Source organism: Elaeis guineensis, chromosome 12 (assembly GCF_000442705.2).
Source record: "Elaeis guineensis isolate ETL-2024a chromosome 12, EG11, whole genome shotgun sequence".
NCBI classification, from domain to species: Eukaryota; Viridiplantae; Streptophyta; class Magnoliopsida; order Arecales; family Arecaceae; genus Elaeis; species Elaeis guineensis.
Genome location: NC_026004.2, coordinates 74543497 through 74615585, shown reverse-complemented (window position 1 = coordinate 74615585; position 72089 = coordinate 74543497). Strand labels below are relative to the sequence as shown.

Genomic DNA, 72089 nt, shown 5'->3' with positions numbered 1-72089 from the left:
GCCTCCGCAGAGATGAGAGACCTGAATGTCCAATTTGGCCAGGAAGCCTTCATTAAGGGGTTCGAGCTCTGCCAAGAGAAGGTGGCCAGAAAATTCCCAGAGCTCGACCTCAACTTTCTAGGCGAGGAGTCTGAAGACGAGGCCGGTCCCTCGTCAGCCGCCACTGCTGTCGCAGCCCCCGTGCCGAGGATGCCGAATTCTCCACCCCCCGCCCCTGAGGTCTGAGACCTCTATCTTGTATCTTTATTTCGTCGCAATTTTTTCTTTCTATTTGTCTTCAAAAATCATTCAATCAATAAAGTCGAATTTCTTGTTGTGGACGGCTTCTCCTTCCCCCTCCTCCTTCTCTCTGCTTTTCTTCCTGCAATGAGTCATTCTTTGACACTTTTACCTTCCGGTGGCAGTGCCCTGCAGAAGCACTCCCCCTGCCCTTGGGGGTCCCGTTGAAATCGATGATCCAGCGGTTGAAAAAGGAGGTCCTTCACCTGACGAAGAAGTTAAAGAAGATGGAAGCCGAGCTCCGCAAATCGAGAGAAGGTCACTCTGAAGCCGCCGCTGAGGCCGCCTACTTTCGGAGTCTCCATGTGAAGGGGATCATGGAGTATAGTCGGAGGAAGGCGAACTTCGTAAAGGAGCTCGAGGAATGTAAGAAGAGCTCCAGCGACCGAATTTAGGCCCAGGCTGCCAGGATCAGCGCCCTCAAGGTGGAACTGTCAGCTACGAAGGGGAAGATCGGCCAGCTGGAAGAAAATTCATCCCGGCTCTTGGCCCGAGTCGATGATGAACAGAGGTGGTCGCAGAAGGTCTCCGACCTTCAGAAGCAGCTTCAGGACGTCGAGGTGAGCCACGACGTGCAGCGGGCTAGCTGGCGCAGGCAGGTGGAAGAATATAAGGGGAGATTTCGGATGGCAGCCGACGAAGTCGTCCGTCTCCAGAGGCAGCTGGCTAGTAGGGTACAGTTTACTTTCGCCCAAGATTCTGAAGAGCTCCAAGCCCTAAGAGGCACCGTTGAGGGGATTTCTGTCTCCCTCGGGGAAAAGACGGTCGAGTTGCAACAAGTGAAGATCCAACTGGCACTCGAGCGGCGGGCCATCACGGACGCGGAGGCGGAGTCCGAAGTCTTGAGGAAGAGGCATCAAGAGGCGGAGGCTGAGAGCCAGCAACTTCGTCGGGTGCTCCAGGACGCACTGCAGAAAAGGGAAGAACTAGAAGAAGAAATTGAGAATCTGAGGCAGTCCTGGTTGAGGGACGGAGTAGATAATTCTAGGTCGAAGGGAGCAGGGCCTCCTTAGAGCTCTTTTTGTTTTTCTGTCTTTTCATGTATTTACTTCTTTTTTATCATTTTGCTTTTCTTTCCTTGGCCTTCCGAGCTTTGTAGTGTGTATATCGGAAATGGAATAAAAAGGGTGTTTTGTGTTATCTCGTCCGCACGTTGTACCAAATTGTTGTCCGTCGAACCTTTCTTGTCATTTGACTTGTCTGATGTAGACATCGTTGGGGGGGGCTTTTTTTCCTTTCATCCGATCCTGTTAGGCGGCCGGGTTTCGCCACCCTTAACCCTTGCTGCAGAAGTCATGGATGGAGCCCGGCTCCCGTAGGAGTCTGGGTGAAGTCTTTCTTGGCATCGTGGACGGAATCCGGCTCCTGTAGGAGTCCGGGTGAAGTCTTTCTTGGCATCGTGGATGAAATCTGGCTCCCGTAGGAGTCCGGGTGAAGTCTTTCTTGGCGTCGTGGATGAAATCCGGCTCCCGTAGGAGTCTGGGTGAAGTCTTTCTTAGCGTCGTGGACGAAATTCGGCTCCCGTAGGAGTCCTGGTGAAGTCTTTCTTGGCGTCGTGGACGAAATCTGGCTCCCGTAGGAGTTCGGGTGAAGTCTTTCTTGGCGTCGTGGACGAAATCCGACTCCCGTAGGAGTCCGGGTAAAGTCTTTCTTGGCATCGTGGACAAAACCCGGCTCCCGTAGGAGTCCTGGCCTTCCCCTTTACTTGAGCTAGGATGAGGTTCTCCTCCCGTGGGGGCGCGTTAGGGCGCTGTAAGGCCTCTCCCCCCATCCAGTCTAAAAGAACCGGGCCTTTGACTTTGCTCATGTCAGGATGAGGTTCTCCTCCTGTTCCTGACGTGGCTGTGGGGGCACATTAGGGCGTTGTAAGGCCTCTCCCCCCATCCAGTCTAAAAGAACCGGGCCTTTGACTTTGCTCAAGTTAGGGCGAGGTTCTCCTCCTGTCCCTAACAGGGCTGTGGGGGCACATTAGGGCATTGTAAGGCCTCTCCCCCATTCCGATCTAAAAGAACCGGGCCTTTGACTTTGCTCAAGTTAGGGCGAGGTTCTCCTCCTGTCCCTAACAGGGCTATGGGGGCACATTAGGGCATTGTAAAGCCTCTCCCCCCATCCGGTCTAAAAGAACCGGGCCTTTGACTTTGCTCATGTCAGGACGAGGTTCTCCTCCTGTTCCTGACATGGCTGTGGGGGCACATTAGGGCGTTGTAAGGCCTCTCCCCCCATTCGGTCTAAAAGAATCGGGCCTTTGACTTTACTCATGTCAGGACGAGGTTCTCCTCCTATTCCTGACATGGCTGTGGGGGCACATTAGGGCGTTGTAAGGCCTCTCCCCCCATCCGGTCTAAAAGAATCGGGCCTTTGACTTTGTTTATGTCAGGATGAGGTTCTCCTCCTGTTCCTGACATAACTCTGTTTTAGGCATTCGGAGGGGTCGTACCCAGTCGCAATAAATCCATGCCAAATGGGAAGAGCGCATCAAGTAGAAAGAAATTGAAATTTAAATTCAAGGTGAAATCGTAAGTGATGCATTTTACAGATTTTTTGAGTTCCACGGTCGCGGGTGGCCCGCTCCTCCTTGAGGCCCTCCGGTGATGGAGTCGATGGTCCCGATGGGAGGTCGGTCCCTGGGTTGCTCCTCCCTTCTTGGCGGTTCAGGCTGCGGAAGGGCCCTTGGTCGGTCTCCTCTGCCCTCAGGTCTGCGGCGGATGAACCTGTCGAGTCGACCTCACCGAATAAGCTCCTCGATCTCGTCCTGGAGCTGGATGCATTCCTCTGTGTCGTGGGCGTGGTCACGGTGGTAGAGGCAAAATTTGTTGGGGTTGCGCTTCCCGGGGTGTGTGCGCATCCTCTCTGGCCTGAGGAGCTACTCCCTGACCTCCATCAATACCTGGGCCTTCGAGGCATTGAGGGGGGCGTAGTTGCAGAATCTCCCTGGTGGGGAACCCCGCCGAACCCCACGATCCGGGCTTCTCTGCCTGCACGCCCGGGGTGGAGTATGGGCGCGCTTATGCCCGGGAGGGGATCGAGAGCGCAGCCGGGCTTCTTTTGGCCTTTTTTCAATTGCGGGCTTACTCGAGTCTCCCGCTTGCCGCTCCCTCGCCGTCTCTTCATCCTTCATTTTGAAGGCTTCTTCCGCTCGAGCGTATCCTTCAGCCCGAGCCAGCAAATCAGCAAAATCCCTGGGATACTTCTTCTCCAGGGAGAACAAAAGGTCATTCTTCTGAAGGCCACCTTTCAGGGCGGCCATGGCGACTGATTGGTCCAAGTTCCGGACCTCCAGCACCGCGATGTTGAAGCGGTTGATGTATGCCCGTATGGACTCCCCCTCCCTCTGCTTGATGTTGATGAGGGACTCCGAACCCTTCCGGGGGCGTCGGCTGCTGACAAAATGGGCCACAAATTGGTGGCTCATTTGATCGAAGGAAAAGATGGTACCCGATTTCAAAGCCGAGTACCAGTTCCTTACTGCTCCCTTCAAGGTAGACGGGAAAGCCTGACACAAGATGGCATCAGGAGCACCGTGAAGTAGCATCATCGTACGGAAGGCCTCCAGATGATCAACTGGGTCTGAAGTCCCGTTGTAGCTTTCAAACTGGGGAAGCTTGAAGTTTGGCGGGATCGGTTCCTGCATGATCATTTGGGAGAAGGGAGGGTCAGTACAAATATCCTCACCATAAGCAGGAGGCGCATGGCGGAGTTCTTCAATCCATCGGTTCATCTCCTGGAGCCTCCGGTCCAAGAAATCCTCTCAACTTCTAGTCTCGAGGGTCCTCTGGCAGAATGGGGGCAGGGATTTTCCAGGGGTGGAGTCGTGGTCCGATTGAGGGCTCTCTACCCTCGGGTTTGTTTTCCCGAGAAGGATGGGGCGGCTGGCCCAGGTGGCCCGCCCCACCGTCGGGTTCTGGCATTCCGGAGATGCCCTTTCCTGGTGCGCTGACGCCTGCGGCTGCTGCTGCTGCATTGCTTGCACAGCTTCGACGAGGCCTCTGACCTGCTGTGCCAGCAAGTCAAACTGCTCCGCGCTGACCGCCGCCGCTGGAGGAGGAGGAGGAGGAGGTTGAGAAATAGGAGGGGAGGCTGGAGCCTGAGATCTGGCCACGGAGGCCGTGGACCGTCGCGTGGACGCCTTGCGTGGAGGCATCGAGTGTAGATCCCGCGGGGAAAAATAAGGAGTGGGTGTCAGAGAGACGATCGGAGGCGGCTCCGTTGAATGCTCCTTTAAGAACAAGGGTACTGCGAAGACACAGGGCCCTCCTTCTAGCGCCAATCCTGTTGGTGCAAAAATCTGCTTGCGCCGGATAAGCTGGAGTCGGGGAAGTCGCGGTCGCCGCCGGGACCTGCAAAGGAAGTCTAAACCGGAGGTGGGGTTGCTCCGGCAAGACCCTCCGATGCTCAAGTCAGTTCTCTGCCTCAACAAGAATGGAGTGCTCGAACGGAGAATTTAGTAGAGTTTTGAGATAAGAAATGAGCTTATAGAATAACGTATCTGGGTCCCCCATTGTTGCTCCTAGATTGATTTTGATGATTACAAAGCAGATTGAAGGGATACAATCAATTGAAAAAGTCCTTATGCTCTTCAAGGGCAAAATCGTAATTTCACTAAAATCCTGATTTGATAGTACCATTTGGTAGAACAAATGATTTGAAATCTATTGGTGAAAATTTCATTGTGTTTGGACTAATATTTTTGAAGTTATGAAGGTTTGAAGTGCATGAGTCGACTCATGAGTCAACTCATGGCACTATGAGCTGAATGGCACGAAAAAATTCCCATGGCACGCTGGATTTTTGGCTTGGCACGACCTGTGAGTCGACTCATGAGTCGACCCACAAGGCATGAGTCGACTCATGAGTCGACCTCTGCTGATTTGAGCCGAAAAATCCAGAAATCAGATCTTCTGGTCTGTTGCAACAGAAGTCGACTCATGAGTCGACTCCTGAAGCATGAGTCGACTCATGAGTCGACCCCTGCGACGGGAAATGTCAGCAACGGCTATTTTTTTTGCCCGTTTTAATTGCCATTTATGCTTCCTAAAAATCCTCTAACGGCTCTTTATCTGCCTAAATTGTTTTCTCTTGCTTCTAATGCTACAAAATGCTTTAAATGATGAAAGAAATTGCAGATTAAATAGCGGATCAAACGTGAAATCAAATGAGAAGAGAAAAGAGAGGAAAAAGAGAAGAACAGAAGAGAGGATCCAAAATTTGCAAGAAAAAGCCTGAGATCAACGAAATATCCATAGAGAAAAAGAGAGAGGATCCACAATATACCAGAGAGATTGTGAAAGAGAAAAGGAAGATCTTTCAAGGAGAGAATTCTTCACGCCTATCGTTTCAACCTTGATCTAGAGATCGTTCAAAGCTTTCAAGAGATCTTCAATCAACAATCAACCTCTTCTCAAGCGTTCAACCGTTCATTCATCTTGAGAAAATCTGAAAAAGGGGTTCTTCATTTGAGTAAAGTTTTTATTGTTATATTTGCTCATTTAAGGAGCTGTTTTTGTATTCATCTGTGCTCTAAATATTCTTACTCTTTGTGAGTTTTTGCTCTTGTTTTTGGAGGATTTCCAAAACAAGGAAAGGTTGATCCGAACCTGAAATCGGAGTGTTTTGGGTTGGCTTGTACCCGGGAAACAAGTGTTCTAGCTTGGGATAGCTAGGGTCGGAGTTTCCGACGTCCTGTATTCTAGCTTGGGATAGCTAGTGTCGGAGTTTCCGACGTTTTGTATTCGGGTTGAATACAAAGGATAGTGGATTAAAATTCCCAAGTGGGATCTTGGGGAGTGGACGTAGGTGCAAGGTTAGCACCGAACCACTATAAATCCTTGTGTTTGTGGTGTGCTTTATCGCTTTATCTTATTTCTTTATTATATCCTTGCAATACTGCTTTAGTTAATTAATATTGATTTAAAGCCATTGTTTTGTTCTTCATAAGTCATTTGTTGGGCTTAAAATTTTTAGAAACCCAATTCACCCCCCCTCTTGGGTTGCATAGCTGGGCAACAAGTGGTATCAGAGCCAGTGCTCTAGCCCTTCTTTGATCTAACAATCAAAGAGCCAAAGATCTATGGCAACCCATGTTGGAACTTCTCTAGCTGAGGGGCAATCAACAAACCGACCTCCACTTTTCAATGGGTCAAATTACGCCTATTGGAAAGCTCGGATAAAGATTTTCATACAAGCACTCGACTATGATATGTGGAGTATCATAGTGAATGGTCCTCACACACCCACCAAGATTATAGATGGTGAGGAGTCAACCAAACCCGAGAAAGAATGGGATGAGGTTGACAAGAAATTGGCACAATTAAATGCCAAAGCTATGAATGTTCTTTATTGTGCACTAGATGCTAGTGAATTTAATCGCATTTCTACTTGTGCATCTGCTAAAGAAATATGGAATAGGTTAGAAGTCACCCATGAGAGAACAAATCAAGTAAAAGAGTCTAAAATAAACATGCTTGTTCATAAATATGAATTGTTCAAAATAGAGCATGATGAGTCCATAACTGCTATGTTTACTCGTTTTACTGATATAATCAATGGTTTAAAGAGTCTTGGCAAATCTTATACTAACAGTGAACTTGTAAGGAAGATTCTCAGGTCACTGCCAAGAACTTGGGAAGCCAAGGTGACTGCCATCCAAGAAGCAAAGGACTTGAACACTCTACCTCTAGAAGAGCTTCTTGGATCCTTGATGACTCATGAACTTAGCATGATGCAACATCAAGAGGATGAAATCAAAAAGAAAAGAACCATTGCCCTCAAATCCACAACTTCACCTGATTATGAAACAGATGACTCTGAAGATGAAGATCAGGATGAAGAGATGGCTCTCATCACCCGGAAATTCAAGAAGTTTCTAAGAAAAAGGAAACAGGGGATGAGAAAGAAATTTACAAAAGGGGATCAAAGCATAGAAAAGGAGAAAGATCAAACCCCTATATGCTATGAGTGCAAGAAGCCAGGATATTTCAGATCCGAATGTCCTCAATTGAAGAAAGGTCCAAAGAAATTCAAAAAGAAGGCAATGATGGCGACCTGGAGTGCGAGTGATGACTCAAGCTCCGACGAGGAAACCTCAACCGAACAAGCCAATCTGTGCCTGATGGCAAATGAAAATGAGGTAACTTCTGAATCCACTAGTGAATTTACTTTTGAAGAATTGCATGAAGCTTTCTATGATTCAATTGATGAATTAAAGAAACTAGGGAAGAAAAACAAAGAGCTGAAATTGAAAAATCAGTCCTTAGTGAAACAAGCTGAAATTCTTTCAATTGAAAAATTCACATTGATTCAAGAAAATCAAAACTTTAAGGATGAAATTAACAGACTGAAATCTATAGTAGATAAGTTCACCTTAAGTTCAAACAAGCTAAATATGATCCTTGATAATCAGAAAGCTATATATGATAAGGCTGGACTTGGTTACAAACCCCTGAAGAAACAAAAATTTTTGAAGGATATTTATGCAAATTATTCAAGCAAAAAGCCTACAAATATTACTTGTTTTAAATGTGGAAGAATAGGACATAAATCATACACATGTCTTATTAACAAATATGCAAACACAAAGAAAATATGGGTTCCAAAAGGAACCATTCTGACTAACCTGAAAGGACCCAAGAAAGCTTGGGTACCTAAGACAGAAACTTGATCTGTGCTTGCAGGTGTGTCTAGCATCCCAAGAAGGAAACAGGAAATGGTATCTTGACAGCGGATGCTCGAGACACATGACTGGTGATGAATCACAATTCATCACGCTTGATGCTAAGGATGGAGGGATGGTCACCTTTGGAGATAATGGCAAAGGATAGAATTTGTGATGCATGCCAATTAGGTAAACAAACTAGAATATCATTTAAATCCAAAAACACTATTTCAACTTCTAGACCTTTAGAGCTCTTACATATGGATTTATTTGGACCAACTAAAACCACTAGTCTAGGAGGAAAACGATATGGATTTGTAATAATTGATGATTACTCTCGTTTTACTTGGGTTTTCTTTTTAGCTCACAAAAATGAAACTTTTTAAATTTTCACGAAATTTCATCGAAAAGTCACTAATGAAAAAGGGTTTTCAATTCAAAATATTAGAAGTGATCATGGAACAGAATTTGAAAATCATGACTTTGAAAATTTTTGTGATGAAAATGGAATTGGCCACAACTTCTCTGCTCCTAGGACACCCCAACAAAATGGGGTAGTTGAAAGGAAAAATAGAACCTTAGAAGAAATGGCCCGTACCATGCTCTGTGAAAGCAACCTTCCAAAATATTTTTGGGCAGAAGCTATTAACACAGCATGTTACATTTTAAATCGTGCTTTAATAAGACAATTTTTAAAGAAAACCCCCTATGAACTTTGGAAAGGAAGAAAACCAAATATTGCCTATTTTCATGTTTTTGGTTGCCGATGTTTTGTATTAAATAATGGCAAAGAAAAACTTGGTAAATTTGATGCAAAATCAGATGAAGCAATCCTTCTAGGTTACTCCTCCACTAGTAAAGCATTTAGAGTGTTCAACAAAAGAACCTTAGTAGTTGAGGAGTCCATACATGTTGTCTTTGATGAATCTAACGATCTTCCTTCAAGGAAGAATAAGGGTGTTGATGATGCAGATCCACTAATAGAAGGTATGAAGGAGATCACTCTAAAAGATTCAGCAACTCCAGAAGACAAGGATCAAGAAGATGAATAAAATGAGAAAGGTGAAGAAATTCAAGAACAACCTCAAGGTACAAATGACTTACCCAAGGAATGGAGGTATGTTCACAACCACCCTAAGGAATTAATTATCGGTGATCCTATGCATGGGGTAAAAACACGTTCTTCACTTAGAGATGTACTTAATCATTGTGCTTTTGTATCTCAACTTGAACCTAAAACTTTTGAAGAAGCTGAAAATGATCATAACTGGATTAATGCTATGCAAGAAGAACTCAGTCAATTTGAAAGAAATAATGTTTGGACCTTAGTGAAAAGACCTAAAGATTATTCAATAATTGGCACAAAATGGGTCTTTAGAAACAAATTAGATGAGCATGGAAATGTAATTAGAAATAAAGCAAGACTGGTTGCTAAGGGATATAATCAAGAAGAAGGAATTGATTTTGATGAAACCTTTGCACCTGTTGCTAGATTAGAAGCCATTAGACTTCTACTTGCTTATGCTTGCTTTATGAAATTCAAACTATTTCAAATGGATGTTAAAAGTGTATTTTTAAATGGATATATTTCTGAAGAAGTATATGTAGAACAACCCCCTGGATTTGAAAATCATGCTTTTCCCAATCATGTCTTTAGATTAAATAAAGCTTTATATGGTCTAAAACAAGCACCTAGAGCATGGTATGAAAGGCTAAGCAAATTTCTACTAAATAATGGTTTCTCAAGAGGCAATGTGGATACAACTCTATTTATTAAAAGAAACCAAAATGATATGCTAATTATACAAATTTATGTTGATGACATAATTTTTGGGTCTACTAATGAATCCCTTTATCAAGACTTTGCTAAGCTTATGCAGGGAGAGTTCGAGATGAGCATGATGGGAGAACTCACCTTCTTCCTCGGACTCCAAATCAAACAATCAAAAGAGGGAATCTCCATCACCCAAAGCAAGTACACCAAGGAACTACTCAAATGATTTGGAATGGAGAACTGCAAACCAATTGGCACACCAATGAGTCCCTCATGTAAGCTTGACAAGGATGATGAAGGTAAAAGCGTAGACTTAAAATACTATAGAGGTATGATTGGCTCATTATTATATTTAACTGCAAGTAGGCCTGATATCATGTTTAGTGTTTGCTTATGTGCAAGATATCAATCTAATCCTAAGGAATCTCATTTGAATGCTGTTAAAAGAATCCTTAGATACTTAAATGGTACACAAACTATAGGGTTATGGTACTCTAAGGACTCACAAATTAATTTGTTAGGATATTCTGATGCTGATTTTGCTGGATGTAAATTAGATAGAAAAAGCACAAGTGGAACTTGCCAATTTCTTGGAGTTAACCTAATCTCATGGTTTAGCAAGAAACAAAATTCGGTAGCACTGTCTACGGCTGAGGCCGAATACATTGCAGCCGGAAGTTGTTGTGCTCAAATCCTGTGGATTAAGCAACAACTCGAAGATTTTGGAATCAAACTTAATGAAACACCAATAAAATGTGATAATACAAGTGCTATAAATCTATCTAAAAATCCAATACAACATTCAAGATCTAAACATATTGAAATAAGACATCATTTTATAAGAGAACATGTTCAAAACAAAAATATAATTCTTGAATATGTTTGCACTGAAAGTCAATTAGCTGATATCTTTACAAAGGCCCTTAGTGAGGAAAGATTCTGTGAAATTAGGAGAAATCTAGGAATTCTAGATCCATTTATCTGAAATTTCTCAATTTCCAAAGAATAGATGTCAAAAACTCTTAGAGCTCAATTTTCAACATCTATCCTGGTTCCAAAAGCTTAGTTTTATCACTCTAAAAACTTATCATTGAGCAAAATTCTTTATCCCAAAAATTTGAATTTTTCTGGAATTTATTTGCATTTTTCCTGATTTTCTGAACTTCATGAGTCGACCCCCATGAGTCGACTCAATGGCAAACTTGTAAATCCCACCAACTTCCATCGGGTTCATTGTTTTTAAAATGGAAAACCTTGTTTATGAGACGACTCATCTTCTCGTCGTCTTCCTTCCGAAAGCCGTCCTCTCCAAACTTCTGTTTTGCTCCAAATCCAAGGATCAATTCTGAGGCAATTCTTCCTCCTCCTCTCCACCAAAAATCGCCTCCTTGAAAAGGATTTTTCTGTGCTTTCTCGCAGTGTAAGGCACGGGTGGAACGTGCCCTAGAACTTCACCGTTCATTCAAAATCCACTTCTTTTCTCCACCAAAATTCTTCTTTACTCTTTTGTGATCCCTCCTCCACTGAATTCAAGTCTTCTTGTCTGCTACCTTATTGGATATGGCTCCAAAGATGAAACTTCCCCAAAGAAGGAAATCAATCCGAGAGCCTGAGGAAATTGTCCGAAAGAAAAGGCATGCTCAGTCTTCCACTGTTCCCAATCCAGTTTCAGTACCTGCTCAAGGTCCCTCTCAACCCTCCATAAGCCCCAGTGTAAATCTTCTTTCTGATAGAAAAGTAGAAACCGGGAAAAATATAGATTTTCGGTTCTTTGAGAAAGAAGGCTTTACTTTTGCAAGTAAGATCAAAAATCAAGGATGGGAACTTTATTGCTCTCTTAAGGAAGTCACCTATGTTGATCTAGTCAGAGAGTTCTACCAGAACCTAAATTATGGAAACGGGTCTGTGACTTCAACTGTAAAGGAGATTGACATCTGTTTGGATTCTAGGATATTGAGAGAGATACTTCAGTTGCCTAGTGAAGGATACTCATATATGGAACTCCCAATTAAAGAGGAAGGGATCAGAATTATCTTAGGAGAAGATTTTTCAGGAAGTTTAAACAAATTGGAAGCAAAGCTACTGTCCATTGAGATGAGGGTCCTGCATCAGATTGTGACAAAACTATTCTTTCCTAGGAGTGGTAGACATGACTTACTATCTGGCAGAGATGTATGTGTCATGTTTCATATCATCACTCAGACCCCCCTAAACCTCCCTACACTTATGATAGAGGCCATGAGAGAAACTTTGAACAGATCCAAGGCACACTTGCCTTATGGTATGGCCCTTACTAGAGTTTTTAGGAGGTTTGGAGTTAGCTGTGAGGGGGAGACACCTACCAAGCTCTCACATGTGGACACTTTCAACCAACATAGCCTACACCGAATGGGAATTACAAAGACTGTTGGTGGTTGGATCAAGGGCTCTGAAGAAAGAGCTGAGGAGAGAGCTGAGGAAAGAGCTGAAGACAGAACTGAAGGCAGAGTAGAAGAAGAAGGTCCATCTTCTCCTGTACATAATTTCAGGGCAGCTTCACCAGATACCCAGTTCATTCATGATACTGAGGCTGGCCCTTCTAAGTTTACTAGGATGCCCACACCAGTGTATCAGCCAGAGAGCAGAGCACCTCCATCAGAGTTCAGACTGGCTGATGATCAGATCGAGCATATATCTCAGCGTGTGGCTTCTTTGTTGTCTAGCCAGTGGAGTAGTACTTCTTTTGCACCTGGAGCTACTTCTTCTGATCAGACCATTACTCCCCACATCTCCACTATATTTCAGATGATTTCAGATCAGTCCGTCAGGATACAGCAGCTTGAGGATACAGTCTGGAGACTAACTGGCAGAGTTCTTGACTTGCAGGGGCAAGTCCTTGCATTGGCCCATCCCCAGCCACAGGAGTCTACCATTGAGGTCACAGACCTCACTGCAGAGGCTGGCAGGCTCAGAGGAGCACTAGAAGGTGGATATGAGCTACTGAGGAAAGAGATCAGAGGATCGAGTGAGCATGCTACCACCCAGTTCACTGCTCTACTTCAATCTATTTCCAGAGCACTGAACGTACTTGATTCTATCAGACTCATGATATCAGCCCTAGTATCTCAGCATTCTCAGCCACCTAGTTCATCTCGTTCTCCTGCTCGTGCCATCACCTCCACTCGTGGCAGAGGCAGACGGGGTAGAGGACGCACTTCTGATCCATCATCCCCTCACCCTATATCTGATGACTCTGATCATTGACTTATCTAGATCTTAGGAGTTAGTATCTTGTTCTAGGATCTATACCTTGGGGCCATGTATTGACATTTAGCTGGTTGAATTCTATGTATTGAAACAATTATGATTTTAATGGAATCATCTTTTACCTATATTTCTACCTCTTTGTAATGATTATATTTTGGTTATATTTCAATCTCTGATACATCAATTGAAATATTATCTTCTCCTTGTTGTTGTTTGCTATTGATAATTGCTATATTAAGGGGGAGCAAACATCTGTAAAAAACTCTAAAGAGGAAGAAATTAAAGAATATTTTCAGAAAAGGAAAAGAAAGAGTTAACTATGTTTGATGATGTCAAAAAGGGGGAGAAATTAAAATTAAACAAAAATTGAAATTAGACAAAAAGCAGAACCCTAAATTATGAGAAAAAGGGGGAGAAATTAAATTAAAACAAATATTGAAGAAATTAAACAAATATTAGAGAAATTAGACAAAAACAAGGATTGAAAGATTAAACAAAACTTTGAGAAATTTTGGTATCGAAATTTGGTATCAGACAGAGAAATTTGGTATCAGACAGAACTTTAATCCATCAAAAGCAAAATCATGAGTACAATGCAAATAAGTATTTTTTTTTATATATGCTCTGATATTCAAACTTGCTTTTGAAATTTTACTCACCTTGAGACATCAATAAGAAATTTGTTTTACTCTGATTCATCCTACAATTTCTTTCAACTTGATCTGATACATGATAACATTTGATCCGATACAGTGTGAAGGTTTCTCTAAAATATTATAACATTTGCTCGGATACTGAATAAAATTTTCTCTGATACATTAAAAAAAAAAAAATTTTTTTTGCTCTGATACATTATAAAATCTTTTCTGATATCATTGTAAAAATTATTTTTGCTCTGATACATAGAAAAAGTTATTTATCTTCTCTTGCTCTGAAATATCTTGAACTCAAAATGATCTAATACCCTTTTCAAATCTTTAAGAAAATGGACAAACTATTTTTGCATTTATATTACATGCCAAAAGAATCATACTCTTTTCAAGCATATACACCCATAATGGATTCTTTTGAAATTAATGCATTAACATAAATATTTTTGTTCATATGTTTTGTCATCATCAAAAAGGGGGAGATTGTTGCTCCTAGATTGATTTTGATGATTACAAAGCAGATTGAAGGGATACAATCAATTGAAAAAGTCCTTATGCTCTTCAAGGGCAAAATCATAATTTCACTAAAATCCTGATTTGATAGTACCATTTGGTAGAACAAATGATTTGAAATCTATTGGTGAAAATTTCATTGTGTTTGGACTAATATTTTTGAAGTTATGAAGGTTTGAAGTGCATGAGTCGACTCATGAGTCAACTCATGGCACTATGAGCTGAATGGCACGAAAAAATTCCCATGGCACGCTGGATTTTTGGCTTGGCACGACCTGTGAGTCGACTCATGAGTCGACCCACAAGGCATGAGTCGACTCATGAGTCGACCTCTGCTGATTTGAGCCGAAAAATCCAGAAATCAGATCTTCTGGTCTGTTGCAACAGAAGTCGACTCATGAGTCGACTCCTGAAGCATGAGTCGACTCATGAGTCGACCCCTGCGACGGGAAATGTCAGCAACGGCTATTTTTTTTGCCCGTTTTAATTGCCATTTATGCTTCCTAAAAATCCTCTAACGGCTCTTTATCTGCCTAAATTGTTTTCTCTTGCTTCTAATGCTACAAAATGCTTTAAATGATGAAAGAAATTGCAGATTAAATAGCGGATCAAACGTGAAATCAAATGAGAAGAGAAAAGAGAGGAAAAAGAGAAGAACAGAAGAGAGGATCCGAAATTTGCAAGAAAAAGCCTGAGATCAACGAAATATCCATAGAGAAAAAGAGAGAGGATCCACAATATACCAGAGAGATTGTGAAAGAGAAAAGGAAGATCTTTCAAGGAGAGAATTCTTCACGCCTATCGTTTCAACCTTGATCTAGAGATCGTTCAAAGCTTTCAAGAGATCTTCAATCAACAATCAACCTCTTCTCAAGCGTTCAACCGTTCATTCATCTTGAGAAAATCTGAAAAAGGGGTTCTTCATTTGAGTAAAGTTTTTATTGTTATATTTGCTCATTTAAGGAGCTGTTTTTGTATTCATCTGTGCTCTAAATATTCTTACTCTTTGTGAGTTTTTGCTCTTGTTTTTGGAGGATTTCCAAAACAAGGAAAGGTTGATCCGAACCTGAAATCGGAGTGTTTTGGGTTGGCTTGTACCCGGGAAACAAGTGTTCTAGCTTGGGATAGCTAGGGTCAGAGTTTCCGACGTCCTGTATTCTAGCTTGGGATAGCTAGTGTCGGAGTTTCCGACGTTTTGTATTCGGGTTGAATACAAAGGATAGTGGATTAAAATTCCCAAGTGGGATCTTGGGGAGTGGACGTAGGTGCAAGGTTAGCACCGAACCACTATAAATCCTTGTGTTTGTGGTGTGCTTTATCGCTTTATCTTATTTCTTTATTATATCCTTGCAATACTGCTTTAGTTAATTAATATTGATTTAAAGCCATTGTTTTGTTCTTCATAAGTCATTTGTTGGGCTTAAAATTTTTAGAAACCCAATTCACCCCCCCTCTTGGGTTGCATAGCTGGGCAACACCCATTTTATAGGTGGAGGAGGTAACGGATTGATGGTGACATTTGTAACCGTCTGGTAGTGGGCCGCCCATAGTCAGGGGGGATTTACTGCAAAGAGTAGTGGAGCAGACCCGTGGCTATTGCCGTAGCTCGCCACGGGGAATCAGTTGCGAGGAGTGGAGCAGCGCCCGTTGTCGTGACTTGCCAGCAGATGAGAGAATTATCCAGCGGATGAGAGAATCGCCCGGTATCCATCGCAGGAAGTGGAGCAGGATCGTGGCTGTTATTGCGGCCTGTCAGGGAGTGATGGAGCTGTGCGGAATCTGCCACAGGAAGTGGAGCAGGATCGTGGCCGTTATTGTGGCCTGCCAGGGGGGGCAGATCCATCGGTTGAAGTTCGGCAGCGGTTGGAGTCCGGCCATCGTAGGGGTCTGGACGAAGACTGTCTGCAGCCATTGGAGTCGAGGATGAAGCCCGGCTCCCGTAGGAGTCGGGGCGGAGTCTTCCTGTAATTTAAAGTTAAAGGCGAAGTCCGGCTCCTGTAGGAGTCCGGACAAGGCTTACCAGCAGTTGATGTTGAGGACGGAGCCCGGCTCCCGTAGGAGTCCGGGCGGGGTCTACTTGAGGTCGAAGTTGTCGGCGGAGTCTGGCACCCGTAGGAGTCCGGACGAAGTCTGTCTGCAGCTGTTGGAGTCGAGGATGAAGCCCGGCTCCCGTAGGAGTCCGGGCGGAGTCTTCCTGCAATTTAAAGTTAAAGGCGAAGTCCGGCTCCCGTAGGAGTCCGGACAAGGTTTACCAGCAGTTGACGTTGAGGACGGAGCCCGGCTCCCGTAGGAGTCCGGGCGGGGTCTACTTGAGGTCGAAGTTGTCGGCGGAGTCCGGCACCCGTAGGAGTCCGGACGAAGTCTGTCTGCAGCCGTTGGAGTCGAGGATGAAGCCCGGCTCCCTTAGGAGTCCGGGCGGAGTCTTCCTGTAATTTAAAGTTAAAGGCGAAGTCCGGCTCCCGTAGGAGTCCGGACAAGGCTTACCAGCAGTTGACGTTGAGGACGGAGCCCGGCTCCCGTAGGAGTCTGGGCGGGGTCTACTTGCGGTAGGAGTTGTCGGTGGAGTCCGGCTCCCGTAGGAGTCCGGACGAAGATGTCCTATAGTCGTTGTCGGTGGTGGAGCCCGGCTCCCATAGGAGTCCGGGCAGAGTTTGCCGACGTTTGATGTTGGCGACGAAGCTCGGCTCTTGTAGGAGTCCGGACGGAGCTCCTGGAGTCGATTCTGCTGAGGACTCCGGCTGTGGATATTTTATAGGCGGGGTCTACTTGAGGTCAAAGTTGTCGGTGAAGTCCGGCACCTGTAGGAGTCCGGACGAAGTCTGTCTGCAGCCGTTGGAGTCGAGGACGAAGCCCGACTCCCGTAGGAGTCCGGGCAGAGTCTTCCTGCAATTTAAAGTTAAAGGCGAAGTCTGGCTCTCGTAGGAGTCTGGACAAGGCTTACCAGCAGTTGACGTTGAGGACGGAGCCCGGCTCCCATAGGAGTCCGGGTGGGGTCTACTTGAGGTCGAAGTTGTCGGCGGAGTCCGGCACCCGTAGGAGTCCGGACGAAGTCTGTCTGCAGCCGTTGGAGTCGAGGATGAAGCCCGGCTCCCGTAGGAGTCCGGGCTGAGTCTTCCTGCAATTTAAAGTTAAAGGCGAAGTCCGGCTCCCGTAGGAGTCCAGACAAGGCTTACCAGCAGTTGACGTTGAGGACGGAGCCCGGCTCCCGTAGGAGTCCGGGCGGGGTCTACTTGCGGTAGGAGTTATCGACGGAGTCTGGCTCCCATAGGAGTCCGGACGAAGATGTCCTGTAGTCGATGTCGGTGGCGGAGCCTGGCTCCCATAGGAGTCCGGGCAGAGTTTGCCGGCGTTTGACGTTGGCGACGAAGCTCGGCTCTCGTAGGAGTCCGGACGGAGCTCCTGGAGCCGATTATGCTGAGGACTCCGGCTGTGGGTATTTTATACCCAACATTAATAATTAATAATTCATATATAATTTATAAATATAAGCTCAACCATCAACAGACTGATGATTAGCTTTACGATATATTTTCCAACAGTTATGTTGGTGCAAAAATCCTCTTGCGTCGGAGAAGTTGGAGTCGAGGAAGTCGCGGTCGCCGCCGGGACCTGCAAAGGAAGTCTAAACCGGAGGTGGGGTTGCTCCGGCAAGACCCTCCGACGCTCAAGTCAGTTCTCTGCCTCAACAAGAATGGAGTGCTCGAATGGAGAATTTAGCAGAGTTTTTAGATGAAAGATGAGAGCTTATTGAATAACATATCTGGAGCCCCCTTTTATAGGCGGAGGGGGCGGTAGCCTGACAACGACATCTGTAACCGTCTGGCAGCGGACTGCCTAGGGTCAGGCAGAGTTTGTTGCAGAGAGTAGTAGGGTGGACCCGTGGCAATCATCGGGGTGTGCCACATGGGGCCTGCCGCGGGAAGTGGAGCGGCGTCCGCTGTCGTGAATCATCTGGGGGTGGTGGAATCGCACAGGATCCGCCGTAGGGAGTGGAGCAGAATCATGGCCGTTAATACAGCCTGTCAGGGAGTAATGGGGTCGCGTAGGGTCCGGTGCAGGGAGTGGAGTAGAATCATGGCCGTTAATACAGCCTGTCAGGGAGTAATGGGGTCGCGTAGGGTCCGCCGCAGGGAGTGGAGCAGTGTTGTCCGTTATTGTGGCCTGCCTGGGAGTGCAGATCCGTTGGCTAAAGTTCGGCAGCGGTCGGAGCTGATGACGGAGTCTGGTTCCCGTAGGAGTCCGAGCGGAGTCCTCCTTGTGGTTGGAGTCGTGGGCGGAGCCCGGCTCCCGTAGGAGTCCGGACGGATCTTACCGGCGGTTGATGTTGAGGACGGAGCCCGGCTTCCGTAGGGGTTCGGGCGGAGTCTTCCTGTAATTAAAGTCAAAGGCGAAGTCTGGCTCCCGTAGGAGTCCGGACAAGGCTTATCAGCAGTTGATGTTGAGGATGGAGCCCGGCTCCCGTACGAGTTCAGGCGGAGTCTACTTGCGATTGAAGTTGTCGGCGGAGTCCGGCTCTCGTAGGAGTCCGGATGAAGTCTTTCTGCAGCCGTTGGTGTCGAGGACGAAGCCCGGCTCCCGTATGAGTCCGGATGGAGTCTTCCTGCAATTAAAGTCAAAGGCGAAGTCCGGCTCCCATAGGAGTCCGGACAAGGCTTACCGGCGATGTTGAGGATGGAGCCCGGCTCTCGTAGGAGTCCGAACGGAGTCTACTTGCGGTTGAATTTGTCGGTGGAGTCCGGCTCCCGTAGGAGTCCGGACGAAGTCTGTCTGCAGCCGTTGGTGTCAAGGACGAAGCCTGGCTCCCGTAGGAGTCCGGGCGGAGTCTTCCTGCAATTAAAGTCAAAGGCAAAGTCTGGCTCCCGTAGGAGTCCGGACATGGCTTACCGGCAGTTGATGTTGAGGACGGAGCCCGGCTCCCGTAGGAGTCCGGGCGGAGTCTACTTGCGGTTGAAGTTGTCGGCGGAGTCCGGCTCCTGTAGGAGTCCGGACGAAGTCTGTCTGCAGCCATTGGTGTCGAGGACGAAGCCCGGCTCCCGTAGGAGTCCGGGCGGAGTCCCCCTTGAGGTTGGAGCTGTGGACAGAGCCCATCTCCCGTGGGAGTTCAGGCGGAGTCCTTCTTCAGTTGAAGTTGGCGACGTAGCCCGGCTCCTGTAGGGGTCTGGGCTGAGCTCGCAAGGGCTAATCCCGCTGAGAACTTCGGCCGTGGGTATTTTGTACCCAACACTAGTCCCCCTACTTTCGAGTTTGAATTACAAATGAAGGAAGTACAGAGAGATGGGCATGGCCGAAGTTGTCCTCTCGAATCCTGTGCATAACCGCCCTTGGATATGTTGGCATTTAACGCGTGCACGTCAGAGCCCTTTTTCCGGTTAAGGCGACCTGAAGAGTCTTTTCGGAACTCCCGCCGAAATGTGATCCCAAGCATCGCGCTGCGGAAATTTGCAAACAATCAATCCTTGATAGCGGCGAGTGGGACATGCGGGACACGTGGCATGCACCAGTTGGCCTAGGGACACCCGCCGCCATAACTGCGCTCGGATCCGTTGGCTATTTAAACCCCCTACTCTTCCTTCGGGGCTTCATCCTGCCGAGAGGACGGCACCTTTCTTTCGTTTGAGAGCCTAGCTACTCAGCCACCTCCTCCGCACCGGTCATTGCCGTCTTCAGCCCCTCGATCCTTCTCTAAGGGGTTCCCATGTCATGTCCTCCACCCCGGAGGCCATCCTCGAAGGGATGTCTAGGGCTTGGAGGAAGGCGAGGAGGAGAACAGCGGCCGGTGAGTTCTTCGGTCATCAAGTGGCCGCTGAGGATCCCCGTCGTTTCAAAGGGGGCTCAAGGAAGAATTCCTTCAACAACAGGGGTTTAATAACGGAGGCCGCCGGTAAAGGTATTCTGCCCGAGAATTTCGAAGTAGCAAGGCGGGGTGATACCGGTCAAGAGGGCAGAGCTGTCGTCACAAGCTGTGGCGAGATCCTTGATGCCGTCAGGGCCGAGGGACCAGAAGCGGTCGGCATCGACGGTGGGGCAGTAAAATTTGTTGCGGGGACGGTGGAAGTAGCGCATGCCGACCTTGCCGGAGCATTTTGGACGGTGGCTACCACGGAGTATTCGCATATCTCTGGCGCCACCGTTGCCCCCAGGGTGACTCCGGTTCTTCTTGAAACAGGTCTTCATCATCGCTGCCGTTGCCCTTACCGCCCCCGAGAATCTATCCCATCCTTTTCCCCCTGAGGTTGGGACTTCGGAGGTGGGGCGAAGCAAGGCGGGGCGAAAGCCGATAGGCCCGCCACATGCACTGGACATGAAATGGGAAGAGAAGTTTGCAGCTTGAAGCGGCCTCCGGTGTATTCTTTCCCAAACCGTGTTCACGAGACTTGCAATGATGTATATTTTTTTCCTGGCCCAACGGGTCTTGTAACGTACATCTTGTTAGTTGAAAAATAAAAAGGAGATTTTGTTACCACGTCCGCATCTTGCATCGAATAGTTGTCTGTCGAACTTCTTTATTCTTCTTTCTTCTCTCTTCCTCCTTTTCTTTTTTCCCCTTTTTTCATTTTCTCTTCTTTTCTTTTTTTTTTTTTACGGCATCCTAAGGTCATTGGTGGTCCCTTTTATTTGTATTGGATTGTCATTTGCCGAGCTCCTTTTCAATTTTTATGCCGTTCGAAGGTACCCGATTGCTATTGCACCAACCCATCTTTTCCGTCAATGGCAGCAGGCTCGCCCGGGGCCATTCGGGCTTGGGGTCCCTCTTAGGGTTTGAGTCTGGGGGTCTGAGCTTCTGTCACCCTGAGTAAGTTGTCCTATTTTGCGTCGAAAGCTTCCTTGAAAGCTGGGACTCCCATCGGGAGTTCCAATCCTCACTGTGATAGGGTTTTCTGTACCTCGGGCGCTGTTTGTTTTCCAATCGTCGCTGTTGCGATCCATTGCCTTCCTTTTTCGCTTGGACTTTTTCTCCACTGAAGCCGAGGCGAAGTTCAGCTCCCGTGGGAGTCTGGACGAAGAACACTAGCTGTTGAAGTTGGTGATGAAGTCCGGCTCCCGTAGGAGTCTGGGCGGAGAATCCCTCTTGAAGTTGGAGTTGTGGGCGGAGCCCGGCTCCCGTAGGAGTCCGGGCGGAGTCCTCCTGCAATTAAAGTTAGGTGTGAAGTCCGGCTCCCGTAGGAGTCCGGACGGATCTTACTGGCGGTTGAAGTTGGCGACAGAGCCCGGCTCCCATAGAGGGCCTTTGACTTTGCTCAAGTTAGGGCGAGGTTCTCCTCCTGTCCCTAACAGGGCTGTGGGGGCACATATGGGCGTTGTAGGGCCTCTCCCCCCATCTGGTCTAAATGGAACCGGGCCTTTGACTTTGCTCAAGTTAGGGCGAGGTTCTCCTCCTATCCCTAACAGGGCTGTGGGGGCATATATGGGATTGTAGGACCTCTCCCCCCATCCGGTCTAAATGGAACTGGGCCTTTGACTTTGCTCAAGTTAGGGCGAGGTTCTCCTCCTGTCCCTAACAGGGCTGTGGGGGCACATATGGGCGTTGTAGGGCCTCTCCCCCCATCCGGTCTAAATGAAACCGGGCCTTCGACTTTTCTCGAGTTAGGGCGAGGTTCTCCTCCTGTCCCTAACAGGGCTGTGGGGGCACATATGGGCGTTGTAGGGCCTCTCCCCCCATCCGGTCTAAATGGAACCGGGCCTTCGACTTTGTCGGGTTGACGTTTCCCTTCCGTTTCTGACACAATTTGTGCGAATTGTTCAAAGACATACAGGTATGCAACTTTCAATTAAAATGAAGTTATTAGTAGTACACCCGTAAGTTTTTCGAGTTCCACGATCGCGGGAGGTCGGCTCCTCCGAGTTCCTTAAGATAATAAGTTCCCGGTCGGACTACTTCTTTGACTTCATACGGTCCTTCCCAGTTTGGGGTGAGTTTCCCTCGGTCCTGAGGTTGCGAGACAGCAGCTCGTCGAAGAACTAGACCTCCTGCTTTAAAGGCTTTGTTCTTGACTCGGGCGTTGTAATATCGAGCAACCTTCTGTCTGTAGGCTGCCATCCGAACCTGAGCTATCTCCCGTCTTTCTTCCAGTAGGTCGAGGTTGGCTCTAAGACCTTGCGAACTTTGATGTTCGTCGAACGCCACGACTCGTGCTGACGGGAGTTTAAGCTCGATGGGGATGACGGCTTCCGTACCGAAGGCTAAAGCGAAAGGGGTCTCCCCCGTGGGTAGTCTCTTAGTAGTTCGATACGCCCACAACACATGATAAAGTTCGTCCGCCCAAGTTCCCTTCGCTTTTTCAAGCCTTGTCTTAATCCCCTGCAAAAGGGTTCTGTTGGTCACCTCAGCTTCGCCGTTCGCCTGGGGATGGGCTACTGATGTGAAGTTGTGGGAGATGTTTAGATCTTCACAGAATTCGACAAATTTAGCTCCCGCAAATTGTCGTCCATTATCAGTGATTAGGGTTCTAGGCAGACCGAACCTGCACACGATCGACTTTCAGATGAAATCTTGCACTTTTACTTCTGTGATTTTCGCTAGTGGTTCGGCTTCAACCCATTTGGTGAAGTAGTCGATCGCTACAAGGAGGAACTTCCTTTGTCCAGACATCATGGGAAAGGGGCCAAGGATATCCATCCCCCATTGTGCAAAAGGCCATGGGGCACTCAAGGGTGTGAGTTCGGTGGTGGGCTGTCTCTGGATGTTGGCGTATCTCTGGCATCGATCACACTTTTTGACATATTCAATCGAATCACGATGCATCGTTGGCCAGTAATATCCCTGGTGGAGTAGCTTGTGGGATAAAGATCTAGCCCCCAAATGGTTTCCGCAAATCCCCTCATGTACTTCCCACAAGACGTAGTTAGCTTCCGAGGGCCGGAGGCATTTCAAGAGGGGCAAGGAGTATGATCTTTTGTACAATTTGCCCTCATAAAGGATGTATCGGGAGGCTTGATTTCGGAGCTTCCAAGCCTCCTTCGCATCCTGGGAGAGAACTCCATCTCTGAGATAGGTTATCAGCGGGTCGACCCAGCTGGGCTCGTGGTCGATCTCCATTACGGGTCGCGATTCTTCTGTACTCGGGTGTTTTAGAACTTCAAAGAGGATGCCTTTGGGAAATTCGGCCGGAGCCGATGTCGCCAGCTTGGAGAGAAGATCGACTCTGGTATTCTCCAGCCTTGGAATCTGTCTAATGTTGAAGCTGCTGAAGGTGGGGGTGAGCTCCTTTACCTTCTCAAGGTATCTGGCCATACTGTCCTCCCGCGCTTCGTAACTCCCGCTGACTTGTCCCCCACTAGTTGGGAGTCGCTGTGTACCCGGAGTTGATCTATTCCCAGCTCTTTGGCGATCCTTAGTCCTACGATCAGAGCTTCATATTCCACTATATTATTTGTTGCAGAGAACTCGAAACGCAGGACGTACTCCGCGATGACCCCCTCTGGACTGACCAAGATCAGGCCTGCGCCTGCGCCCGACATATTGGAAGATCCGTCCACATAGAGGGTCCAAAAGCGATCGAAGGGATTGGCCTCTTCGTTGGGGGAGTTCGGTTGAGACTTCAGGTCGTCAACTTTGCTTTGCTCAGGTTCGGCCTCCTCTGGGATGGTGCACTCTACTATGAAATCTGCCAGTATTTGGGCCTTTACTGCTGGTCTAGGTCTGTAGTTGATGTTGAATTTCGTGAGCTCGATCGCCCATTTTGCCATTCTTTCGGAGGTGTCATCCCGGTGCAAAATCGCCTTGATCGGTTGATCGGTGAGTAGCATCACGGTGTGCCCTTGAAAGTAGGGTCGGAGCCTCCGAGCTGCAACCAACAGGGCGTAGGTCAGTTTTTTTAATTTGGTGTACCTGGTCTCGGCGTCCCTCAGCGCGCGGCTAATGTAGTAGACTGGTCGCTGGACTTTCATTTCTTCTTTGACAAGGACGGCCGCAAGGGCCATGGGAGAGACCGCTAGGTATAAAAATAGTTCCTCCCCAGGTTCAGGCTTTGCCAACAGCGGGGGTGAGCTAAGGTAGCTTCTTAACTCTTCGAACGTCTATTGGCACTCAGAGGTCCTGTTGCCCAGCTATGCAACCCAAGAGGGGGGGGTGAATTGGGTTTCTAAAAATTTTAAGCCCAACTGATTACTTATGAAGAATAAAACAAAGACTTTAATTCAATATTAATTCCCTAAGGCAGGAATGCAAGAATATAATAAAGAAATAAAGTGAAGAGATAAAGCACACCACAAACACAAGGATTTATAGTGGTTCGGTGCTAACCTTGCACCTACATCCACTCCCCAAGATCCTACTTGAGAATTTCAATCCACTATCCTTTGTATTCAACCCGAATACAAAACGTCGGAAACTCCGACACTAGCTATCCCAAGCTAGATCACTTATTTTCCGGGTACAAGTAAACCCAAAACACTCCGATTTCAGGTTCAGATCAACCTTTCCTTGTTTTGAAAATCCTCCAAACACAAGAACAAAAACTCACAAAGAGTAAGAGTATTTAGAGCACAGATTAATACAATAACAGCTTCTTAAATGAGCAAATATAACAATAAAAACTTTACTCAAATGATGAACCCCTTTTTCAGATTTTCTCAAAGTGGATGAACGCTTGAATGCTTGAGAAGAGGTTGATTGTTGATTGAAGATCTCTTGAAAGCTTTGAACGATCTCTAGATCAAGGTTGAAACAATAGGCGTGAAGAATTCTCTCCTTGAAAGATCTTGCTTTTCTCTTTCACAATCTCTCTGGTATATTGTGGATCCTCTCTCTTTTTCTTTTAGGATTTTTCGTTGATCTCAGGCTTTTTCGTGCAAATTTCGGATCCTCTCTTCTGTTCTTCTCTCTTTCTCGTCTTATTTGATTTCACGTTTGATCCGCTATTTAATCTGCAATTTCTTTCACCATTTAAAGCATTTTGTAGCATTAGAAGCAAGAGTAAACAATTTAGGTAGATAAAGAGCCGTTAGAGGATTTTTAGGAAGCATAAATGGCAATTAAAACGGGCAAAAAAATAGCCATTGCTGACATTTCCCATCGTAGGGGTCGACTCATGAGTCGACTCATGCTTCAGGGGGCGACTCATGAGTCGACCTCTGTTGCAAAAACCAGAGAATGCGTTTCTAGAAATTCTTGGCTCAAATTAGCAGGGGTCGACTCATGAGTCGACTCATGCCTTGTGGGTCGACTCATGAGTCGACTCACAGGTCGTGCCAAGCCAGAAAACTAGCGTGCCAAGGAGAATTTTTGCGTGCCAATCAGCTCACAGTGCCATGAGTTGACTCATGCACTTCAAACCTTCATAACTTCAAAAATATAAGTCCAAACATAATGAAATTTTCACCAATAGATTTCAAATCATTTGTTCTACCAAATGGTACTATCAAATCAGAATTTTAGTAAAATTATGATTTTGCCCTTGAAGACCATAAGGACTTTTTCATTTTAAAATTATTTGTATCCCTTCAATCTGCTTTGTAATCATCAAAATCAATCTAGGAGCAACAGGTCCAATAGAAGTTCCTCGGCTGCTTGAGGGTTTGAAAGAAGGGCAAGCACCGTTCGGCCAACCTCGCAACGAAGCGATTAAGAGCCGCTATCCTCCCTGTGAGGCGCTGAACCTCTTTGATCGATTTTGGGGCGGTCATCTCCTGGATGGCATGAATTTTCTTCGGATTGGCCTCAATCCCGTGCCCTGATACCATGAAGCCCAGGAACTTTCCTAAGGTTACTCCGAAAGCACATTTAGTTGGATTCAGCTTCATTCTATACTTTCGGAGAGCATCAAAGGTCTCCTCGAGGTCGGTGACATGATTTCTGGAAGACTTGCTTTTTACGAGCATATCGTCCACGTAGACCTCCATGTTTCGACCGATCTGCTCTTTGAAGATTTTGTTCACCAACCGTTGGTAGGTTGCGCCCGCATTCTTGAGGCTGAAAGGCATGACCCTGTAACAGTAAAGGCCGCGATTAGTGATGAAAGCTGTCTTTTCTTCATCTTCTGACGTCATTCTAATTTGATTATAGCTGGAGAACACGTCCATAAAGGTGAGGAGCTCATGGCCTGAGGTCGCGTCCACCAGTTGATCGATTCTGGGAAGGGGATAGCTGTCCTTTGGACAAGCCTTATTCAGCTTTTTGAAGTCTATGCACATCCTCCACTTGCCGTTTGCTTTTTTGATCAGAACAACATTAGAAATCCAATCAGGATAATTGACTTCCTTAATGAATCCGGCCTTGAGGAGCTTATCCACTTCCTCGGCTATCGCCTTCTGCCTCTCCGGGGCATGACTCTGAATTTTTTCTTTCGTCGGTCGATGCTTTGGATCGACGGCCAAATGATGCTCCATGACTTCCGTGTCAATCCCTGACATGTCTGCTGGAACCCAAGCGAAAACATCCGCATTCCTTCGTAGAAAATCAATAAGACGCGTCCGCACCTCCTCCCCTAGGTTGGAGCCAATTAGCGCCACATGCTCTGCGTTCCCATCATTCAAAGGGATTGGTACCAGATCTTCGATTGGGCCGCCCCTTTCTTCGGTGAGGTCATCGCGAGCATCTAGTCCATCGACGGGACAGAGGTCAGCCTGATCGCTTCTTTGCAAGGCGATGTTGTAGCAGTGTCTGGCCAGGGCTTGGTCTCTTCGGACCTCTCCGATCTCCTGGTTGGTAGGAAACTTCAACTTCAAATGGTAGGTCGAAACGACAGCTCGGAGAGCATTGAGGCCGGGTCGGCCAAGGATTGCATTGTAGGCGGATGGCGCCTTCACCACCAAGAAATTCACCAGAGCCCTGGATTGCTTTGGATATTGACCCGCGGTCACAGTCAAAGCTATCATTCCTTCCGTCGGAATGGCATCACCGGTAAACCCTACCAGGGGGGAGCAAATCGACCTCAGATGACCACCAAGAGCGGACATTCTTGAAAAGGCGTCGTAGAACAAGATGTCGGCCGAACTTTCATTGTCGATAAGAATGCGACGGACGTCGTAATTTGCTATATTCAAGGAAACTACGACTGCATCGTTATGAGGGAATTGGACTCCCTGGGTATCTTCTTCGGTAAAGGTTATGGGTTCTTCAACCTTTTGCCGCTTGGGGGATACAGCCGGTATGTTGGTTGCCTCCCGCCGGGATCCCCCCGAAATGGTGTTGACAGAATTCGATAGAGGCCAATCGTCCGGCCACTCCTTGTCGGCGACCATAGCCGGAGGTAGTTGTGCGAATGCCTCACGAGAAGGCATCAGATAAGGAAAGGAGGAGTGGGTGCCGGAGGAAACCATCGGAGGTGGCTCCGTTGAGCGCTCCTTTAAGAACAAGGGTACTGCGAAGACACAGGGCCCTCCTTCTAGCGCCAATCCTGTTGGTGCAAAAATCTACTTGCACCGGAGAAGCTGGAGTCGAGGAAGTCACGGTCGCCGCCGGGACCTGCAAAGGAAGTCTAAACCGGAGGTGGGGTTGCTCCGGCAAGACCCTCCGACGCTCAAGTCAGTTATCTACCTCAACAAGAATGGAGTGCTCGAACGGAGAATTTAGCAGAGTTTTTAGATGAAAGATGAGAGCTTATTGAATAACGTATCTGGAGCCCCCTTTTATAGGCAGAGGGGGCGGTAGCCTGACAGCGACATCTGTAACCGTCTGGCAGCGGACTGCCCAGGGTCAGGTGGAGTTTGTTGCAGAGAGTAGTGGGGTGGACCTGTGGCAATCATCGGGGTGTGCCACATGGGGCCTGCCGCGGGAAGTGGAGTGGCGTCCGCTGTCGTGAATCATCTGGGGGTGGTGGAATCGCATAGGATCCGCCGCAGGGAGTGGAGCAGAATCATGGCCGTTAATATAGCCTGTCAGGGAGTAATGGGGTTGCATAGGGTCCGCCGCAGGGAGTGGAGCAGAATCATGGCCGTTAATACAGCCTGTCAGGGAGTAATGGGGTCGCGTAGGGTCCGCCGCAGGGAGTGGAGCAGTGTTGTCCGTTATTGTGGCCTGCCTGGGATTGCAAATCCGTCGGCTAAAGTTCGGCAGTGGTCGGAGCTGATGACGGAGTCTGGCTCCCGTAGGAGTCCGGGCGGAGACCTCCTTGCGGTTGGAGTCATGGGCGGAGCCCGACTCCCATAGGAGTCCGGACGGATCTTACCGGCGGTTGATGTTGAGGACGGAGCCCGGCTCCCGTAGGGGTTCGGGCGGAGTCTTCCTGTAATTAAAGTCAAAGGTGAAGTTTGGCTCCCGTAGGAGTCCGGACAAGGCTTATCGACAGTTGATGTTGAGGACGGAGCCTGGCTCCCGTAGGAGTTCGGGCGGAGTCTACTTGCGGTTGAAGTTGTCGGCGGAGTCCGGCTCCCGTAGGAGTCCGGACGAAGTCTGTCTGCAGCCGTTGGTGTCGAGGACGAAGCCCGGCTCCCGTAGGAGTCCGGGCGGAGTCTTCCTGCAATTAAAGTCAAAGGCGAAGTCTGGCTCCCGTAGGAGTCCGGACAAGGCTTACCGGTAGTTGATGTTGAGGACGGAGCCCGGCTCCCGTAGGAGTCCGGGCGGAGTCTACTTGCGGTTGAAGTTGTCGGCGGAGTCCGGCTCCCTAGGAGTCCGGATGAAGTCTGTCTGCAGCCGTTGGTGTCAAGGACGAAGCCCGGCTCCCGTAGGAGTCCGGGCGGAGTCTTCCTGCAATTAAAGTCAAAGGCGAAGTCCGGCTCCCGTAGGAGTCCGGACAAGGCTTACCGGCAGTTGATGTTGAGGATGGAGCCCGGCTCCCGTAGGAGTCCGGGTGGAGTCTACTTGCGGTTGAAGTTGTCGGCGGAGTCCGGCTCCCGTAGGAGTCCGGATGAAGTCTGTCTGCAGTCGTTGGTGTCGAGGACGAAGCCCGGCTCTCGTAGGAGTCCGGGCGGAGTCCCCCTTGAGGTTGGAGCTGTGGACAGAGCCCATCTCCCATGGGAGTTCGGGTGGAGTCCTTCTTCAGTTGAAGTTGGCGACGTAGCCCGGCTCCTGTAGGGGTCCGGGCTGAGCTCGCAAGGGCTAATCCCGCTGAGAACTTCGGCCGTGGGTATTTTGTACCCAACAAGTTAGATGAGGTGCGTGTGGATCAGTGGGAGCACAGTACCCACTAAAAATTGATCGTGTATAGATTTTTGTTTCTCCATCCAAGGAGTGTGAGAAATTCATAGAAATAGTGAGAGCCTTATTTATTTATTAAAATCTTTATAACAAATATTTATAAGTATAAATATTTAATTAAAAATTATTTTTTTCTGTAGTTAATTAACCATGTCGAGTTCAAATCTTTTGGCCTGAGTCCTTGACACTAATAGGTTGACCAGATTAAATTACAAAGAATGACTCCAAAACTTAAAAATTATTCTCATCTTCAAAAAATTGACCCATGTTCCAGACTAGGAGAAGCCTGTGTTGCCAGCTCATCCATCCCTGATCAACGAGTTGCACTTAAGAAATGGATGGATGAAGATAATAGGGCTAGGTGTTACATTCTTACATCCATGTCCAATGATCTTCAACACCAGCATGAAAGCATGAGGACTATCAGGGATATGCTAACTCACCTACAAGAGTTGTACAGTAAGCAGAGTCGCACGGCTCACTTTAAAGTCTTATAAAGACTTTTCAGAGTGAAGATGCATGATGGGCAGTCCATCAATGATCATTATTTGACAATGATCAAGGACATTGAAGAACTTCAGAAGCTTAGAATGATGATGGTCAAGAAACTATAACTGGATCTGATCCTGCAGTCCCTTCCTGATTTGTATGGGCAGTTCATTATAAACTACCATATGAATAAGATTAATTGAACCTTGCCCAAGTTGTTGAATATATTGGTGACAGTAGAGGGCACCTTGAAAGGTTCAAGAGGAATAGTTCTTACTGTGGAGTAGGTTTCTTCCAAAAGAAAGTCTACCGAGAAGAAGAAGAACCAAAAGCCTGTGAAGAAGTAAAAGATCGAGAGCGGGAAGAAGAAAAAAGCTCCAAAGAAAGCCAGCGACAAAGAAAAATAATTTCATTGTAATGTCGAAGGCCACTGAAGAAGAAATTATCCTGCATACTTAACCACACTGAAGAATAAGAAGGATGCACCTTCTGAGGATACATCTGAATTGCTCATAATAGAAACTAATCTAACAATTTCTTCTTTTTTTAGTTAGATTTTAGATTCTAATTTGAGTACTTACTTATGCACTTCTATGTAGGATCTAGAGGTTGTTAGAGGACTAAAAGAAGGCGAGATCATTCTTCGAGTTGACAATAGAGCAAAAATTACTGCTGTGACCGTCGGAATCTACTCTTTGAAGCTACCGTTAGAATTTAGTTTACTTTTAAAAATTTATTATTTTGTACCTATAGCTAGTAAGAATTTGATTTTCATTTCTGTGCTGGCATAGAATAATTATAATTTTTATGTTAATAAAAATCTATGTTCAATTTATTTTAGAAATAAAATTACTGCACGTACCTATTTGGTGGATGGTGTTTATCATTTGTATATGGGTGCGAGTGTTAATGTTAATGAGAAAATTATGAGTACCGTAGGGTCTAAGAAACTTAGAGATAGCCAAAAATATCTATGGCACCTTAGGCTAGACCATATTGGAGAGGATAGACTTAACAAATTGAAGAAAGATGATTTTATCGGGCCTTTGACTTTCAAATCTTATCTAGTTTGTAAGTCCTATCTTCAAGAAAAGATAGCTAAGCTGCCCTTTATAGGACAAGAAGAAAGGACTACTAATATATTAGCTCTGGTGCATACTGACGTATGTGATCCATTCGATGTATAGGTCAGGGATGGCTATATCTATTTCATAATTTTTACTGATGATTACTCATGGTATGGGTTTGTGTATTTGATGTACCATAAGTTTGAGATCTTTAAAAAATCCAAAGAGTTCAGATATGAAGTAGAGAAACAAATCGATAAACCCATAAAAGTTATTCAATTAGATTAAGGAGGCGAATATCTTAATAAAAAATTTTAGACCTATCCTAAGGACAATGGCATAGTCTCACAGTGGATACCTCCAAGGATACCTCAGCTCAACAGGGTATCCGAAAGGAGGAATCAGATCCTATTAGATATGGTCTGATCCATGATGAGCTTCACAGATCTTTCAATTTTTCTCTGAGGACATGCGTTACTTTCTGCTATTCACCTTTTAAATAGAATTTTCTCTAAATTCGTTCTTACCACACCATACGAGTTATGACATGGTAAGAAGTAGAGTCTTGATTACCTCAAGATTTGGAGATGTTCGATCTATGTCAAGCGACAGTAGGCAGACACGTTAAAGGCTAGATCACTTAGGGTTCATTTTATAGAGTATCCTAAGAAATCCATGGGATATAATTTCTATCTTTCAGAAGATCACAATGTGATTGTGAGCTATCATGTCATCTTCTTGGAAAAGGAGTTTATCCAAGATGAAGGCAGTGGGAGGAAGATTGAGCTCGAAGAGAAGGTCTCTAAAAAGTATCGAGTCCAGAAATCTAAACCCATTAGTGAGTCAATTGATGTGGTACCTCCTCCACCTTATAGATCAAGTAAGATCTCCCATCCTTTTGAAAAGTACTTAGGTATACTTATGAAAGATTTAGAGGAAGCATTCTTGGGGGGAGATAGGGACATTAAGAATGATTGCAAGGTATATGAAGAAGCGATGTTAGATGTAGACTTTGAGAAATAGATGGAAGCGATGGAGTCAGAAATTGACTCCATGCATTCCAACCAAATTTTGACTTTAATAGATTCACCTGAAGGTATTGTACCCATTGGATGTAAATGGAACTACAAAAAGAAAATTAGGTCGGATTGTCAAGTAGAGACCTATAAGGTAAGGTTGGTAGCAAAAAGGTATAGTCAACACGAAGGTATTGACTATCAAAAAATTATTTTGCCCATAGCCATGCTGAAATTCATCCAGATTCTACTTGTTGTTGCAGCTTACTATGATTATAAAATTTAACGAATGGATATAAAAACTACCTTCCTAAATAGATATCTTGAGGAAGATATCTATATAGAGCAGCCTATGGATTTCACATCCAGTAACAGTGATCACAAAGTCTACAAGCTGCAAAGGTCCATTTATGGACTTAAGCAAGTATCTCAAAGTTGGAACACCAGCTTTAATGATATGATCAAATTATTTGATTTCATCAAAAATGAGGAGGAGCTTTGTATGTATAAAAAAGTTTGTGGGAGCACTGTCACCTTCCTCATATTATACATGTATGACATCCTCTTGATTGAAAATAATATTCTCATGCTGACTTCGGTCAAAGTATGGTTGTTAAAAAAATTCTCCATGAAAGATCTAGGAGAAGCTTCCTACATTCTTAGTATAAAGGTCTATTGGGATAGATTTAAGAGAATAATTGGACTTTCTGAGATAATATATAGAGAGGAGGTGCTGAAGAGGTTCAGAATGAAAAACTCCAAAAGAGATCTTTTGCCCCTTAGGCATGGCATTTACCTTTCCAAGAAGATATGTCGTGACACACCTGAGGAGATCCAATGCATGAGCAAGATCTCTTATGCTTCGGCTATAGAGAGTCTCATGTATGTCATGCTATATACTCGACCTGATATAGCACTTATTATGAGTGTCATGAGTAGATATCAGTCGAATCTAGATGTAGAGCACTGAATTACAGTTAAGAACATCCTTAAGTATTTGAGAAGGATTAAAGATTTATTCTTAGTCTTTTTGGTGGAGAATCGGAGCTGAAAGTAGAAGGATATATCGATTCAGACTTTATGTCTGATATCGATGATAGAAAGTCTACATCGAAGTATATTTTTTTATGTAATGGTGGATCAGTTAGTTGAAAATATTTCAAACAACCAATCATTATAGATTCGACCATGGAAGCCAAATACATCGCTGCCTCTAAAGCTGCTAAGAAAGCATACTAGTTCAAGAAGTTTGTTACGGAGCTGGATGTGATGCCATCGAATGCCATTGCACTATATTGTGACAACAATGATGCCATAGCACTCACTAAGACGTCTAGGTCTCATCAGAAATCCAAGCATATAGAGCGATAGTTCCATATCATACGCAATTACCTCGAGAAAAAGTTCGTTGAGATGTAGAGAGTCAACTCCATGCAGAACATGACAGATACGCTGATGAAGCCTCTTAGCCAATAAAAGATCAAAGTTCATCTTGAGAAGATGGATCTTAGATATATGGCTAATTGACTTTAGGTCAAGTGGAAGTTTGTTAAATGTGTGTCTTATAAGTCAATTATTGACTGACACATTATATAATTTTAGGATCTATTCTTGTACTTATAAAATTTTATTATTAATAAAAAGATATTTTTATTTTCAATCATGTTTATGTGTCCATGATTTATCTTAGAAATTAATAAAGATGATATTGTATATTCTCAAGATGTTGAAAATTTGAGACATACATTATTACTGGTTAGTTTCTAAATGCTCTCGATCATAGGATTATCATGGAGGACAGTGATCAATCTATTTAAGATCGATGCACAGATCACCTCCTCTAGATAGATGAGTCTTGAGTCTGCGGTGTAGGAATATTGGGGTGAGAGTGTAGGTGATTGTTAGAGAATAACTTACATTGAATATGACCAACACGAGAAACTACTTGAATATCTACTCACTCATCAGTGGTCTTCTCGATGCTGTAGTAGTGTGAATGGTCCTTTGATTAGTGGTATATTGGCTATTCATAATGAGGCTACTTAGTTTGACTGTATGTTCTCTGAATCTCTAGCCATTCAGATCTTTGTTGTATATATTGACTACAGTAGGTTCAAAATTACTGTTAGAGTAAGATGCACCAAAATAGAATCTATCGATCTTAGTAGAAAAGTAATCCTATGCGATTAGCAAGACTGAGTTTAAGAAATCTTCGGTCGAAGCAAATATGAATATTGAAAAAGAGTTTCCACAAGATTCATAGATAAACTCGAGTTGAGTCAATCTAGTATATGACTAACGATGAGATTTGACGAGTTCTCCATGACCTCTGTCAAGTCAGAACTCACGATAGAAGGACTGAATCATACAGTAACTGTACCTAAAAATTTAAATTTTTTTGTTCTACTGGGTTATCACTACATATTCTTTGAGTCACTGGTAGATTGTGAGAACTCACTAGGATTATTTTTAGATCAACGATCCTTATTGGGTTGAGCTAAAATTATTCTAGTCCATCGAAAAAAATTTGATGATACTGTGATAGAGATCAAGGTATGTCTCACTACCTGACAGAATAGAATCTGAAGGATCACACACAAAAAAAATTTGACCCGATCAATGATTTGGATCAAATTTAAATTATCAATTTGATTGATAGTTTGAATTTAGAAACTGCTAATTTATAAGTATTACAGATTTAATAACTATTAATTATTCGTATAGAGACTTAATTACAAATATTATAATTTAATTATAACTAATTAATTTATGGATCAAGTCCTAATTAATTTAAATCAAATTTAATCTAATTAGATTTGATTTAATTTAATGCTAACTGGGTTCAATTATCTAAATCAGATTTAGATTTCAATCCTAATTAGATCAGGTTTGATAGCTTTTCAAATTCGATTCGATTTGGGCTAAATTTGAACTCAATTTGGATCTATTGGTGCAGAATTCCACCGACGTTGGAGAAGCTGGAGTCGAGGGGATCGCGTCCGCTGTCGGGACCTGCAAGAAAAGTCTAAACCAAAGTTGGGGGTGCTCCGGTAAGACCCTCCGACACTCAAGTCAATACTCTGCCTCAATAAAAATGAAGTACTCGAATGGAATTTTAGCAGAGTTTTGAGATAGAGTTTAGAGCTTAGAGAAGAACGTATCTGGGGTCCCGTTTTATAGATGAAGAGCGTAACTGATTGACAGCGACATCTGTAACCGTCTGGTAGTGGGCTGTTCAGGGCCATACAGAGTTTGTTACGGAGAGTAGTGACGTCAGGGGGCCGTTCAGGGCCACGTGGAGTTTGTTATGAAGAGTGGAGTGGTGTCCGTTGTCACGACTTGCCAGAGAGTAGTGGAGCCACGTGGAATCTGTTACAGAGAGTGGAGTAAGATAGTGGCCATTGTCGTGACTTGTCAAGAGTTTGGACCTGACAGCTGAAGCTCGGTTGGGATGTCTGATGGAGCAAAATGGCTCTTTATCTCAGTGATTCAAAAGAAGCTCGGATGTTTTTGAAGTTGCTGACGAGCCTATTATTGTCGGATGCCTTGGGCACTGATTGGACGTTGATGCTGTAGGTGGAAGTCATCTGCTGTAGAAGCTCAGACAGAGACTTTCTGTTGAAGAAGTCTGGTAAGAGTCCAGTTGCTAAGAGAGCCCGTCTGAGATTTGCCTGATGTGGAAGCTCGTCTGTAGATTGTCCGTCGGAGAGGTCCGATTTCATGAGAAATCCAATAGAGGATCGTCCGACAGTGGAGTTTGGACGGCACTGTGGAGGTTCGTCCGTTGGAGGAGTCTTGAGGACACTGGAGAAGGTCGAACATTGGAAGAGTCTGGGATTTAACTTTATCGTAGAAGTTCGGATGGAGTCTGGCTCTTGTGGAAGCTCGGATGATGGTTTCTTATAGTAGAAGTCCCACTGCTGGAGAAGCTCGATCATTGACGAAGTTCGGAAGAGGTTCGGAGTAGAGATCCGACTGATGGAGCCCATCCATTGTAGGAGTTCATCTATGATCCATCCACTATAGAAGTTTGGATGGAGTCTGACTCTTGTAGGAGCTCGGATGAAGTCCGCTTGCAATAGAAATTCGAGGTAGAAATCCGATTCTTGTAGGAGCTCAGATGAAATCCGGAAGGCGGTCGACCATTGTAGAAATTCGGATGGGGTCTGGCTACTATAGAAGTCCCGCTGTTGGAGAAGTTCAGACATTGACGAAGTCCAAAAGAAGTTCGGGTGGGATCCAGCTCTTGTAGAAGCTCGAACGGTTGGAGGAGTTCAGAGAGAGACACCGCATAAGGTCGGAAACCAGAAGAGCCCAGGGAGGGTCGGCCTTTTACGAACTTCAGCTAGGGGTATTTTATACCCAACAAGATCCAATTTGAACCAAACTGACCCTAAGCACCTAAGCCCAGGTCCTCTGGGCTTCTCTCTCCACTTTGGCTAAAGAAAGGAAGGATGGGGTGGTGATTTTTCTCACTGATTTCCTTTGGCACGCATGAGGAGATAGGGAGAGGTTGTTATTTGGTTTCTTGATTAGTTAGGACTCTTATCTAGATAAGAGATAAAGCCTAACTAATCCAACCAATCCCTATCTGGTTTTGATGTGGAAGAGGGCCTCTTTTGTGTGACAAAATTATAAAAGGGGGTGTGAAATTGTGAGTGTTTTAATCCCTTATTTTTGTGCTAACAAACTTGCCGCCCCCTTCCTCCTCCACACCAACCACCTCTTGTTCCCTCCCTTCCACTCCCCAGTACCTCCTCTTCCATATTAGATCTAGAAGAAGGAAGGCCTTGGAGAGAGAAGAAAAATAATCAAGAAAGGAGTTCTTGATTAGTCTTGATGTTTGGTTCAATCTCCAAAAATCAATAGTGCTGCTTCAAGTGATATAAAGTAAAGGATACTGATCCAAATCAAAGAACGAAGCCTACAAGAAAGCTAACACCTTGGAGATTTCAAAGTTCTAATCAGAACATCTCCGTATGGATATAAGCAGAGGTCGGACGCTTGTGCGGATCTAATAGCAACCCTGACATCCATAGGATCTGATCTGAAGAAGGAGAACGGTAAAGCATCAGGTCTAACTTCTTATTTTATCGTTTATGATTTTAGATCTATGCAATTAATTTATTTATACATGTTAGACGATCCTAAGATTGATTAAGATTGAGAATCTACATATTTAGATCAAATTAAAAAATTTTAAAATCTACTTTCACTGTGGATACTGTATGTTGGGAATAGTGTCCCAAAGCCAATCGTCAGTATGTTGACGGTTGTACTCATTTTTTATATTTGTACATGAATTATGAATTAATAAAAAATTATTTTGATATTTTTCATCATAAAATATTTCATCTTCTAATGAACTCCTATGTTGTGGTGAAGTCCTTAGGACTATTTAGGCTCGACAAAGGAGGATTTGTCGTTTAGTCCTTAAATCTGTTCGTGATCAAATGATACGTTGTTACCAAGGACGATAACATTTATCAAGCATAGATCATTGTATGCCATATAGGTTGGTTGTCCTCTTAACCAATGAGTGTGGAGACACTGGTATGGCATACAGGTGAGATGTAAGGGTACATCTGTACTGAACGTGACCAACTCCGGAGCTATTTCTGCTGTCAAGATTTGCTCCGATGGAATATGGGTATAAATATCCTTCCGACCTGAGACCGCCACGGTGACTTGCAAGCAACTCACTGCACTTAGGCACTGGACTACCTGAATTTTTAATTCAATGACGGAAGGCTGCTGGGTGTAGTCAAGTACTTGACTTGTCGGTGCGTGTGTCAAGATGGGATTGACCACTCTAGTTTAGGAGCTGTGTACAGTCGTATTTCAATTTAGCAAAATCTTGGCCAGGATAGTCCTTGTGAGGAGTCACAGGACTGTTTGAGTTGAGCACGATTCGGATGATCTGATCAGGGTTGACAGTTTAACCCTGAGTCATCCTAAACACAGGGGTCAAAAGGATGAATTATACAGTAACCATATTCATATAGATTCTAAGTGTTGTGATTGCGACTCTTCGACCTATCCAGACATCGGGTATCATTGCTAGATGGTCGCTTCGATTAGTACAGGAATTGGTTCCTGTACTACCGGCTTAGGTTCGAATCTGCAGGGTCACACACATTAGAGGTTCCTATCTGATCTGATGGCTGGTGTAGAATCCTACATGTTTGGAACTCAGTGATCGAGAATCAAGATTCTCTGATCATGAGTTCCACACATTATGGGTACCGGGATCAAGAGTCCCACTGGTTTAGGACTCTTCGATCAGGGTTACATATCGATGAATTCTGATGCCCGATTACCCATCGAATTTGGACTCAATATTTATGAGAGGTTTAATTAGTGATTTGATCATTAATTAACTCAATTTGATTGAGCAATTATTTTTGGATCAAGTCCAATTGAATTGGATTCAGTTGGGTTTGACCCGATTAGGTTAAGAGTTGACCTAATCGTCGAGATGGTTTGGTCTCTGATTTGATCAAGGGTTAGGCTTAATCAATTCCTGATTTGATTAGGATTTTATTGAGCCTAATTAAGCCTAATTAAGTTAGATTTAAATTAGTCTAATTGGACTAAACTTATTTGGTTCAATTAGGTTGGTTTAAATAATGAAACCACCTTGACCCAATCTCCATGCGCCACCTCACTTCCATTGCACCCATTTGAATTCATGAGAAGGAACTTCTCATGAATTTTTTTCTCATGCCAAGCCCTCTCCATGCCCCACTTTAATGTGTCAATTGAATGGTTAAGGATGATTGGTTGGCCATTCAAATTCAAAATAAAGTTTGAATTTGAATGGGCAATCAATCTTTGCGCCTTATCCCTTTTTTAATGCCCCATTTATTACATGAGAAAAATATTTCTCATGAAATCACTCCATGCATAATTTAAGCCATGCCTCACGCCTTTAGTAGATAAGGGATGAGTTGGTGTCTATTTGAATTCAAATTTGATTTGAATTCAAATGTGTAATTACTCATCTTTATCCTTTCTTTTGGATAAGACGTTTGACGTTGTTATAAAAGGAGGAGAAGAGTGGGGCGTGTAGGAAGAATTTTTTTTTGGAGAAAAATTTTGGGGTGTGAGGAAGTCTTATGCATGAGAAGAAAGTCCATATCCTTTCAAGAGAAAAAGAAAGAAAAAAAAGAAAAGTGGGTGCAAGGTTTCCGATGAGTTTTCTAGAGTTTTAGCCTGGGGTTCGGGAAGTGAGAAAGTGAGCTACGAATGTCGTGAGCCCATAAAATCTCAAGGAGATCTTCAACATCCTCTCAAGCACGTCTATTGATGATCCAGAGTATCCAAAGAATCGACAGATATCGATCGAAGGAGTTTGATCAGCATCGATCGTCGAAAGGGCTCTACAACGAGCTAGCACTCGTGAGGAGTCGATCAGATCGGGAGCTTCATGTGGCTGATCCGCAGAGGTCAGACACATTGTGTGGCTACATCATGATGATCAGACTCTCCCGACGGTGATCAGATTACGGCGATCTACTATCCGCACAAAGGTATTATGTTCTGAACACATTATAGTAAAGTGTTTACTGTTCAAAATCAAATTTCAAATTTAAATGCATTCATACTATATATCATATTTAGATCCTAGTGTAGGATAAATTTATGTTAATTAATTAAATTAATTAATATTTTTTTCTGTAAAATCATAATTTTGAAAAAATTTTAAAATTACCATTTTACCCCTGCACTGAATTTTCTCACAAATGGTATCAGAGTAGGTTCTTAGATATGATATATATATTTGCATGCATAGATTAAGTTGTAATCTAAAAGTTTAAATTTGAAATTTAAAATTTAAAATTTGAAATTTGAATTTTGAAAGTTGTTCGAAATTCAAAATTCAAAAATTTGAAATTCAAAATTTGAATTTTGAATTTTGAATTTTGAAATTCAAAATTCAAAATTTTAAAATTCAAAATTTAAAATTTGAAATTTGGTTGAAATTTCAAATTTGAAATTTAAAATTTAAAATTCAAAATTTAAAATTTGAATTTTGAAATTTGAAATTCAAAATTCAAAATTCAAAAATTTGAAATTTGAAATTCAAAATTCAAAATTCAAAAATTTGAAATTCAAAATTTAAAATTTGAAATTTGGTTGAAATTTAAAATTCAAAATTTAAAATTTGAAATTTAAAATTTGAAATTTAAATTTTATTGATATATTTAGATATACTTGATTCAAGTAGCAAGTAATCGAATTGGGTTGGTTGCCATGGCCGTCCGGTCATAGAAAAAAAATAGGGTTTAAAGGCCCTCTCTTTCCATTCGATGGGGTCTCCTATGGCGGTAGGGGTGCCGCTGCAATTATATCCCATGCAGATGAAGCAGCGAAAGAAATTAATTGTAAAGGTTCAATTATGAAATTTATCATGAATGTGTTAGATTAGATCTAAAAGAATATTCATGATTTATTTTGATTGAGTTATTTTCTGTTATGTAATTAGCAATAGGATTGCTATTTATGAAATATGCTGATCTATTTGTGAAATCAGTCAACATATTTGGTGAACAGAAAATAAAATCTTTCAAATTTAAAAATTATTTTCGAAATGCCAAACCCTGACCCATCAGCCCAAATACTTAATTAAAAGAATTAAGTGTTGTCTAGTAGGTCTAGAATTGTGAATTAAGACCTAAGACAATTGCATAAACTTGTAGGTTAATGGGTTAGATGGATTAGGTCCATAATTGGGTTAGACCTAAGGTTAGCTTAAAGAAATAGACTAAATTAGATAATTGGTCAAATCTAATCAAAAGTTGAATTAGATTAGGTCAAGGATACTCTAGACTCAACTTCAATAGTTGTAGTTGAATAGGTCCATGTCTTTAACTAGACCAAGATGGACTTAATTCATGGCTACGCGGTGGAATCCTATTTACTAAGTTGATCAAATTAAAACTAATGAACCGGTTGGTGTCTAAGGTAAGTTTGGCAGTTTGACCAGTGGTTTTTAAGTGGGAGTTACTCGCAGTGATTCGATCTCTGACGAGTTAATGGCATATCCCCATCACTGATCTCACTTACCTGGCCAACCTGATGAATTAGATTTTGATTAGATCACTTGGTGATTAGGGCTCACCCATGTCATTAGGTAAATCAGTTTGACTGATTTAGGTGCTCCTAATGCCAGCTTTAATTAAATCTTTTTTTTAATCTGACTTGGTGAAGTCAGTGGGAGGATTAAAATTGGCTGGATATTTTCTTCTCATCTATCCTTTAATAAAATCCTCAAAAATTATTAGGTCCCTAAAAATGATTAAGTTATATTGATAGCTAAATCATAGCCTCCCATTAAGTGAGTGATAATGAGTCTATTAGTTTAATAATCATTGGAGGCCCAAAGGCCTGGTGCTTATTGACTAATGAAATTATCATTCATAATATGATAATTTGGTTTGAGTCTTTCTGATGGTGGTCAGGTTGGCCGGCCAAAGTCGGGCCTGATCATTTATTGTTTCGATTCATCAAATCAAATCATGTTAATGGTTGGACCTAACCAGATCTTTTTGGTGGAGGTCAAAGCCTACTGATTAGGTTCTGGGGCAAAATCAATTATTAGAAGTTGTTTAGAAAAACAACTGGTTATGAATCTACCCATAGATGCACATGGGTTGACCAACCAAAGTTGGACTCATGTGTAGTCTGTGTGGATTCTAGTACCCACTAAGGAATTAAAGTAATTTCTCGAATTGGAGGTTGAGGCTACCAGTTTGTAAAACTACTGGGAGAAATTTTAGACTAAAGTCCAAGTCTTTAGTATTTATAATTTATGTACTAATAGAGGTCGGGTTTTCTTTTATGCAGCTATGGCTACTACCCTATCGCTCCGATCATTATTAGATAATGACAAGCTCATGGGACCTAATTTCGATAGCTGGTATCAAAAATTAAAAATCATCTTTGAGCATGAGCGGATCTTTTATGTAGTAACGAATCCGGCACTTGAGGAGCCAGCCCTGAACGCTAGAGGGACGATCCAAGACACTTATCAGAAGTGGCTCAACGACCACACCACCGTCCGGTGCATAATGCTGGCGGCAATGAATGATGAGTTCAGCCGCAGGTTCAAGAATGCCCAGCCACAGGAGATGCTTCAAATATTGAACGACTCCTTTGGCACGCCTGACGATGTTGAAAGGCACAAAACTAGTTGTACCATTTTCAATGCTCGGATGAGGGATGGAGCCTCAGTCACTGATCATGTACTGTACATGATCAAAATGATTGAGCATCTAAGTAAACTGGGCTTTTCCCTATATGAGCAGCTCGGTAAGGATGCGATCCTTAATTCATTGCCCAAGTCCTTCCTTCCCTTTCTTATTCATTTTCAGATGATAAAACTTGTAGTGAACTACCACGGCTTGTTTGGGTTACTGCAGAACTTTGAGAATAATCACCAACTCCATAAGGAGTCGGTGAATATTGTGGGAGGGTCTTCTTCTGATCGTCGACCCTTTAAGAAAGGGAAGAAGAAGAACAAGAAGAAGAAGAATAAGAAGGTGCAGCTGCATGCTCGGACGTCTGCACAGGGTCAGACCAAGAAGTGCAAGCCCGATCAGAGCCAGGCAGAGTGCTTCTTTTGCAAGAAGCAGGGGCACTGGAAGAGGAACTGTCCTCTATACATTGCCTCCCTGGATCCGAACAGACCAAAGAAGAAGCAAGGTACTTATATGATAACACCTTGCAACTTTTCCATTTGTGATACTACTGCCTGGATATTGGATATCGAAAGCCCTTATCATATTTGCAATTTGATGCAGGGTCTGCAGGTCAGTAGGAGATTTGATGAAGGCGAGAGATTCCTGAACGTTGGAGATGGAAGCAAAGTTTCAGTTCTAGCATTAGGAATCATGAACCTTGTAATCAATTCTCGAAACATAATTCTGAGTGAATATCACTATTGTCCCAGCTTTTTATTAAATATTATTTTTGTAGGCCTTTTGGCCATGATCGGTTATCAATTTTTAATAAAAGGAAACGTTTGCAATATCATTTTGAATGATGTTACAATGTTTGTTGGACAACTTAATAATGAAATTTATTTTCTATCACAACCTGTTAATGTGGTTCAAATCTTCGGTAAACATCCTAGAATAGATAATATGTCAGAAGTCTACCTTTGGCACTGTAGGCTAGGTCATATCAATAAGAATAGGATAAACATGTTGGCTCAAGAAGGAATTCTTGAAGTAGTTGATTGTGAATCACTTTCAACCTGTGAGTCCTGTCTTCTTGGTAAAATGACCAAGTCACCTTTTACTAGAAAAGGTGAGCGAGCCAGTGAACTCTTGGCTCTGCTACATTCTGATGTATGTGGACCCATGAGCTCAAGTACAAGAGGTGGATATTTCTACTTCATAACCTTCATTGACGACCTATCGAGGTATGGGTATGTCTATTTAATGAAGCATAAATCGGAGTCGTTTGAAATGTTCAAACTATTTCGAAATGGCATTGAAAAATAAACTGGAAAGTGTATTAAAACTCTTCGATCTGATTGAGGAGGTGAATATCTTTCCAATGATTTTCTGACATATCTTGGGGAGAATTAGATTCTCTCTCAATGGACTCCTCCTGGAACACCACAACATAATGGTGTATCTGAAAGGAGGAATCGAACTTTGTTGGACATGGTTCGATCAATGATGGAGTTTGCTAGTCTGTCGATCTTCCTCTGGGGATAAGCGCTCGAATCGGCTTGTTATCTTTTAAATAGAGTTTCGAGTAAATCTGTAATCAAAATGCCATATGAGATATGGATAGGACGTAAGCCAGTACTCTCACACCTTAGGGTTTGGGGGTGTCCGACTTATGTTAAACGTTTAATTATGGACAAGCTTGGACCTAGGTCTGACAAGTATAATTTTATAGGGTATCCAAAAAGAAATCAAAGGGTATTACTTCTACCTAGCTGATGAGCAAAAAGTATTTGTCAGCCTTAAGGCAATCTTTTTGAAAAAAGAGTTCCTTGGTGAAGGGACTGTTGCCTCTAAGGTCGAACTTAACGAAGTTCGACAGGTGGAAAATCTGACGCAAGTTGCTGAACCTGAATCGGATTTGATTAGATCAGATCCGGAGCCCATTGTTCAAGCATCCTTAAGGCGATCTGGTAGAGTACCACGTCAACCGGATAGATACTATGGTTTCTTGGTCGGAGACAACGATCCTATCGAACTTGATGAAAACGATGAGGATCCGATCACCTACATGGATGCAATGCAAAGACCCGACTCTGAGAAATGGCTAGAGGCCATGAAATCTGAAATAGAGTCCATGAAGGTCAACGATGTGTGAACATTGGTTGACCCACCTAAAGGAGTAAAACCCATAGGGTGTAAGTGGGTCTTCAAGAGGAAGAGGGGCGCAGATGGAAAGGTAGAAACCTATAAAGCCCATCTGGTTGCCAAGGGATATCGTCAACGTTATGGTATAGACTATGATGAGATGTTTTCTCCTATGGCAATGCTCAAATTCATTCGGATTATGCTTGCAATAGCTATCCATCTGGACTATAAAATCTGGCAGATGGATGTGAAGACAGCTTTCCTAAATAGAGAGCTGGATGAAGAGGTGTATATGATACAACCTGAAGGATTCATATCCACGGATGAGTCTAAGGTGTGCAGACTACAGAGGTCCATTTATGGACTTAAGCAGGCATCTCAGAGTTGGAACATATGTTTTGATAGGACGATCAAGACGTATGGCTTCATTAAGAACGGAGAAGAGCCTTGTATTTATAAGTGGACTAATGATCCAGTAGTAGTATTTCTTGTATTGTATGTGGATGATATTCTCTTAATGGAGAATGATATCCCTGCATTACAGGGAATAAAGATTTGGCTGTCATCATAGTTCTCCATGAAGGATCTAGGAGAAGCTTCCTACATCCTAAGGATGAGGATCTATAGGGATAGATCTAAAAAGTTGCTTGGTTTATCCCAGTCTACGTACATAGATACTATGCTGAAGAGGTTTAGCATGGAGAATTTCAAGAAAGGCCATCTATCGATAGGCCATAGAATTTCTCTCTCGAAGAGAGATTGTCCGACAATACCTCAAGAGAGAGCGTATGGGTAGGATTCCATATGCTTCGACAGTGGGATCTATCATGTACGCCATGACATGTACACGACCAGATGTGGCATACTCACTAGGGGTAGTGAGTAAATACCAATCTGATCCAGGGGAGAATCACTAGAAGGTTGTTAAAACCATCCTGAAGTATTTAAGAAATACTAAGGACCAGTGGCTTATTTATGGTGAATCGGACTTGAGACTTATAGGGTTTACAAACTTTAGTTTTTAGTCTGATCACGATGACAGCAAAAGTGTGTCGGGATTTATTTTTACCCTTAATGGTGGGGATATCTGCTGGAAAAGTTTCAAGCAGCACACAGTGGCTGATTCAGTTTGCGAGGTGAAGTATGTCGCTGCGTCAGATGCTGCCAAAGAAGTGGTGTGGTTGAGGAAATTCATCACCGAGCTCGGAGTAGCACCCTCCCTTGTTGGTCCAGTTCTGCTTTACTGTGACAGCTATGGAGCTATTGCTCAGGCGAAGGAACCAAAGGCACACCAACGGACGAAGCATATTCTGCGCCGCTACCATCTCATCCGAAAAATTATAGATCGAGGTGACATCGATTTTCAGAAGATCGACGGGAAGGAGAACCTGACTGACTCATTCACTAAAGCCATTGCGGTGAAGGAGTTCGACAACTACAAGTCGAAGATGGGTATTAGATACTGCACCAATTGGCTTTAGGCCAAGTGGGAGATTGTTAGGAATAGTGTCTCAAAGCCAATCGTCAGTCTGTTGACGGTTGTGCTCATTTTTTATATTTGTACATGAATTATGAATTAATAAAAAATTATTTTGGTATTTTTCATCATAAAATATTTCATCTTCCAATAAACTCCTATGTTATGGTGAAGTCCTTAGGACTATTTAGACTCAACAAAGGAAGATTTGTCGTTTAGTCCTTAAATCTGTTCGTGACCAAATAATACGTTGTTACCAAGGACGACAACGTTTATCAAGCATAGGTCGTTGTATGCCATATAGGTTGGTTGTCCTCTTAACTAATGAGTGTGGAGACACTGGTATGGCATACAGGTGAGATGTAAGGGTACATCTGCACTGAACGTGACCAACTTCGGAGCTATTTTTGCTGTCAAGATTTGCTCAGATGGAATATAGGTATAAATATCCCTCCGACCTGAGACCGCCACGGTGACTTACAAGCAACTCACTGCACTTAGGCACTGGACTATCTGAATTTTTAATTCAGTGACGGAAGGCTGCTGGGTGTAGTCAAATACTTGACTTATCGGTGCGTGTATCAAGATGGGATTGACCACTCCAGTTTAGGAGCTGTGTACAGTCGTGTTTCAATTTCGCAAAACCTTGGCCAGGGTAGTCCTTGTGAGAAGTCACAGGTCTGTTTGAGTTGAGCACGATTCGGATGATCTGATCAGGGTTGACAGTTTAACTCTGAGTCATCCTAAACACAGGGATCAAAAGGATGAATTATATAGTAACCATATTCATGTAGGTTCTGAGTGTTGTGATTGCGACTCTTCGACCTATCCGGATGTCGGGTATTATTGCTAGATGGTTGCTTCGATTAGTACAGGAATTGGTTCCTATGCTACCGACTTAGGTTCGAACCTGTGGAGTCACACACATTAGAGGTTCCTATCTGATCTGATGGCTAGTGTAGAATCCTACATGTTTGAGACTCAATGATCGAGAATCAAGATTATCTGATCATGAGTTTCACACATTATGGGTACCAGGATCAAGAGTCCCACTGGTTTAGGACTCTTCGATCAGGGTTACATATCGATGAATTCTGATGCCCGATTACCCATCAAATTTGGACTCAATATTTATGAGAGATTTAATTAGTAATTTGATCACTAATTAACTCAATTTGATTGAGTAATTATTTTTGGATCAAGTCCAATTGAATTTGATTCAGTTGGATTTGACCCGATTAGGTTAAGAGTTGACCTAATCGTCGAGATGGTTTGGTCTGATCAAGGGTTGGGCTTAGTCAATTCCTAATTTGATTAGAATTTTATTGAGCCTAATTAAGCCTAATTAAGTTGAATTTAAATTAGTCTAATTGGACTTAACTTATTTGGTTCAATTAGGTTGGTTTAAATAATGAAACCACCTTGACCCAATCTCCATGCGCCACCTCACTTCCATTGCACCCATTTGAATTCATGAGAAGGAACTTCTCATGAATTTTTTCCTCACGCCAAGCCCTCTCCACGCCCCACTTTAATGTGCCAATTGAATGGATAAGGATGATTGGTTGGCCATTCAAATTTACAATAAAATTTGAATTTGAATGGGCAATCAATCTTTGCGCCTTATCCCTTTTTTAATGCCCCATTTATTACATGAAAAAAATATTTCTCATGAAATTACTCCATACACAATTTAAGCCACGCCTCATGCCTTTAGTGGATAAGGGATGAGTTGGTGTCCATTTGAATTCAAATGTGTAATTACTCATCTTTATCCTTTCTTTTGGATAAGATGTTTGACGTTGTTATAAAAGGAGGAGAAGAGTGGGGCGTGTGGAAAGAATTTTTTTTTGGAGAAAAATTCTGGGGCGTGAGGAAGTCTTGTGCGTGAGAAGGAAGTCCATATCCTTCCAAGAGAAAAAGAAAGAAAAGAAAAAAAAGTGGGTGCAAGGTTTCCGATGTGTTCTCTAGAATTTTAGCCTGGGGTTCGAGAAGTGAGAAAGTGAGCTACGAATATTGTGAGCCCACAAAATCTCAGAAAGATCTTCAACATCTTCTCAAGCATATCTGTTGATGATCCGGAATATCTGAAGAATCAACAGACATCGATCGAAGGAGTTCAATCAGTATCGATTGTCGAAAAGACCCTACAACGAGCTAGCACTCGTGAGGAGTCGATCAGATCGGGAGCTTCGTGTGGATGATCTGCAAAGGTCAGACACGTTGTGTGACTACATCACGATGATCAAACTCTTCCGACGATGATCAGATTATGGCGATCTACTACCCGCACAAAGGTATTGTGTTCTGAACACATTACAGTAAGGTGTTTACTGTTCAAATTTGAATTTTAAATTTAAATGCATGCATGCTATATATCATATTTAGATCCTAGTATAGGATAAATTTATGTTAATTAATTAGATTAATTAATATTTTTTTACTGTAAAATCATAATTTTGAAAAAATTTTAAAATTACCATTTTACCCCTGCACTGAATTTTCCCACACTGTACTCGTATCAATCTATGTATGCAAATCAATCTATTTTCTAACACTTATTATGTATGATGATCAGAATAAGAAACAATCTTGGATTGCTTGAAACAATTTGTGAATGCAAGGATGGAAATTTTTATATAGTCAAATTTTTGAAGAAGAATTTATGCATCTCTAAAAAAAATTTACTTTTATAGGGTTTACTTTTTGATAATAAGCTCACAATTTTATTTGATATTTTCTTGCTTTGATTTTAGATAACTTAAATAAAAAAAATAAAAAAATATGACTAGTGAAGAATATGCTGTATCTATCCTTGCAAGATTAGATCTATTTTAGAGCTTTTCTTAACAAAGAATGATAGTTTTGATCATTTAAAATAAAAAAGGACATCAAAGAGTATTCTCAGCCATTGCTGCCACATACATGCTTTCTTATTAACTTTAAGCAAGGAGTGCCCTTATTTAATGGCTAGCTTCCGATTGTTTATTCTAATACTTGGACAATTTTCACATCTTAATAATATTTCAAGTTTTTGTCCAGCATAATTTATGGAGCAAATTAGCTCACTACAATTCAATGAAACAAAGTAATGAAATGCACTATAAAATCAAAATATAAAAGTGCCACCAATCACCTTAAAATATTTGAAAATCCTGCATACTTCACTTCTTTCTTTAACTCTTGCTTATTTGCACCCCTTCCTCTTGGCTATCCTTGTGATCTTTTAGCCATTTCACTTTAATATGAATATGGAGAATAGTTTATTTTGATCTATTTCATATTTCAATTACTTAACAGACATCCACTATTAATAGATATGCTCATTTAATTTCCTACAAAAAATTATGTTAAATAATTTAAATTTTTAAAATAATATAATTATTTTTTTATTTATAATTATGTTAAATAATTATTATTTTATTTATATCAAATTTTTAAAAATAATTATAAAATAAGTTTTAAAATATTTAATTATGAATTTAAAAAAATAAAAACAAGCCATCACTTATAATTTTTTAAAAATTATAATTTAAAAAAAATTTATTAATGATGGCAGGCCATCGCTAATGCCATCGTTGTTAAATTTTTTTAAATTATAATTAAAAAATAAAAAATTCATCATTAATTATTATTATTAGCGACACTAAAATTGCTGTCACTAATAATAGCAATTAGCGACTAGGATATTTTCATTGAATTTTTAACGATGGCAAACCGTTGCTAATAGCATTAACGATGGCAAACTGACTATTAACGATGGCTAATTGCCATCGCTAATAGTCAGTTTTCTTATAGTGATCCTCAATTAGCCACCAGCACAAGAAATAGTAAAATATCACTAAATTTTTATTTTTAAAACTCTAATATCTAAATTACTTTTAATCTCAAATTTCTCAATCCTACCTAATGCATAACTAATTAATAAATTAATATTTTAAAATTTATCTTAGCTTATAAAATAAAGAATCAATCCTCTTGCCCTGCATCATCTTGCCCAGTTCATTGTACTCAAACGTAGCCGATATCAATAATCAGAAAAAATTATAAAGTAAATATGGCCATGATGAAAAAATTAAAAGAGAGAAAAGTTACAATTGCTCGGACAATGATGTCTAATAGCCTAAGTAGATAAAATCCTAATATCCTGATCAGTTGATCAAAAATCTAATAAATTCAAATATGATATGATAAGCATTATCAACGATGGATCTTCTATAAAAATTAAGATTGAGATCAGGATAGTGGATGATCACAGTGATATCAGTCTAGGATCCTTTATCGAATCCATCCAATTGTCTTTAGGTCCATCGACTCCTTTCTAAAAATCACTTAGACCCATCGGAGAGAGAAAACAAAAAATATTATAAGAAAGAGAGAGAGAAGAAAGACAAAAGAGAAGAGAGAGAAGACAAGAGAGAGAGAGAGAGAGGAACTAGCCCTTTGTTTTTGTTTAATTTCCTCCTCAAAATGGAGGATACCTCCTTCTCACTCCCTCCCTCAAAAACACAGGGCGATGGTCAGCGACCAGGATGGCAGCAACCAAGGATGGCTTGCAGCTGCGATATTATCGGCGATGGTGGCCAGCCAGTGAAGAGAAAAAAGAAGGTAGAACAATAAGAGAAACCAAGGATGGAAGGTCTGATCTTCTTCTTCTTCTTTTTGCTTTTATTTTTTATCCATGACCAATGATCAATGCCTCGAAGTGAAGCCTCCGACGACTTCAGAAGACTTCCTAAGACAGGGCAACCTCTACCCAAACATGATTTCGGCAACTCGCCTACTCTAATCAAGGTTTGATTTGATGATGGCCATGAGGCCGGAAAAGATAGAAGAAGAAGTGCTTTGTTTCATTACCTAAGTCCAGCGAGACGTCACAACCAAATCGATGGAGAAACCGGAGATAATCTCACCCAAAAAGAAACTTGAAATTAGCGGCGATCTCTTGAGATTTCGGTGGTGGAGTCCAGAGGAGGGAGCCTTTTATAGGTGATATCCTAGAAGTTTTAGTGGAACTAGGCTTGCTCTAAAACCCCTGGCATCCGCCGACGTTGAGAGAGGAAGAAGACTCCTAACCGGAGTCGTCTTCTTCTCAAGCACGTGCTAGGCATCCACGGTCCATGGGTTTGGGCCTTCTTCAAGCCAGCCAATGGGCCCCAAAACTGGGTGATCATGGTGATTGCACATAAACTTGAAAACTTTGAAGACGATCATTAAAAGGGATTTCTTTCTCTAAAGAATACATCCAAAAGCAAATTTATAAATGAGGAATCCATCTACAAAGTCATCATTCTCAAGTACTCCCTCACCTGAATTTTGTATTTTGCAGCTATGCTATAGGAACACAGACCCCACAAGAATCAAATGATAAATTGAGAAAGCTATGTGTCCATACAAGTGTATAGCTATGTAAGTATAGCTAAAATTTCATCAGTGCATGTGATATAATCCACAAAATAAACGATAGGTTATGGTTAAAGTATCAAGGTGTAATAGAAATGATCATCATAAGCATACAAACAAGGTAGCGCTAATTAATTCATGTGGAAATGAAATGTCTGCCCGTGAGAACACTTCATATTATTGATTTCCAGATCCTCAGGTATCTTGACGGGTAGCATGCTGCAATTGTTGAATCTGGAGAAGGCTTACAGCAGGTTGATGGAGGAACGATAAATTCCTTCAAGACCAGGTACATCCAGTAACTTGGCAAGGAAATTTGATGGAGGCACCAAAAATGATATAAACCTGTTATCTAATTGTATAATCCTCTATTTTCATAGGAGATCAGTGTTGAGCCTCAAATTCCTCTTCCTATCTGGAGGAAAGAAGATGATGGCAAAACGTACAGATTCAGCATACTGTTCTGCAACCATATCTTTTTTGAGAATCTGTTCTGCAACCATATCAAATCCTATTTTCATGGATGTGATGGCCGGGCCCAAACAAAAATTCCAGCCCATCAAAGCTAAAAAAAAAAAAAAATCTTCTTCCTCCTCTCGTCGGCTTCCAATCGGAGTCGGAAACGAGCTCCCTCCGACCCTATTTAAGGAGGAGATCCCTCCTCTCTCTCTTCCACCAAAGATCATAAGCTCAGTCGGCGGCAATCGCCAGAAATCCACCGCGAAAGACCCATCCCTGTGCCCGTCCAATTGTTCGCCGGAAAAGCCTCGCCGGCGTCGGAGGTAAGCCTCCTCCCCTTCCTCTCTTCTCCCCTTTCCTTCTCGTGCTGATGTGCACGCTCGTCGGCGATCGGAGTCGCCAGATTTTGTTGCGGAAGAATCTCTATATTTTTATCGTTTTTCTTTGATTACCGGCGCCGGTGGTCACCGCCGACCATCGGTTTGGCCCTCCTTGTGTCGTTGAGTCGCCCCCTCCTGCCGACGGTCATCCCACGTCGGTTGCACCGTCGGTCGGCCAGCCAACAGGGGATTGAGAGATCCCCTATTTCAGCCCAAAGGAAGCTCGGAAAGAAGAAAAGAAAAGAAAAGAAAAGAAAAGAAAAGAAAAGAAAAGAAAAAGAAAAAAAGAAAAGAAAAAAGAAAAAAAAAGAAAAAAATAATATAATAATAATAAATAGGATTTTCTCTTCTTTCTCTTCCGTAAAAAAAAAAAAGAAAGAAAAGAAGAAATAAAAAATAAAATAAATTAATTAATAAATAATGATATAAATAATAAAATATGAGAAAGAGAGTTTCTCTCTCTTTCCTCTCTCTCTTCAGCCTGAACTAGTATTTTCTCTCTTTAAAATTGAACTTTCTCTCTCTACTTTCTCTCTCTAAAATTTTCCCTCTAGATTATTTCTCTCTCCTAAGATTTTTTAGAATTTTGAGAAGAATGATGATGAATTTAAATGATCCTAGTGATGGATTTTTGATCTAGGATCATCAGATGGTACACCGACGCCCACTTTGATCAGATTAGGTATTTTTAAGATTTTAATTTTTATAATTTTATTAAATTATCCACATGGTAATCTTAGCATGATTTGATCTGATCGATCGGATTTGTTGAATCATATTGTTTGAAGAATTCAAGATGAATTTTCTCTCTCTAAAATTTTTTTCTCTCTCTAGAATTTTCTCTCTCTAAAATATTCTCTCTTGATTGATTTTCTCTCAAAAAAGGTTAGTGAATGAAGAAATTTCTTTTAATAGTCTTGATCTGATTCTAATGAAGAACCCTGATCAATGATTGTCGGGCAGTGTACTGGTACTTACCTTGATCAGATCTGATATTTATCAATTTAATTATCCATGATTTCGATCTAGCCATGACTTAATTTGATCTTCTTGATTTCACCAATCGAGATATTGGACAATCGTAATGTTGGATTGTGTCACCTGATCAATTCGAATTGTACCTCATAAATTCTCTCTCCTCTGATTTTCTCTCTCTACTTGATTTTATGAAATCGATGAAGAAACCTCGATCCTATCACTTCGAATCTGATTTGATCTGATAGTCAAACTTTGGATTGTTTAGGTCCTAATTAGATTTTGATTAGACGAAATGAGATGATCGAACCCAATCCAAGCCGTTGAAATATGGTATTCGTATTCTTTCTAATTATTGAAATTGATTCTGTATAAGATTGTAGATGTTTGATCATGGGATATCGTGATATGATCTACGAACAAAATTTTTGGAAGAAAATTTATAGAATTATGTGGATTTATTGGAATGCGTTCGAGGTAAGTAATGTTTCACTTTTTCTAGATTTATCGATAAATTATAATATATTTTTCTGACATGATTTGTGAAACGATGCATGAATTGGATGAATGGTATTTTGCTATGAAAATATCTTATTTGAAATGTTATGATGAAGCATGATTGAACATATTGATTTCATGATGCATTATATTGATTGATTTCGATACTACATGATTATATATTTTATTATCGAAATTAGAATATGAAATATGATTTATGAAGAATTATGATATAAGAAACATTATGAATTGACAACCTGACTATGTAAAGGACCCTGTCAATGGGGGCATATACGTTGGCAATTGATTTGTCCTGAGGGTTTATGTTGCCAAAGAGACCAGCGACAAACCGCCAGAGAGACCAGCGGTTCCGAAGGACTTTGCTGCCAGATGATTCGCAGCTCACTGCAAGAAGATACGCAGTGTTATGACCCTGCCACAGAGAAAATATGGTCATAGCTCATGGTTGACGAAAGGAATTTAAGAACGAAAGAAATTGAAATCTAGAAAGAAACATGGATTTTCGAAAAAGAAATGAATTTGGCATGAATTATGTTGCATAATTAAAATTGATTTTGAATTGATGAACTATATATGCTTATTTTCTATAAATGATTATTTACTTAAATGCCTGATGAAATCTGTTGAAAAGTGATCATTGCTTACTGGGCTGTCTAGCTCATTACCTTCTATTTTACTGTTTTTATAGATATTGAAGAATTAAGATGATACAAGATATGAATGGAAGAGTGATCAGAAGCAGAATCTTCATACTTTTATTTTAGGTTGAAAGGCTTATTGAATTTGATGTAAAGCCTTTGAATTGTTATTGAATTTATTAAGATATTAAAGAAAAAATTTAGATCGTTATATTTTGAATTTAAATTATTGTCTAATTATTTCACTGTTATTTTAGAATAGTATGATAAGATGCCTTGCATGCTTATGGGAAGAGTTTTCTATGAGTATGCGGCGGTTGCCATGACCCTCGATTCACAATCTCGGATCGGGGGCATGACAATTATAGTGGTATCAGAGCATAAGTGGATGAATTATGAAACATAGAATCAGATATAGAAGGAGTGTAAGTGGATAGACACTAAGGACATTATAGTGTAGATCTTTGATGATTATAGTGGGAGAAATATTTATAAATTTTGATTAAATATTGAGATTATGTACAAAAGGATCGTAAGAGATTATGACATATGAAGTTTGAAATATGATGGATAATCTATTGATCATGATATGATTAGTTAGATTTTGATTGAAAGTAATCACAAAAGGATTGACATAAACTTTTATTGTGCATTATAGTTATTAATTTGATCATTGGTTATTCAAGTGAATCGTAAGTTCAAATTCGATGTGAGAATAATACTATGATATTACTTCTAGTTGAGAAGTTGACTATTATTGGCAAGATAAAGATTTGACGATAAAATATTGTTCCAGGATGGACTAAGAAAAATATTTTATGATATTTGATTGAAATATTTATCGAAATTGAATTTGGTATGTGGATTATATATAAAGTGGCATATTAGGATGAATGTATATTTGAGGATGTTGCAAAGAAACCTATTTCTTATTGATGAAATCGATTATGAGGTTGTAGAATATTCATCATACTGGAATCTTTAATCATCATCCTTAGATCTAAATAATAGATCTTATTATGTCTCTTGGAGACTACATGATGTGTATGAAATTTTAATTTAAAGATTTCGTGTCTAAGTTGATCAAGAGATTTTCTGATATTATTGTTGAGGTTGTTAATGAAAAATTGATATCTTTAGATTAAGATAAAAGATCTAATTTATATTTATTTTAGATTAAGGGATCCATGTGAATTTATAATTCAGAAATTTTAGATTTAGGAATTGATATGGAGTTCCTTTGCTTTTGTTAACGAGGTCCCTAATTGAATCTACTATTAAATAGAAATTTGATTTTTTTGAAGCTTGTATGATTATTATGAAAGGATATTTGATAGATATTGAAGATCCTGATGATAGAAATTTTAGAAAAAAAAATAATGATTTGAAATTCTTATATATTCTGATTATGTCCAAATTTGGTGGAGCATCGAAAGATTTTTTTCATTAATTTGACTTATAAAGATTTTTGGTTTGAAAATTATCGAATTGAATTGATATGAAATTAAGATTTGATTCATATTGATTATAGTAAATCTATATGATGGTTTAAATATGATATTGAACTCAAGGGTTAATCAAGATTATTGTATACCAGTAGAAGTATGAATGAGAATCAAAAGCTAATCTTTGACTTCAATTGAAATTTAAAATTTAAAATTTTTTTTCTATTGATAAGGTAAAGAAATAATTTGATCAAACTTTTTTTTGGTGAACCTAAGAAATTTTGATTGTTAGAACAAAGTACGCAGCGGAAGCATGGTAATCTGGATTACTTTGAGTAAGTCAGGAACGTTGATTTTTTTGAGTCAAAGAATTATGATAAATGATATGGTTTGATACAAGAAATTTATTGATATTAGAAAAAATAATATTTTAAAATTTTGAATTATCTTAGATATCCTAATGTGATTTTTAAAAGTAGTACTTCCACCTACTATGCTACAAAAATATTTAGCATCCTAATTCTAGGATGAGTGGACCCTTGATTTTTTATTTTAGATTTAGAATATTTAGAGATAAATTTTTTCTATCCTAGAATTAAATTTTATAATTCTCTATTTATTAGGAAAAAAATTTGAGATCGTTTATCAAATGATGATTTTGATCTTAGATTATTATACTCAAATATTTATCTCCAAGGTATAATGAAATTTGAAGTTAGAACTCTTTTGATCATTATTATTTCTCTGACTAAATGAAAAAGATTGAGGTTATCTATTGATATTGATGATTGTTCTACAAAAGATGGATTGTAGTTATTTATAATTTAATTTGATAATGAATCGATTAATTAAGAGTTGTTAATGTTTAGATAAAAAAAATTGATATACTTACTTAGAATAGAGACATTGATTTTGATTATAAGAAAAATATAATTATGATTTAGATCAATTTTTGAGTTATTGATTTTTATTATTGAATAACTTAATGATAAAATTTGCTTCAAGAATTAGAATATTTAAGAAGTTTGAAGGTTTGAGTAAGAAAATTTCGATGACTAGAAATAGTGATATTGATTCAATCAACAATGGTGATATTGATCTTTATGAAATGACTTAATGATGAAATTGTATCGAGAATTAAAATATCAAAAATTCGAGAATGAGATTGAAATGATAAATCTTCAACTTTTGGAAGTACGAATAAGAGAAAATATTTTTGAATTTTGATTGATTGGGATGTCATCATATGATTCATAGAAGTATGATTTCTTATCTTATGATGGATTGAAATTAAGAATGGTTAATATTTTGAAATAAATAAATAAATAAATGAATGATGATGAATGAAGTTCTTATGCAAGAATAGAGACATTTACCTTCTTCTATTCACAAGAGATAGATTTGATTTGAGTCATGAGATATTGAACATTAATTTTTACAGAAAATGAGATCATAATTTCAAAATCTTGAAATATTGAAAATCTTTGAGATGTTGATCTTAATAAATAAGAAAATGAATGGTTTCATTTCAGATCGATATTTGATGTACCGACTTTTTCCTTATGAAATGATTTAAGAATGAATTCATACCAAGAATTAGAATATTGAAATATTTGTGGATGAGATTCAAGTAAGAAACTATGAAGACTCAAGCAAGAAAAATTTTGAGGACGAAATTTCTTTTAGAGGAGAAGAATGTGATGGCCTGGTCTGAACAAGAATTCCAGCCCACCAAAGCCTAAAAAAAAAAAAGAAGAAGAAAAAATAAGGGAGAAGACTCCCAAAGGGAGTCTTCTTCCTCCTCTCGCCGGCTCCCAATCGGAGTCGGAAACGAGCTCCCTCCGACCCTATTTAAGGAGGAGATCCCTCCTCTCTTCCTTCCACCAAAGATCATAAGCTCAGTCGGCGGCAATCATCGAAAATCTACCATGGAAGACCCGTCTCTATGCCCGTCCAATTGCTCGTCGGAAAAGCCTCGCTGGCGTCGGAGGTAAGCCTCCTCCCCTTTCTCTCTTCTCCTCTTTCCTTTCCGTGCCGATGTGCACGCTCGCTGACGACCGGAGTCACCGAATTTTGTTGCGGAAGAACATCTATATTTTTATCATTTTTCTTTGATTACCGGCGCCGGTGGTCACCGCCGACCACCAGTTTGGCCCTCTTTGTGTCGTTGAGTCGCCCCCCTCCTACCGACGGCCGCCCCATGCCAGTTGCACTGCCGGTCGGCCAGCCAATAAGGGTTTGAGAGATGCCCTGTTTCGGCCCAAAGGAAGCTCGGGAAGAAGGAAGGAAAAGAAAAGAAAAAGAAAAGAAGAAGAAGGAAAAGAAAAGAAAAAGAAAAGAAAAAAAAGGAAAAAAAAAGAAAAAGAAAAAAAGAAAAGAAAAAGGAAAAAGAAAAAAGAAAAAAGAAGAAGAAGAAAAATAATATAATAATAAAAAATAGGATTTTCTCTCCTCTCTCTTCCATGAAAAAAAAAAGAAAGAAAGAAAAGAAGAAAAAAAAAATAAAATAAATTAATTAATAAATAATGATATAAATAATAAAATATGAGAAAGAGAGTTTCTCTCTCTTTCCTCTCTCTCTTCAACCTGAACTAGTATTTTCTCTCTCTAAAATTGAACTTTTTCTCTCTATTTTCTCTCTCTAAAATCCTCCCTCTAGATTATTTCTCTCTCCTAAGATTTTTTAGAATTTTGAGAAGAATGATGATGAATTTAAATGATCCTAGTGATGGATTTTTGATTTGGGATCACCGGACGGTACACCGACACCCACTTTGATCAGATTAGGTATTTTTAAGATTTTAATTTCTATAATTTTATTAAATTATCCATATGGTAATCTTAGCATGATTTGATCTGATCGATTAGATTTGTTGAATCATATTGTCTGAAGAATTCAAGATTAATTTTTTCTCTCTAGAATTTTCTCTCTCTAAAATTTTCTCTCTAAAATATTCTCTCTCTTGATTGATTCTCTCTCTAAAAAGGTTAGTGAATGACGAAATTTCTTTTAATAGTCTTGATCTGATTCTAATGAAGAACCCTGATCCATGGTTGTCGGGCAGTGTACTGGTACTTACCTTGATCAGATCTGATATTTATCAATTTAATTATCCATGATTTCGATCTAGCTATGACTTGATTTGATCATGTTGATTTCATCAATCGAGATATTGGATCAATCGTAATGTTGGATTGTGTCACCTGATCAATTCGAATTGTACCTCATGAATTCTCTCTCCTCTGATTTTTTTTCTCTACTTGATTTTATGAAATCGATGAAGAAACCTCGATCCTATCACTTCGAATCCGATTTGATTTGATAGTCAAACTTTGGATCGTTTAGGTCCTAATTAGATTTTGATTAGATGAAATGAGATGATCGGACCCAATCCAAGCCGTTGAAATATGGTATTCGTATTCTTTTTAATTATTGAAATTGATTCTGTACAGGATTGTGGATGTTTGATCATGGGATATCGCGATATGATCTACGAACAAAATTTTTGGAAGAAAATTTATAGAATTATGTGGATTTATTGGAATGCGTTCGAGGTAAGTAATGTTTCACTTTTTCTAGATTTATCGACAAATTATAATGTATTTTTCTGACATGATTTGTGAAACGATGCATGAATTGGATGAATGGTATTTTGCTATGAAAATATCTTATTTAAAATGTTATGATGAAGCATGATTGAACATATTGATTTCATGATGCATTATATTGATTGATTTCGATACTACATGATTATATATTTTATTATCGAAATTAGAATATAAAATATGATTTATGAAGAATTATGATATAAGAAATATTATGAATTGACAACCTGACTGTGTAAAGGACCCCGTCAATGGGGGCATATACGTTGGCAATTGATTTATCCTGAGGGTTCATGTCGCCAGAGAGACCAGCGACAAACTGCCAGAGAGACCAGCGGTTCCGAAGGACTTTGCTGCCAGATGATTCGCAGCTCACTGCAAGAAGATACGCAGTGTTATGACCCTGCCACAGAAAAAATATGGTCATAGCTCATGGTTGACGAAAAGAATTTAAGAATGAAAGAAATTAAAATCTGGAAAGAAACTTGGATTTTCGAAAAAGAAATGAATTTGGAATGAATTATGTTGCATAATTGAAATTGATTTCGAATTGATGAACTATATATGCTTATTTTTTGTAAATAATTATTTACTTAAATACCTGATGAAATCTGTTGAAAAGTGATCTTTGCTTACTGGGCTGTCTAGCTCATTACCTTTTATTTTACTATTTTTACAGATGTTGAAGAATTAAGATGATACAAGATATGAATGGAAGAGTGATCAGAAGCAGAATCTTCATACTTTTATTTTAGGTTGAAAGGCTTATTGAATTTGATGTAAAGCCTTTAATTTTTGTTGAATTTATTGAGATATTAAAGAAGAAATTTAGATCGTTATATTTTAGATTTAAATTATTGTCTAATTATTCCACTGTTGTTTTAGAATAGCATGATAAGATGCCTTGCATGCTTATGGGAAGAGTTTTCTATGAGTATGCGGCGGTTGCCATGACCCTCGATTCACAATCTCGGGTCGGGGGCGTGACAATGGAGCAATTCAATATCCCAAGCTTGCCAACTGATTCAAGACAAACTAGCATTATAACAGTTGCCGCAAGTCTCTAGTGGAGGAGGAAGTAGCTGTGCTCGGTGCTTGTCCAATCTGGAGCTCAGAGGTTTGCAGAAATCTGATGATGGATGATCGCTCCGAGGTTTAGAAAAAGAAGTTCGGTAATCTCCGATGGAGGGTCCTTCAATGCTTAAGTTAACATTAAATTTCTCCTGATACTTATGATTTGGATAATTGGGTTGCAAATTTGCTTCTCTCTCCAAAATTGCCTCTTTAGGAATGCTTGAACGCATTACGTGACTTCTTATTCCAAGCCTACATATGATCCTCGGGCAAGGGAAGATACCAGAAAGTGATAAGTTAATGCAGCTTAGGCTTATAGAGGACTCTTTGATGATGTTTGTATTACTCAGCCCACTTTTGGTGATGGATTTTGGAAGATTTGACAGTTCCCAGGGATGTTTCTCCTTCTGAGATCGAGGCTCCTGGGTTCTAGGTGTCCATGGTTAAGGCCCTTCCAATCTCCACCCTTTTCTTCTGCTTGGATGCAGACATCCCTGAACTCTGTCAAGCTCAATTTTGATGGAACCGTGTTCTCAGAGATCATCAAAAACAAAATTGTTCATGCTTCTTGCGTTTTCCAGGTATTTAAACCAGAAACCCGAGCGCAACGGCAGCTCTGCTCCAAGGGTGAAACCTGTACACACAGATTTGTTAAGTGGCTGCAACACTTTCAAGGAACCTGTCACTTTTCCGTGTCCCATTTTTAACCTGCTATTTGAATTAGAAACTCGAACCCAACGGTAGCTGAAGGGTGAAACCTGTAGACAGAGATTTGTTAAGTGGTTGCAACAGTTTAAGGAACCTGCCGCTTTTCCATGTCCCATTTTTAACCTGTATTACTCTACCACATGTTTTATCCCAACTATATTTATTAATTAAAATAATCTCTTATGGTGGTATCATAGATACCTCGAATTTCCAGCTCTATGGGCTATGACTATGCTGTGAAGAGGCATACTGTGAAGAGCTACCTTTAAATGAGCTGAGCTAATCCTGATATGAACTGAGCTGACTGTTAGGATTTGACGCCTCGAGATTCAGCCCACATTGAGCCCACAGCGAGGTTCGCGGCGAAAAACGGAGTCCAACGAGACCAAGATCACCTGAAACGGAGCTCGGATGGAGGAGATACGAGCTTTCGAAGTCGGCACGAGAATCGAGGCGGCGGAGGACCGCCGGCGACCGGCGGCGGGCGGCGGCGGCGCGGCCGCAGGCGGCAGCGCGCGGGACGCGCGTCCCAGGCCCGCGTGGGACGCGGGACCCAGGCCCGCGCGGGACGCGCGACCCAGGCCTGCGCGGGACGCGAGTCCCAGGCCCAGGCCCGTGCGGGACGCGCGACCCAGGCCCAGGCCCGCGCGGGACGCGCGACCCAGCGGCCTGCTGGCCCATCCCCAGTCCACCGTGGACCGGGTGGTTCACGGCGCGGCCTGTGGACCGCGTGGGCGTTTCTCACGCGTTTCTCGCGGTCCACGGCCCTATTTCGTGGACCGGAGCGCGATCGGAGGGCCCAGGTGATTCCCGATCTTGATCGGCTTGATTTAGGATTCCTAATCACTCTCTAACCTATGTTTAAGGCTTTAAAAAGCCTGAGAACGAACAGAAGAGGGTGCGTGGTTGTTTTCTCGCCGCCGTACGAACCGAGAGGAGAGAGAGAGGCGTGAGGCGCTGTGAAAGAAGGAGCAGGAGGCTCCTGGACAGCGGTCGCCAGGCTCTTCAGGGGTTCAGGGGGTCTCCAAGAGAGAGAGAGCTTTTGTGAGGGAAACTTCATGTGAGAGAGAATTGGGTGTACAAGGGTTGAGGGTGAGGTCTCCTCTTGTAAAATTTTCTTTTCATAGTGAAGTTTGCATGCCCCGTGGAGGCGAGCCCTTTTGTGGCTGATCCACGTATTTTGATTATTTTTTCTTCTGTTTTGTTTCTTCTTTCTTCCTGCTGCATCGCGTGGTACTGAAAGGATCTTGGGAGGTGGTGTCTTGGCCAGACATCCACCCAACAAGTGGTATCAGAGCAAAGGCGGTACAAGGACGCAGATTGCAGTGGTGGTGAGCAAGACTGAAGATGGAGAAAACAGGAACAATCAGGATGGAGATCAATAAGTTTGATGGTAAGAGCAATTTCTCCTTGTGGCAGGCAAGGGTAAAGGACGTGCTCATCCAACAGGGGTTGATCGATGCTCTCTTGTGCGATGAGAAACCGACCACCATGGAGGTGCGGGATTGGAAACGGCTACAGATGCAGGCGGTGAGTACCATCCGTATGTACCTGGCGGATGAGGTGGTGATCCATGTGCTGAGCGAGACTTCCCCGACGGTGCTGTGGTCGAAGCTCGAGGAGTTGTACATGGCGAAGTCTCTCACCAACACACTTTTCCTCTGGAGGCAGTTTTACCAACTGCGGATGACTGAGGGACAGAGCGTGCAGGAGCATCTGAGCCACTTCCAGAAGATCCTCACCGACCTTCTCAGCGTTGGCGAGAACGTTGAGGAGAAGACCAGGGCGCTGGTTTTGCTGGCGTCGCTTCCCCCTTCGTACGAGTCCTTGGTGACTGCTCTTCTAGTGGGGAAGAGCACTATCAAGATGGACGAGGTCACCGTGGCGATACTCCAGAACGAGGTTCTCAGGAGGGAGAACCCAGCTTCGAGCTCAGGTGTCGATAGCTCAGCTTTGGTGGCTTCTGAAGGTGCAGGAGGCGGTAGACGGAGCGACAGGAGATCGCATCGAGGGCGGTCTAAGTCCAGGAGGGACTTGAGCAAAACCAGGTGTTACCGGTATGAGGAGTTGGGGCATCTAGCCAGAGATTGCCCTCAACTGAAAAATCGGACGGTGGCTGCTGTAGCGACGGCCGGCAGCGATTCAGATGGAGATGTCCTGGAGATATCTGACGAGGTATCTACTTCTTCCCAGCAGTGGATATTAGATTCTGCATGCCCCTATCATGTGTGTTGCAGAGAGGAGCAGTTTGACTCCTTGGAGAACAGTGAGAGCACTGTATATCTGCCGGATGGATCGAGCTGTGCGATCAGAGGCATTGGGACGGTCAGCTGGAGGACACATGACGGTGCAGTGAGGAGATTGGGGGAGGTCCGATACATACCCGATTTCAGGCGGAATCTTATCTCACTTAGCAGACTGGATTCGAGAGGCTATAGGACGGTAGCTGGTGGAGGAATCCTGAGGGTGCTACGCGGCGATAGGATTGTGCTGGAGGGGAAGAAGGGGAGCAGAGGACATTATTACCTGGCAGGGAGCCCAGTGCGAGGTGGAGCATCGGGAGCCAGGTGGAGCCCAGAGCGAGGTGGAGCTCCAGGAGGCGGATCGGGCACGAGACAAGAGACTCGGGAGGACGAGAGGCGACGTCGCAAGGTAAGATTCCTATTGCCGCAGGATGATGCCCCGAGCAGGTCTCAGGTCAGGAGGAGCACAGCATACGACGGAGATGGGATCGAGCGGCCTGGCTCGACTCTCATGTTTGCCCATCCATGATCAGCAGGCGATTGCCCCAGGGCATGGGGGCGAGGAGATCCAGAAGCTCTCGGAGTTTGAAGGAGGCCGAATATCGAGTCGAGGTGGAGATTGTTAGGATTTGACGCCTCGAGATTCAGCCCACATTGAGCCCACAGCGAGGTTCGCGGCGAAAAACGGAGTCCAACGAGACCAAGATCACCTGAAACGGAGCTCGGATGGAGGAGATACGAGCTTTCGAAGTCGGCACGAGAATCAAGGCGGCGGAGGACCGCCGGCGACCGGCGGCGGGCGGCAGCGGCGCGGCCGCAGGCGGCGGCGCGCGGGACGCGCGTCCCAGACCCGCGTGGGATGCGGGACCCAGGCCCGCGCGGGACGCGCGACCCAGGCCTGCGCGGGACGCGAGTCCCAGGCCCAGGCCCGCGCGGGACGCGCGACCCAGGCCCAAGGCCCGCGCGGGACGCGCGACCCAGCGGCCTGCTGGCCCATCCCCAGTCCACCGTGGATCGGGTGGTCCACGGCGCGGCCTGTGGACCGCGTGGGCGTTTCCCACGCGTTTCTCGCGGTCCACGGCCCTATTTCGTGGACCGGAGCGCGATCGGAGGGCCCAGGTGATTCCCGATCTTGATCGGACGGTCTGGAACATGATTTGGCTTGATTTAGGATTCCTAATCACTCTCTAACCTATGTTTAAGGCTTTAAAAAGCCTGAGAACGAACAGAAGAGGGTGCGTGGTTGTTTTCTCGCCGCCGTACGAACCGAGAGGAGAGAGAGAGGCGTGAGGCGCTATGAGAGAAGGAGCAGGAGGCTCCTGGACAGCGGTCGCCAGGCTCTTCAGGGGTTCAGGGGGTCTCCAAGAGAGAGAGAGCTTTTGTGAGGGAAACTTCATGTGAGAGAGAATTGGGTGTACAAGGGTTGAGGGTGAGGTCTCCTCTTGTAAAATTTTCTTTTCATAGTGAAGTTTGCATGCCCCGTGGAGGCGAGCCCTTTTGTGGCTGATCCACGTATTTTGATTGTTTTTTCTTCTGTTTTGTTTCTTCTTTCTTCCTGCTGCATCGCGTGGTACTGAAAGGATCTTGGGAGGTGGTGTCTTGGCCAGACATCCACCCAACACTGACCCTGATATAAGCTCCTCTATGCTGATACGAGGTATCCTGAGCATCTATGCTGATATGAGCTGAGGCCAAAAGCAATAAATATCCCCACGTAGAGAGCACATGAAGGCTAAAATTTTTCCTGATGACAACCTATGCAATTAATAGGTGGGATCTTCATCTGCCATGACGTAACACTACTCATTCAACAAGACCAAAAGATCAAGCACGATCTTCGAAATTATTCAAAAGAGATATTCAAATCTCCCACTCAGTATGCTACCAATAACGATCTTCTCACTTCACGAGAGTGATTAAGGATCAAATTATCTTACCTCGTTTGATATGTCCAATAGTCTAGCAATCTAGGGATCGTGCAATCTCACAGCTAACAATCCAGCTGTCCGACATCCTTCTATATAAACAATCGGAACTCCGACGACCCAAGTAAGTCCAATCAAATTTCTCTCAGAGAACTCGTTGCTGCTTCTTTATTCTCTATTTTTCTGACTTGAGCGTCGGAGGGTCCTCATCGAACTCACAACATCCAGTTTGGGACTTGTCTTGCAGGTCACTCTAATGCCAACATCCCTACATGAGAACCAAGTATCCATCTTCTGACTTCGATCGATTTCAACAGCAACAAATAGAGGAAGGGCTTGAACCTTCGCATTTATGGCTCAAAGACGGACATCTTTCCGACTTTTCAATGCTGCCGCTTTCCGACAGGCAACCAGCCAGGCTGACAATCAAGTTCAACCACCGACGTCGGAAATCCCTCCGTCGGTTCAATCGATCATCCCTCCACCAGTTCAACCAGCCTAGCCGGCGCTAGTCATGGTCGATCAATTTGGTCAGCTCTTCTAGCAAGTTTAACATCTGACGATCGTAATCCAAGCGATCCAGACTTTTCTCACGCCTTTCAAGATGATGCCACAGCCTCCTCAGATTGTTCCTGCACCCCCTACAGTGGTGCATCATACAATTCCCTCAGTGGTGCCGTCTGTGCCTTCCATAGCAGTGCCCCCGTAGAATCCTGCTTTGACTGTGGTTTCGCAACCACCCCCTTTGCCTCAGCAGCCTCTCCCTCTGCTTCAGTCGTAGCAAGCACCAGCGCGGCAAGAGCTGCAACAAGTCGAAGGGCGAGTGGCGGAAGAAGAGCGACCCATCCAAAAAAAAATCTACATGATTACTGGAGGGTCGTCTGGGTCAAGAGAGTCCCTCGACTTACATCGCCATCCTCGACCATCCTAGTCTGTGGACTTTGAAAGCTGTCATCTCAAGCTACTATCTGATAGTGAAATTTTTGATCAAGCATAGAGTGGGGCAGATCCAAGGAAACCAAGCCATGGCTTGTGAATGCTTTTCTACCAAGCTGAGAGCAGAGAATCAACTGGCCCCAGTAGAGATCCAGTCCGAGCTCTCGATAGGCTTAGATGCTCGGGAGGACCTGATTGGCAGATGCCCCCAACCAACTGAGGACCTTTTAGATGTCCCGCTGAGGAAGGAGTTATTTTTTATTTCTCCATTTACATTTCAAACTTTGAATTTCGGAACAAGGAGATCATGGCATCCCCACATGCAGAAGGAACAAAGATCCAAACAAGGAAGATCGCAACAGATTCAGAAATCTTTATGGTAAAAATCCTCAGGTCATCATTTATTATTCCATATTAACTCTTTTTTGTAGGACCATAGATCTTTGAGCACATGAGCCGAGGTGAATTCTGAGGTCGAGCTAAAATAAAACCCAAAACTCAAGATGAAGCTTCAAATCGAGCCAAGATTTCAGCTAGCCGAGGCTATGATCCTCTCCCCATAAGAGACTTCAAAGCCTCCCTTGCTCGCACCTCGATCAGATCTGGCTTAAGCAGATCCCCGTGAGCACCTACAAACATATCTGACCTCTGACAGTACCACATGCATCGGAAGGTCATTGGTGACTCACCTTAACTCACTCGCACCTGACGCAGGAGATGTAAAAAAATAAAAAAGAAAAAGAAAAAGGAAGAAAGAGAAGAGAGGTCAGGAAGAAAGGAAAAGAAGAAAGGGAGAAAGAGGCAGCAGCCGCAGGCCTCCCTTGCACCCACCGCGCATCCGGTCAGCCTCCCTCGTGGCATCCTCGCACCTCCGGCCAATGCCAAGGCCAACACTAGCAACTTCGAAACCCCATATGCCCACCTCAGTTGGTGCTAGAGCTGACCATCACAGTGCCCTGAAGCCTTCCCACGATCGATGTGGCAGAAGCCACCCGTGGCGCCAACCAAATCACCATCCGACACCACCGAAGCTTCGTGGCCCGGAACCTTCCACGCACATGTCTGCGGTGTCCGAGCTCCTTTCGACATCAGAGCTAGGTCGTAAGGCTCTGAAGCCTCCCCCACTCATGTGCTTCACCTCCGACAGCGTCGGGGAACTCGCCTGCGAGCGACCCTGAGTTCCTCCCCTTCCCTCCATGTCCTCGAGCTCGGCAGCATGGGCAGCCTTCCCACTGACAGAAACACTGATGTTCTAGGCCAAATTTCAGCTGTCACACGAAGAAGCGAGCCTAGATGGAGATGCTCATCAACCAGCTCGACCTTCTGAGGATAGTCGGTACCACCAGCAGCAATGAGGGTCATCATGTGGTGAAGCTCCACCTCCTCTTCTGTTTTGTCTGCATCTGATGAAGGCCTATCTACGTGTCACCTTCAGCAGCGACGTCTACAATGTCTTCGCCGGTGCTCTCTTCAGCATCACCCTGGTCCCCACTGAGCTAGCCGCAAGTGCTCTTCCTCTAAGCTCGCATCTCTTCGAGCTTCTTCCTTTAAGATCGCGCTGCTCCGAGCTTTCTCCGAGCATCCAAGCTCCCAACCTCTGATCGAATTTTGAGGTGAGCTTTCCTGTTCTGCTCTTCCTGCAGGTTCATCCCCTCATACCCGTTGGCCATCTGCAAGCTCGGATTTGCACTCTCTGACCACTATCCAAGCTCCCACACCTCCGTCTGGGCTCGCAACGGCCATCTGCAAGCTCGGATCCATGCTTCCTGGCCTCCATCCAAGCTCTGGCTCCCCCGTCCGAGCTCCTGGCCCCCATCCGAGCTCCTGACCTCCATTCAAATTTTTAATCGCTCCTCCTATGGGCCTTGTCGAGCTCCGAGGGCCTTATCATCCTAAACATTCAAGGCCGTAAACGATTCCTTCGAGGTAAAACTAGTCGGATCCGAGGCTTGGGGGGGTGGCAAATCCAAAGTTATTTGCATGTGATGCCCTCTGCTCACACACCTTGACATGAGAATCACCAACAGCCGAGGTCTAGCCTACGATTATGCCGTGGCCACCCATGAGGGGCCCAAGGTACGCTATGTTCATTTTTTATGACTCAAGTGGACAGCCTGTAGGAGAAAGTAGTGGAGCACATGCCAGATATGGACCCACAATATTCTAAGTCAAAAATGAAGCATAAGAATGCATGGAGATGGTGGAACATGGCCATCCAAGGTCGGATCAGTATCAAATGGGTTCGATGCTCAGGTCAAGGCCGATCCAACTGACCCGAGCTAAAACATCCATCATCCAATGTGACGTTAAGGTCAAATCTGAGATAAATCCTTCAAATCTGAAGTAAAAGCATGCAAATCTGAGGTAAATCTTCAAATCTAAGGTAAAAGCATGCAAATCCGAAGTAAATCTTTCAAATTCGAGGTAAAAGCATGCAGATCTGAGATAAAAATCAGATTAATCTAAAGCTAAAAATAAGTCTAGACTAAGGCAAACAATAGGAATCAAGCAAAATCTAAAAAGCTGCCAAACAGTGCTAACAACTCTCATGATAAAAAGCTTTTGAACCTTATCTATTATTCTGTGTCGTTCTTTTTGAACAACAGGTGTTCAAGCATTTAAATTGAAGTGAAGATCCAACCAAAGCCACAAAGATGAGGTGGGACCTATGAGATGACCTCCAAAAAATTAGCCTCAAAGGGTCAACATCACCAGAAGATAAATCTGAGCAAGCCAAGGAGAAGCGAACTAGCTCAAATAGATAACAACAGTCTATTTACCTCCAAAAGTATAATCTGAATAAAAAATCAAAAGGTCCAGTTAAAGCTAGTTTGGCAAGTTTCCTCATTTTTTGTGTGCAAATCTACAACTCAAGACCTCAATGACTCTAAGGTGGGGCTAACTTACTCGACCCCTACAGAGCTTGAGTCACACGAGAAATGAAGAGAGACCCTTGAGGGAACCTTCGAAGGGCTAACTAGTCAGACCCTTAGAATGTCGTCAAGAAGTGTAGGATGCCATAGGCACAAGCTCGCCACTGGCACACATTGCCTCTCGCACGAAGATGAGAAGTACTAGATGTCATAGGCATAAGATCACCGTAGGCACACAACATCACTCGTGAGGGCTAACTTATTAGACGCTCAAGAAAACCCCAACGACTTTGAGATGGGGCTAACTTATTAGACTCCTGCAAAGCCTGAGTCACACAAGAAGCGAAGGGAGACCCTTGAGGAAATCTTCGGAGGGCTAACTAATCAAATCCTCAGAATGCCGTCGAGAAGCACAGGATGCCACAGGCACAAGCTCACCGCTGGCACACACCACCTCTTCGTGAAGATGAGAAGTGCTAGATGCCGTAGGCACAAACTTGCCTTAGGTATACAATGGTACTCGTGAGGACTAACTTATCAGACCCTCGAGAAGACCTCGGTGACTCCGAGATGAGGCTAACTTATCAGACTCCTGCAGAGCCTGAATCGCACGAGAAGTGAAGGAAGACCCTTGAGGAAACCTCTGGAGGGCTAACTAATCAAACCCTCAGAACATCGTCAAGAAGCACAGGATGCCATAGGCACAAGCTCGCCACTGGCACACACTACCTCTTATGCGAAGATGAGAAGTGCTAGATACCGTAAGCATAAGATCATCGTAGGCACACAATGCCACTCGTGAGGACTAACTTACTAGATCCTCAAGAAGATCTCGATGACTCCAAGATAAGAATAATTTACCAAACCCCTATAGAGCCCGAGTCGTACAAGAAGCAAAGGATAACTCACAGGACCACTGATAGCCCATAGATCTCTATTCGGGCCTACTCGTCGAGTCTCCTCCGAGCTGATCTCTTTCTGAGGACAACCCATGGGATCTCCAGAAGCTCATCGATCTTTATCCGAATCCATCGAGCTTCTTCCTCCAAGCCATCCATCAAATATTTCTCCAAATCCATCGAGCTTCTTCTTTCAAGCAATCCATAATCTTCATTTGGGCCAAACCACTGGATGAATAAAGGCTAAACAAAAAGACCCTCAACTCAACTATAAATGGCCCTTCATTGGCCCTGGCTCCAAATGGCCTATGATTGACTCAAAATTGAGGATCATTTTCTCAATTGCTTCTATCATCCGTATTAATATCTTAATGGGATACGTGAATGGACATCCCTAGGTCCAAGGCATCATGTCAATAGTACTCCTTTCATCTGATTCTCAGACTCAAGAGTAAGGGGGTATGTTACAGTAGTATCATAGATACCTCAGATTTATAGCTCTATAGGCTATGATTATACTGTGAAGAGGCATGCTGCGAAGAGCTACCTTCATATGAGCTGAGCTGATCCTAATATGAGCTGAGCTGATCTTGATATGAGCTCCTCTATACTGATATGAGATATCCTGAGCATCAATACTGATATGAGCTGAGGTCAAAAGCAATAAATATCCCGACGTGGAGAGCACATAAAGACTAAAATCTCTCCTGATTGACAACCTATGTAATTAATAGGTGGGACCCTCATCTGTCATAAGGTGACACCACTCATTCAACAAGACCAAAAGATCAGGCATGGTCTTTGAGGTTATTCAAAAGGGGTATTCAAATCCCCCACTCAGTATGCTACCAGCAACAATCTTCTCACTTCACGGGAGTGATTAAGAGTCAAATTATCTCATTTAGTTTGACATATCCAACAATCCGACAATCTCAAAATCATACAATCTCATAGGTAACAATCCAGTTGTCTGATATTTTTCTATATAAACAATCGGAGCTCCGAGGACCTAAGTAAGTCCAATCAAATTTTTCTTAGAGAATTCGTTGCTACTTCTTTGTTCTCTGCTTTTCTAACTTAAGCGTCGGAGGGTCCTCATCGGAGCCACAACCTCTGATTTGGGATTTGTCTTGCAGGTCACTCTAGTGCCAGCATCCCTGTATTGAAATTCTGGGTTTAGTGCATGCATATGTGTTTTAAAATTTTTATTTTTTATACACCATAGTAGAGAATAGATTAAAATAATTTTAATCTGAATTATGCATGTATAAAAATATAAAATCATATGGATCTATTTCATATGCTAAAATTGATATATGCTAAAATTCAGATTGTGATCAAATCATATACCTGTTTCATAATTTCTTTCTTCAAAATTGGATTTGGAAGAGACAAGGCTCTCTGTTAGCTGCACAAGTATCTGATCTGTATGAGTATCCACTCAAAATTAGTCTGGAACAGCCCTCTTTAATCTAAATTTTAATTCTCCAAAATTTAGCCTGCTGAATCTGAATGAAGCCTGAATCACGATCAACACTTGATCTTTCTCCTTGATCTTCTTCTTCTCCTATTCTCTAGAATTTCTCCTTGCTATGTGCTGCTACCAGATACTACAAACCTGCAAGGAAGAGGCACCCAAATTTTTTTGGGCATGAAACTCCTTAGGACGCGTGTCCCAAGGAAGGGGTGTATAGAACACCCAAGAGAAGAGAAAGGGAGAGGAAGAGAAGGTGTGGAGAGAGCCTTTGAGTGTGAGGGGCTATTGATTTTGATGCTCTAGAGATCTTAGGGGAGATTCCTTTAAATAAGCATAAGGATTGAATCCTATTCAATCATACAATACAAGTCCTACTTACATTAGGATTCCTATTAACTTAAGTTATCCAACTTACATTAGGAAGCCCATTAGGCACCAACTATTGGAGCCTTTGCACCCATAATTAGACATCTTCTTTTGCACCTAAGAGACACCCCATATGAAAATCAAAGGTCCTCTAATTAATGGACACACCCAAATTGATCAAATCAAAGTGGCACCCTATAATAACTATCAAGGAGATTCATAAGGGTCTTGCACTCTTAATTTATATGATCCATAACCTTAGACACCCAATAATTGGAGTCTCATGAATCTTATTCATGTAGATTATTAGTAGGTAATTAAGTTAGAATAATCTTATCAAATAAATAATCCCAACAGAAAGAGAAATTGGGTCCAATCATGTGCTAGCAAGGTTACCATGAATCCAATAGATTTCTTTAAATCCAATTGACACTTCATAAGCTCAATTTTTTATTTCAGGCCTAATCCCTTCGTTGTGTGACCCCATAGGTTTAATTCTATCTGATAGTGAGATATACAATGATCTCTATCATTATATTATTGAAACTCTTTTCAATAGATCAGAATGAATCCACTCTAATTCAGTAAGGATTGTC

At 42.6% G+C, this 72089-nt stretch overlaps 1 long non-coding RNA gene across 1 annotated transcript; it reads left to right on the top strand.

Annotated features, from left to right (window-relative positions):
- The first annotated feature begins 49961 nt into the window (after positions 1-49961).
- On the top strand, positions 49962-60142 carry LOC140852887 (uncharacterized). The gene is made up of 3 exons (XR_012135869.1): positions 49962-51259; positions 51351-51495; positions 59988-60142. It is a non-coding gene; the product is annotated as an uncharacterized lncRNA (long non-coding RNA).
- The last annotated feature ends 11947 nt before the right edge of the window (positions 60143-72089 follow it).